Source organism: Amphiura filiformis, chromosome 9 (genome assembly GCF_039555335.1).
Source record: "Amphiura filiformis chromosome 9, Afil_fr2py, whole genome shotgun sequence".
In the NCBI taxonomy this organism is placed as follows: Eukaryota; Metazoa; Echinodermata; class Ophiuroidea; order Amphilepidida; family Amphiuridae; genus Amphiura; species Amphiura filiformis.
The window spans coordinates 39,222,652-39,294,740 of NC_092636.1; the positions used below are offsets into that span (position 1 = coordinate 39,222,652).

General features: G+C 36.5%; 1 protein-coding gene across 1 annotated transcript; it reads left to right on the forward strand.

Moving 5' to 3' along the window:
- The first annotated feature begins 4,632 nt into the window (after nucleotides 1–4,632).
- Nucleotides 4,633–38,162, forward strand: LOC140160970 (transient-receptor-potential-like protein). Its single transcript, XM_072184327.1, is given in 10 exon segments — nucleotides 4,633–5,002; nucleotides 23,140–23,989; nucleotides 25,006–25,114; nucleotides 25,117–25,190; nucleotides 26,258–26,606; nucleotides 27,951–28,473; nucleotides 28,792–28,987; nucleotides 31,925–32,146; nucleotides 35,974–36,152; nucleotides 37,083–38,162. Coding segments are annotated over 9 exon segments (2,949 nt in total). The 5' UTR covers nucleotides 4,633–5,002; nucleotides 23,140–23,164; the 3' UTR covers nucleotides 37,555–38,162.
- Nucleotides 38,163–72,089: the final 33,927 nt, after the last annotated feature.

The window sequence follows — 72,089 nt, forward strand, 5'->3', positions numbered from 1 at the left end:
ATGTTCCACTACTTGAAGGGATACTGTAGTCAATCAAAATTGATTCGATAGCCCAAGGTGGCTGCAGGTGGAGGGAGTTTGTGGCTGCCTATTCCGTATACCGGCTAATGATGATGATCTGATGATGAAAATGCAATTCTGACACTGATCTAAATGAAAAGCACGGTCAACTCGTGGGTCAACTCATGTGACAATATTATATCACAACTTTCAAATCCGGACTTAAGACCCATCTCTACAATGAGGCATTCATAGAGTGACTCTTATAATATTTGACTGTTTTTCTTGAACAGTCTCACCATGTTGATATAGTTATATTAAATCGCCATTATTATTACTATTATTATTATTTGTTGTGTTATCGTTATACAACTACAAATTTAATCGAATATTTAGTAAATTATTGCTTATAGCTACACCTACAAAGCGCCAATATTTGGAATGTGTTGTTCATTCCGGTATCCCGCCGTTTGATATCTTGATCTTCAGATAACTTGCGCAACGGGATTTTAATAATGCAACTGGTTTGAAGTGTTTGTTTTGTTATGAATATAAAGAAATATATTAAATAAAAATACGAAGGCGTGTCAGGTAAGTTTACTAAGGATAAAGAAGCTATAGAAAATGGGTCTCAGGGTAATTCAATGATATGAATAGTGCTAATATCATTAATATTGTATATAAGCATACAAACAATTGGAAAATATCTCATAAAACGATACTATTTTTTTAAGCGCAGTGATTTATAGTGCGCTAAGCATATGCTCAACGCCATGACGTTGATCCACAAGCCTCAGCACACTTTACAGGATGCCGTTTACCACCTCGGCCCCACATCATTCCATAAATTATTTATCAACAACTCGGGGACTTTGCAGCTTCAAGAGCGCACACCCTAGACATTCCACAAATGACCTTCGCAACCGGGATCTGACAGCTCCCCGAGTTTCAATTAGCAGTAAGTTCCTTGTCCATGGGAAATTCAAGCTAACTCAGTTTTTTATAGAGCGCACTAAACCACTGCCAGGGTGAACCCGCAACCTCTCGTTTATCGATTGAGCTAACTTGACTGGCCTATTTGTTTGGGTTGGGAAATATTATGTATGGTTTGTTCATGATGTTACTTCGTAACTTCATTTCTTCAAACAATTTTACATAATTTGAAATAATCTAAAATTATGGAATGGCCAATTTTGTCGAACATAATTCTTTTAATTCATGAAGATAATGATTAAAACGCAAATAATGCTCAAGAATACTAAACGGAGCCCCCGTGGGTAAAGAAAATCCAAATAAATAATAAATATTGGACTAGAAGATAACGCTTTCGAAAGTGAATATTTAATCGTTTTAAACAAACATTTTCTAAAAGAAAATTGAAATCCATGTGTGCAATTCAAATCGAATGGTCCTTTGTTTCATACTTACGGTATTGCTTTAGTTGATCATTCACCAATTTCAAATGCTTTTGTCATGTTTGTTGCCTGTGTCTTAATGTTTCTTGGGACGCATGCTTTGTTTGTGTTGCTTGTTTACCTTAGCCAATCAAGTCAATCACATTCAGTATTTGGCATTACATGATCTGCCAACATGTAGGTATCTGCTGTTTACCAGTATGTTCCCTGAAGATGTAAACTAATGATTAACATGTAAAATACTCAATACTTTTTACTTTATCTTCTGAAGATATTGTTATGACCTAACTTTTTTACGTCCACATCTTGCTATCTAATCCCGGTAATGAAGATAAGCTTACATGTATGCGTTGCTATCTACTGAAGATGCTTTAGCTTTCATCTTGCTATCTAGTATTACACTCTCACCTTGTTATCTACTGAAGATAGCTGTATACATCCACCTTGCTATCTACTGAAGATACTGAAGATACTCTTACGCTTTCACCTCATCTATTGAAGATATAGTCTATACTGAAGATAGTTATACCTTCGCCTTGCTCTCTACTAAAGATAGTCTTGCTATGTACTGAAGGCAGCCTTACGCCTTCATATTTGCTATCTACTGTATTTTTACTAGCTGATCATTTTGAAAAGGGGTCACAAAATGCGGATATGTCACATTTGTACCTAAACCTTGATAACTATTAAGTCGAATATAACCTTTAAGAGAAGTCACATGACCATGAACATATCATTGTGTGAATGACTGATGCATGACCTTAAATTCTTGACAATGTCCTTTTTACCTTTTGGAAGGTGTTTCTAGAATTAAAGTGTCATAGATTATGGAAAGTTCTCGTCCCGTCTCTAAGGGTAGAGCTGGTATCTTTTTTAATGAAAAAATGCTTCTCGCTTTTCATGGCAACTGTATGTACTATTATTTTCTTCTTCAACTTTGAACAATAATAATGTTTGCTTATTTTAAAATACAAATTAAAATCCACCACTTTATCGAACTGCATGAATATGCGGTAGAAGTCAATCGTAATGTCGTCCTGTAATAGCCCAAGGCAAATATGCAAAAATCCATACAATATTTCTCATTCCGGTCCTGCTTTCTGACATCTATGACAGATTTGTTTTTGAGATTTTAGTTTTTTAAGTTTAAATTGAAAATGAAGGTTATAGAATGAAATGCGCCTGAAATTGGCGGTTTTCTGTCTTGAACAAAAACGTTTTCATCATTTTAAATTAATTTTGCTTTGCAAAACTTCTTGTTGATTTTCAAAGAGTCTTTATTTGATTTGAACAAAAAATAGAATTCGCTAGTATAGTCGTTTACGGTAGCAACAATTTACACATAATTTTAGATATTTTTATGGTAGGATCTACATATGATCTAAATTCACATAATTTTCAGAATTATTAGTCTGAAAAGTATCTTTAATGGCGTTTTTAGGATCATTTTAACACAAGTTACTAATTTTATTTTCAAAAGTTGTATTTTAAACATCAAATCTCGATGTGATCTGTCTGCTGGCAACGACTGTAGGCATATCTAAGCAAACATGTTTTTACATCGTGGTACTATTACCTGTCAAAACAGAGGCTATGTACTCGAACCCTAGACCTCACCATGAAGAAAGCTACCAGGGGGAGCCGAGAGAGCAAATTTCCCCCACATAAATAGTTCAGGGATAAAATGGGGATAGCAAAGAGTCAAGTGTCCGTAAAATTACTAAAAATGGGACACCAAATTGACAAATGGGGGGCGAAAAATTGGTTTTCCCCCTCAAACTAAAATATACCATATCACAAGACTAGCGAGAGATGAGCTTATGATATTTATGAACGTAACATTATTAAAAGGCTGTTTAAAAATGAAATAACACTAAATATTTAAACAAGTTATTTCAGAATTGTAATCAACCTGTTAATTATCCGTGGCGCTATATTGAATACATTTTAACAGCAACCGCGACTCGACTACTGACAGAAGCTTCGGCTCTCATCTAGACCCAAACTACACACAAAATAATCTTATAATTTATATAGCATTTTACACCTTGCTATCTACTGAAGATAGTTCATGCTACTCGCACCGTAGCCTACAAACATCCCAACCCCTTTTCCTCTTGCTTTCCTCCTCCTCCCATGCTTTCAACAACAAGTACACATGTGTATCACATACATACTCCCTCTAGCTCTGATGCGTTACCAATGGTAACAACTAATGTCTTTAAGTAGGTCTGACTTGAATCCATGCAAAACATATCTCCAATTCAATACGTCCTTTTTTTTTTGAAAGAGTTCAGAATCGTTTGCTTAAAAGGAAATCGCTTGAAAATACACACTTTATTTACTCAACTGATACCTAAGGTCACATAAGCAGGCGGTACGGTCTGACAATCAACTGATATATTTTTCCATTGATTCCGGTCTTTTCACATTATTGTCTGCATGGTCTATGAAAGCTCGTTCGTTACCAATGGCAACGCATCAATTATAGTTGCCATTTTCTGACTCAAATTTGCCTGCTTAGCTACATAGCTATAGCAACCACAGCGGTCAATTTTTATCACGCATGCTTGTGTTAGTTTCTTGCACAATGTATCGTTTAATCTACGGTATATTTATATTTCAACATAGCGTGATATTTAGCCTTTTATATAAAACTGAATGATCGTGATTTTTTTGTTTGCGCTAAGATTTTGAATATTACAACAACTCAAATCCCCATTGATAATATTGCTTGGTGTGTTTCTTGTTTGATGCGTTTTTTCTTCGAATTCAACAAAGAATTGTCATAAACAAATATAATAAATCACCGATTTTTGTGCTGTTTTTGTTGAAAAGGAAACTTGCCACACATTGTTTCTATACTAATACGCCCATTCGGGTGTCAAAATAAGCTTAAGCAACAAGAAAATTGCCATCCGTCTTGAATTAGACCAAATTCAATGGCTCACAGCGAGGAAAATGAAAATATTGGTTTACACCAATTCACCAGTGACAGCTGACATGAGCCATTTCAAATAAGAAAGATATTTTTACTGCATAAGTCAAAATAACAACGTTTGATCTGGCCTGACATTGAAATATAATTTATGAGTTAGCCCGAGGAGACGGGAAAACAATTTCTGCTAAGTTTACGCTATTATGAATTGTGTGGCAGATCGATGCATCATTCCGTGTCACGTGACATTGTGCTGTCTACAGTAGATAGCATACGGGATTCACATCGTTGCAGTGGAGAAGGGATCAAGGAATACATCGCGGTTATTAATTTACCGCCAGCACTTTTGTTGTGAGTTTGACAGCGAAATGGATGTTCAAAAGCCTTTAAATCAGAAATCTTTGAATATGGAATAAACATACCGCCTATCATCTATACATTGGATTTATTACTACAGTTTTGACTTGGGAGCTCATAAGAATGCGGACTACATCATCAGGGAGATGTGTTGTAATTAACGATTTCTATCATGGGAACAATGAATATGTACATGCTATTGTGTGCCGAGTGATAGTCTGTTGCAATCCTCGACACGACAGCTTATGATCATCAATTGAAGATCAAAATAGCATTTTTGTTCTTATCGCTGGTGAGTTCAGGTTTTGTTTTTACTTGGTTTTTTTTTCATTGTATACTGGCAATTTTGAAGCCAATATTAATGGCATATCCATTATACATTGTTACGACAACACAGTAGTTGGGTATTCATAATAGAAAGTGTTTTAATAAGAATTGTGATTCAGCTGAACGCATTACTGTTTTTAAACATGCATATAAATTACTGGGTAAATGGAATGTTTGCTGTATTTTTGTTGTTGTTTTTGTTGATTTTGTTGTTGTTGTTTTGTTTTTTGTCTTGTTTAAAAAGACTTCTGTTGTTGTTCTGTTATGCATAAAACTATCTTCACTGACTAGCAAGTTGAGGGCGTAAATCTATCTTCAGTAGATAGCATATCTTCAGTAGATATCATATCTTCAGTAGATAGCATATCTTCAGTAGATAGCATATCTTTAGTAGATAGCATATCTTCAGTAGATAGCATGTCTTCAGTAGATAGCAAGTTGAAGGTATAAAACTATATATCAATAGATAGCACATTGAAGGGGTAAAATGGCTTCAGTAAAATGAAGGTGTAAAATTTTCTTCATTTATAGTACTTTGAAAATGTGAAACTGTCTTCAGTAGATAGCACGTTGACACACATTATGTTAATACATGTATTGGCAAAATAACTGGGTAAATGGAATGCCATGCTGTGTGTTGTTTGTTTGTTTTGTGTTTTGATTTTTCTTTTGTTATGTAATATGATAGATAGCCAGAAAACAGCATAAAAATATCTTTAGTAGACAGTAACGTAACGTAACGTAACGTTACGTTACGTTACGTTACGTTGTGTTGTGTTGTGTTGTGTTGTGTTGTGTTATGTTATGTACGATAGAATAGTTCTATAATTACGCAATATATTTCAGATGTACAGTTGTACACTATAAATTATTAGCATACTAAACATGCTAAATGTTATTTTTTGGCTTTTTAATATGACTACTTGTGACCAGATCGACAGAATCAATCCGAACCACAACCACCACCACCACCACCACCACTTGACCTCATCAAAACTGACTAAGATTTTGATATTAGAAGAAAGCTTGTATTTTTCTCATTATCCCGGTAAAATATGCACGAATAATATAATTTATGTGAATAATTTAAACGTGCTAAAAAGTGGTACCAACACCGGGAGTATGTACAATTGCATATCGTAACCCTGCTACGATAATTACCTGAGTCATTTTGTTCATGTAATTTTGAGAGCAAAGTACAAAATATGGTTCCAGCATGCATCAGTTACGTAATCACCTTAATTATTTCTGAATTCCCTTTAATATGTCTCATTATCATATTTGTTCTTGCCATGGATTCTTGCTTCATTATCACTATAACACTATAAGTATCGTTTATATATTCAAGTTCAAGTCATGTTACAAAAGCATCATTCAGCAAAAATGAATTCACAAGTTGTTGTTTGTTTCGCAAAGAAGTATACGCGTACAATATGGGTTGAATATTAACACATGGTATAGGGGTATGCTTAATAGTTGAATCGCCTACTAAGAAGCGACTGATAATCAACCAAAAAGATGCATCGTGACATCTAAACCCGGAAAGTATGAGCTATTTCAGCTTATTTCATTAGTTATTAAGCCATCGCCCATCGCCAGCAATTGTCCTGTATATTCAGATTTATAGATACAATCGACACAGATCTTTGTGACACCTGACTAATGGTCATAAGACGATGTACTTCATCAATTAAGATACCGTATATATGTAGTCTTTGCAGCCTTTGTACTCGCCATTAATGGTTTGATGCCATGGTTACAGAATATTTAAGATGGACGATAATTCACCAAATTGTCAGAATTTGACACCTATATTCTGCCTCTATTTTAGTGCTAGTTTGATGGGTTTTAAGCGCCATTTGACGAAAAATAATTATTGCAGCCATTTATAATCATTTATGACAACTGACATTTATTCACCCAATCATTAACATTTTACAACATTTTATTTGCTGATATTTTAGTGAGTGTTTGATGTTAGTTAAACGTCATTTCACAGCACCATCCACAAAAAATATTGCAAAAGAAAATAAAAATTGCAGAAATATCCAGCCATGTTTTGTCATCCATCTGAAAACAACAACAATATAAATACTACATACTTGACATTTAATATGGAATATTTTTCACAAAACTCCAAGACTGGTTTGGACGGAGTCTGCATAGACCGCACGGGCTAAATATTAATTGGGGTGTGTCGGGGGATAGTGTAAAATAATTGTTTGATAGAAAATGTGCTTTCCGTATGTTTACATTATGGTGCTCATAATGTTGCGAATTTGCCTAAAATGGCGGATTTAGGGAGGCTGAATTTAGGTTTGTGTGGGACACAATTTCAGACTTAATGCAACATGGTTCTGTTATTGTCAAATTTATAGGGGTTTGAGGTGATATTTCTTAAACTTCGTCAGCTACTGGTATTCATCACAGATGAAATACGCTTACAATGTACCAAGATTTTGAACAGGGGAGGAGCTTAAAATGGTGCTCTTATAAGCTGTACGTCCCTGAAAGTTTAAATGCCCCCCCTGGGGTCAAATGTTACAAACTTCGGCGGCACAAAAAAACAACTGTGTGGATTCCTGGTTGTCCAATGAACTCACACTGTTTCTTTGTGTACAGTAAGTGTATAACATTTGGCCACAGGGGACCATTCAAACTTTCTGAGTGCGTATCACTCTTAAGAGCCATATTTTCTACAGCTCCCCCCACTTTCAAAACGGGTAGATCACAGGTGTATTTCAGTTAAGACGAACACTTTTTGGTATTCAAGTTCAGTAAAATCGCCTCAAACCTCAATGCATTTGATAATATCAGAATAATGTTGCTCAAATTCGGAAATCTTACCCCCACAAAAATCAAACCGCCATGTTAGGCTAATTCACTACATTATGAGCGACATATTGTAAACTAATGGAAAGCACATGGGCGTGATACCATGTATGGTCTACCCAGAATTTACGTAGAAGTAGAAGTAGAAAGCACATGTTCAGTCATACAATTATTTTGCACCATCTCCCGACACATCTCAATTAATATTTAGCCCGTGCCGTTTATGCAGACCCCTACCAGACCAGTCTTCGAATTTTACGAAAAATTATTCCATATTAAATGTCAAGTCTGTAGTATCAAATAGGCTATACGGCAACATATAAGAATACTACAATCCCCAAGAGAGTAGTATTAGTATTAAGATTAAGGTTAGCTTTAAGGTTTGGATTAGGGTCAGGTAATTAGGGTTAGAGTAACGGAGGGACATATTTTGGAACTTTTTCCCCAAAATTGTTCCAAATTTTACTCAATTTAATATAGACATTTTGTGTTTTGGCACTGTCATAGGCCCAACATTGTTCAGGTCTCAGCTCACTGAATGGCCCTCATTTTTCAGGGGCTTCCCAAGCAATAACCTCCTTTTTTGCCTTCAGATCTCTCCCGAAAGACCCGTAGTTGAATCGCTGCCCTCCGTCACTTCGACAGTCGAACCCCGAGGTAAAAGTAGGAATGTTTGGCATGTTGACCGCTATTTCTAAAGTTACTTCATTCACATATCCATCGGAACACAAAGGCATGTATATTAAAAGAGTGCGCCTTAATTTAGTCTCACATGCAGGCAACAATAACACTTCTTCTTCCATTTCCTCTTTTTGTTCTCCTTTCCTCCTCCCTAGCTGTTTTATATTTCTCCTCCCTGTTTTATCAATTTCATCCTCCTCCTTCTCATCCTCCTCACCGTTCCTCCTCATCCCTTCTCCTCCTTCTCTTTCTTGTTGACACTCCGTTTTCCCTCATTTTCTTCTCCTTTTTTCCTCTTCTCTGTCACCTCTTCAATATTATTCTTATTCTCTTTCTCCTCCTGCTTCCGGGCCTGCTTCCTGCTTTCTGTTTATTCGTTTTCTTCTCTTCCTCATTTTGTATCTCCACACTTAATTTCAAGAATATAATTAAATAAAAGGCAACAGCAAAATACATAATGGGCGTGAAAGGAAAGCTATATGGATAATTGAATTGTTTCCCTATTTTCTGTATAAGAAAGTCAAGGTCAATCATTGGTAGTACTGATTCTTCACGTATTGTCCATTGTCCATTGTTTTTTGCTTCTTATCATGAAACAGCGACCAATTTCGACAATCGAATAGATTTTAAATCTCATGAATAGAGAGACTTGAAATTTGGAATCAAATATATAGAGAGACTGTTTTCGGGAAACCGACCCATACTGACCAATATCTTTAGTTTGGTCACATCACCCTGCGCATAAATTAGCTTAAATTAAAGGTGATCCGCACCATATATTACCGTGTGGATACTATCACATCTGAAGAAAGTGAGGGGGATTCTTCCTGGTTGATGGTATACGGGGGATGTGCCACCGTGTTGGGGTAACTTTTTAGCGATTTCGGTGTACCCAACAAACACGTTTTATAAACGTTTTAAACAAGTTATATTTTGGGTTTTGGTTTAGGTAAAATAATAACGTTTTAATAACATTAAATGTCGGGTTATATTAAGATAACGAAAACGTTTAAAAACATTTTGTATTAAAACACACTGCAACAATATTTGTAAATTGTTTTTAAAATATTATTCTAAACTATTTTATGCAAACAGTTTTTGACAAATATTTTGTCAACACTTGAATAGCATCATGGTAAAATATTTGCTGTTGGTTATTCATTTTATTAAAAATGTTTTTAATGTTATGAAAACGTTTTATACCCTTTATATAACCCGACATTTAAACGTTTTCTGACAACCTTTTATAACCTTTTGCGAATGATGTCGAAAACGTTTTGTGTTTGCTGGGTATCCAGTGGAGATTATCAGTGAAGGCCAATGCACTCAATTGGGCGCATTTGGTCAAAAGTGCCCCTAAAAGCGCCAAACTAGGGCAAATGTAGGTACTTTTTGGTATTTTTGTGAAAATATTGTATACTGATGGGTGGCACTCCAGCAAAAAGTAGTAGAAAGTCAGCATCCGAAAGTCTGCGTGGTACATCCCCGTACAAAATGTGTCGAAGACCCCCAGTCTTCAGCAGTGTGTCTTTGAAACAGCCAACAAAACCAGAGATACCCCACAACAGAACAACACGGGGTGCCACAGCTAGCAAATACCTTAGGGATGAAATCAAAACTCGACCGGGAATTGATCGCCGGTTCCGTCCGGTTTCCATTATTTAGAACAGTATAAACCGGACGGAAATGGACGGGACCGGCGGCGGTCAATCGCCGGTCGAGTTTTGATTTCATCCCTTACTCAACAGGCTTTTCAGAGATAATCAAAAACACTTCTAAGTCGTTGGGCATAGCTACCTCTAGCCTTCTATAACGATTTATGGTCCATGGAGCAAACTATAGTGCATATGAAAGACAAAACTCCAAAAGCCAAGCAATCTAACATTGTTTATGGACTCACTTGCTCTGAAACTTGCTGTGCGCAGTCTTGACAAAACGTCCTCTGTAGTCTGCATGCACCCAAAACTCTATGACCACCAATTCAAACCCGACGACATACTTGGTATCAATAATATGTAGAAAAATAATTATAATATATCAAATGACACCAATTACATCATGATCGCTTATTGCTTTTGAATGTTATGATAAAAATACTGTAGTATGTGAAGGTGTCGATCATTTCGGACGCCATCTTGGCAAGAATATACCAAGCAATTGTGTCATACGCAATAGGCAAGTGAATCGATGAGGTGTACTTAGTTTGTACGCATCATGGAACTCAAAAATTATAAAGCACGTTTTTGTAGATATGGCCTTCAATTATTTTTGAAAGCAACTCGTTGCTTTGGGTATCCTGCGATGAAAGTTGAACAAACTGCGGAGCAACAACGTCATGAACATGATGCCGGACGCTCTATATTTCCTATTGGTTGTCTTCTCAAGAGTAGACCCTCAAAGTGGTCAAAATTCTAATTTCAACACGATTGTCATGTCTATGTATTGCAGGATATTGACATTGTAATGAGTTTGCACAATATCTGAGATGAAATCTTGGGATCCCCATTTTTAATAATTGGTAAATCAGTCGGCTTTCAGGATTTAAGGATTCAGAAAATGAATAGTTTGACATATCTAGGACGTGCCGTTCTTGGGTTATTAACGAAAAGGTTAAAGGTCACGTTTTTGGTTCTATGAGGGTCAAAACATTATAGTGCTCCGATTTGACATTTTAGTGCTCCGATATTTAGTGTTCCGATTTAACAAAAAGTGGTGTCAAAATGTTAGAATATTGTCAATATTAGAATAAGGATAGGATTGCACAATTTAGGATGTTTCGTTAACTACGTAATGCATTTTAAATACAGTAACATGCATACCTGTTACAGTATTTTGTCAAGTTCATATGCCTTGGTGATATCACATACGGATTATAGTGACTGGTTCTACACTTGAGTTGCTTCAGCGTAATTGATTGATATTTTAGCCATGGCAACGCGTTGCACTAAACATGCTAAATATGGGTATGAACATTTATATCATTAAATCATTTAGTTTAATCTAACAATGATAAAGATCATTATGTATAGGAAAATAACGATCTGGTTCACCAATATTGAATTTTAAAATCAAAAGTTGTTCCCACCATATGTTAAAAACATACTTACTCACAAGGCAATTTGTGATCATTGTTCTTAATTTGTATATTTTGGTGCGGAAATATTGAATAAATTTTCATGACTATAACTATACTCTCAGTCAGGTCATTGGCCAAATATATACACGTAGGTACAACATAATGTATAAATTTAGCCTATTCCAATATTACATTGTAATAAGTATGCCTTATTTGACAAGAGAAATCAGCAGTAAAATCCCATGCAATTATTGCATGACTTACTCGATAGCGCTTTCTCTCCTCTGTAACCATGGTAACGGTTCAATTTGAGAAAAAATGGCAGACTATATTGATCTTCGTGTAAAAGTGATTTTACATAAAATGCTTAACAAAAATACGATAGGGAGTAGGAAATGAGCTAAGCTTATATAACTGATTCACAGTTCGGATTGCTTTCAAGCCATAACATACCGTACAATTTCGCCAAAATATATACAATTCTTTGCCAAATATTTTAAAATAATATTAATAACAACTGTCAGGAAACTGTTCTTGACATGAGGTAAAACAAAAGAAACCCCACTTACTGTCTTGGCCACTTTCTTATTGTGGATTGTTTTTGGGGTTTGCTATGTAGGCCTAGTTGTAACACAACAAACATGGCTGGTCTGAGTAAATCGGGACATGTGCTAATATGTAACATTACAAATAATTTGTATGCCAAAAATATTTCATTTCAAAAGATCGTACGTAGCTGTAAATCTTAAAATACTTTTTAATCTGGACAGATAATGAACACATTTTTTATAATTTACAATCAAAGTTACAAAGGGAAAGGTCGTTTTTCGCCAAGACAGAGCAAAATCAATGGTGTGTCTTATCAGTCAGTCATTGTTTCCGACATTATTCTCTAACGGTTAGAAAAAGTTACCAGAGAACGTTTTTAAAATGTCGGGTTATGTAAAGGGCATATAAAGGGTATAAAAGATTTTCATAACAATCAAATCATTTTTTGAAAACTTACTGCAAAATAATCTAACATAATGGTATTTAAGTGCTGACATAATATTTAGCAAAATGTTTGCCAAAACTATTGTACAAAAACAATTTGACAACATTTAAAACATGTTGTTGCAGTGTGTTTTGTCTATGGTTTTATTCAAAACGTTTTAAAACGTTTTCACGACCTTTATAAAACCCGACATTTAATTTTATTAAAACGCTTTTACCCAATCCCAAAACCCAATTATGCAATTTTTCTTAATTTCGTTTTAAAAACGTTTCGTGTTTGCTGGGGAGTCAATTGATCCATCGCATTATCTACCTACAATTATGAAAGACATATCTTTCCTACACTTGAGTGATGCTATTTTCAACCAAATAGCTTTCAATATTATGCCTCAGTTTAAGATTAGTCAAGAATGGCCTATTGCGTATTTTTAGATGAAGATAAGCAACACATGTATACACGCTTTCCACTGTAGATAGAACTCGTTCCTATTTTGGTTTACGTTGCCTTAGCAACGGAAATATTATTAAACGACGCGGCGAACCAAGCTTGGTTGCTATTGATACTGATGTACCTAGGATCTGCATCATGATGTCAATTCAATGAATTCATACGCTGTGAAAAAGCCTGAAATATTGTCACTAAATGTTTTAAAAAAGGGTTGAAAGTGACAATCTATTCTTAGTCTGAGCCATCGTTTCTGAGGAAGGGGCCTGTAGCAACCTCCACCCCGTATTTGTTTTTGCAAAAACAAAGGTTTAGAGTCCGCTGAGTGCACCAAATCCGCGTAACTTACTAGTTTAGTAGCTTACTTCTTTAGTAACTACTCCGCAACTGCCGCGTATCTTACTAAACTAGTATTTTTGGGACTTGCGCTGAAGCGTATCTGGCGAGTAACTACTTCTTTAGTATCTTCGTTAATGGAGCAAAAAATCCCAATCAGCACATTTAATATCACGTTTTTAACCACGCGGTCAATTGTTATTCAATTTCAACAATAGACAGTGTTATGTCACTAAATACCCCGGTACAAACAAAATACCATCACTGTGTTTAGCGTACTATGTAGTAGCAGGACTATATAGGCTTATGATTATGATCTCTCTGTTGGCAGCCCATGACAGAAGGGTTAACACGCCGGGGGTGGGGAGTGGGACTCAGCAGTGTAGTTTTAGTAAAAATCCTTTCGGGGTCAAAGTAGTTTACATGCTCAGTCGCGTATCAGAGTCATTTGTATAGGAGGGGGAAAAGACCAAAAAATGGTGGCTATATGTGTTATTGTGATAATTGCTAAAATCAATTGTAGGCCTACACCATTTTAGCCCCAAGTTAAGGTGATATTGTTTGTTTTCTATGCCAAAATTCATTTATTTTGCCCAAATAAGGGTAAAATTGTGTGTTTACAGGGCCATTTTCAATTTTACACTGGGGTCAGGGGGTAAAATATTTAGGGTGTTGGTTTTAGGTCTCATTTTGGGGCTTCTTGTATAATAATGGCTCCCCAATTTTAGTATAAAGGTTTGTATTTCTCTAAAACATCACAAAAAGCGCAAGTTTTTAAAAATGATATTTGGTAACAATGTCGCAAAATGTTTTCAATTTGGGCAAAATATCTGACAATTGTGGGCCTACGTGTACTCTATTCAAACATTAACCAGATGCTCTCTAAATTCCAGGGACTTATTAGAAGGACAAGGTGTGCCCTGTAACCAGGCGAACCGGGAATGGAATAAACAAGAGGATAGAGGGGCATATAATTCCTGAAGGGCCAGGAAATATACTTAAAATAAATCCTATCCAGTCGGATTGGGATATAGCATATGGATCTGCCGTTATCAGGTTAAAATAAGAGATTATTATGAGGAAAAAATCCAGCCGTGTGAAGCACAAAACTTGCAAATATTCCTAATTCCTAAACTTGGGGAGATCCTAAAAAAAGATCATTTATATGTAGGCCTATACGGTATTAGAGATAGGAGATATCCTGAGTTTTGAAAACATGTTTCCCCAGATATTAAAATATTTATATAGATTCGAATTCGAATTATTACTCAGTGTAGTAAATAGAATGCAATTGGGGACCGTTCACAAACACTTGTTAGGGGGGCTGATGCAAAGGGGGTCCTTAAATATTTTGACCCTCCTAAGGGGGGCCCTGAAAAAATGACCACAAATTTTCCTGGGAAAATTGAGTTTATAAGCTTTTCTATGGGGTTGACCCATAATTTTCATGTCAAAAATGGGAGGGGGGTGCTGAAATTTTTGAGATCTCAAATGGGGGGCCCCGAAAAAATTTCGCAATGATTTTTTTTGCATCAGGCTCCCCCTATCAAGTGTTTGTGTACGGCCCTTGTCATTTGTAAGCCATAAAATAATCGCATAAAGCAATGGGACTTTGACTCTATTGTGGTAGGCCTACTATAATTAATAAATTATGCTATCTACTGGATACAAAATAATGGAATCCAACATGCATTCGCTAATCACGTAGGCCTATATTATGTGACACGTCACAGGGAATGAATGATTGATTGATTGATAGATTGATTGAAGAGCGTTTATACTAATTAACGATGATCTATCTTGTCTTGTTCTCCCTTTCAGATAATGTTCCGTCCGTAGGCCTACACGAAAGGTTTGCGGTGGGTATACGAGACGCTTCACACGCAGAATACGCTCTAATCATGCTAATGCAAAATATTTACTTTCAAAATCTCATCAATATCAATGATTTTCTCCTCTATCTATGCATCGTTTAGCTTACTCGCCAACTTACTCCTCCAACGATGAAGAGTGGGTTGCCGAGTAAATAACAATAGCTGCGGCGTAACTTTACTAGTTTAGTAACTTACGCACATTTGGAAGTCACAAAATTCTGAGATACTCGCCAACTTACTCCGCAAAGATGAAGAGTAAGTTACCGAGTATAATAACAATAGAACTTACTAGTCTAGTAAGTTACGCCGATTTGGAAGTCTCAAAATGCGAGATACTCGCCAACTTACTAAACTAGTAGCTTACTCCGAAGTTACGCGGATTTGGTGCACTCAGCGGTTAGAGTTTATGTCCCCTAGAACAAACTTCTTTACCATTACACTACACCGCCCCAAAATTTAAGATCTGTAAATGTCCTGTTTGTACTTTAAAGCCCGTTTTTGACAATTTTCGTCAATTTTGACCATGTTCGTCAAAGTGTTGCCTTTCGTCTTTGTCCCTAGCACCTGGCTACGCCACTGCCTGATGATGCTCCAGTGTATCGAGGATGGTCCCACGATTAACCAAAGTTATTTGGTAGAGTATAAACACGAGCGATCAGACGGGAAAATAAAACGTGGTCATTTCACACGACTTTACCATGCTTACGTGCATCACACATTCAGTCCATACTCGCTCTCCCAGCTTTTCTCCGGTTTGCACATAAAAATGTGCCTTTTGTCCTATATATATTGGTGTGACCTGTTTCGTCATGAATATGATTGATGGGAAAGTTGGAAGTTGCGTAAAATGTTGTGAGCAACCGATAAGCGGCAAGAGTCTAAACACACGGAAACAATTAATTGTATAATATTGTATATAAACATCTCAAAAAAGTAACTAACCCCCCGTAAATAATGGCCATTATTCAAAAAGGGGCTATTGTATTACAAATCTGTAAAATGCGTTGGAAGCAGAATTTATTTCTGCGTATTTTGACACCTCATTTGATACAATAGCACAGAAAACAATAAAAACACCGGTCAATTTAATGTAGTGAGGTCCAGATTTGAAAGTTGCACTTACATACAAATGTGTACAATACAAAAGCACCCAGATATCATTACACAGATTTCCTTCCATAACACTGAATGCAAAATCAATACAATTTACTGCAACTTTCAAATCTTGGGTTACATTGATTTAAATGTACGATGTGACGTCAATATTTAGTGAATTGCTGCAAATGAGGTGTCAAAATGTGCAGAAATAAATTCAGCTTCCAACGCATTTTACAGATTTGTAATACAATCACCCGTTTTTGAATAGTGGTTATTATTTAAGGGGGTTAGTTACTTTTGAGATGTTTATTTTCTGATTTACATTGCTTTTTGTAATCATTTGTACTTGTATCTGTAATATTAACTATACCAGTTTGTTTGGTGAATGTTAATAAAATATTGATTGATTGATTGATTGATTGATTGATTGATTGATTGATTGATTGATTGATTAACATTTAATGTCCTGATTGTGGAATATTAATCAAATAACAGAAAGCTTAATTTGGAGATTTCAATCAGAAAAAAGGATATTAGATATGGTATTGCCATTACCAAAAAAATGAAAAAACAAAACAGAAACAAAAACAAGTCGCCATTATGATCCCAAAATTACGAAGTTGCAAATAAAATGTTTCCATCTCGAAATTGATTAGCTTTCATATCAATTCATTCATACTACAATAATTTATAACAAATATTTGCTCTTCATTTTGTTCATTTTCAATGACTCATAGAAGTATACACATGCTTCCGAGAAATTAAAAGCTTTTTGACAAATGTAATCAGTGTCAAGTACTACGAAATGATTGATTGAATTACAGGGCGCAGTCGCAAGTACGGGGATCATGCGTCAGTCATGTCATGTGATTGTCCTTGTTTACTGTTTTGTTTTATTTGCTTCTTTTTTTATACAGGAAAATTGCTTATTAGGCCGTGTAAAATTAATATTTTGGTTCTCGTCCCTCCCTCCTCTATTTCTGGGATTTGTCAGATTTTTTTTTTTTTTTTTTAGATTTTTCAATTTTTTTAGACTTTGGAATGATTTATGAAATCTTCATACATATAAATAAGTTTATTAGAGAACAAGCATCACTTCCAAGTCTTTTTGTGGTACTCTAGGGGGTTTATCCCTCAGAATCTCACATTTGAAAAAAAAAAGGGCCTCATCGTTTCCTCGAGCACTGTTGGAGAAGACCGAAAACTACTGACAATGCCAAATTCACAAAGAAAAAAAAAAAAAAAAAAAAACACCTCCCTCCCTCATCAATTCATGAAAATCCTCTGGACGAGAACCAAAACATTAATTTTATACGGCCTTATCGCGTCACCACCGTGTTCTTTGAATCACCGATATTCTGTAGGTGTCAACGCAATATTTACACGAAGCGTAGGCCTAATATTTATTCGTGAGGTATATTTCAAAACTTGTGGGAAAATGCCTTTTGTTTTATCAGATTCGGTTATACTCCATGAACATGAGGTCTGATTGAAGATATCGATTTGTTAGCATGCTTCGGCATAGGCCTATAAGTTAATTACAACAAGGTTAACCATATAATAATTTTGTAACATCCCTTATCAATACATCTTTTACAAAATGATAACAATGTATATCGGCATAATCCCCCCCCCCATTTTGACGTCACAATAGATGTCATTTTTGTAGGATGCACTGTACATTTTATTGTGAAATTTCATTGTACAAAATTCCACATAGCCCCCGCATGAAAAGTATTTAGTTATCTTTGTAATCACTCAAAAAGCATTTTGTGTGAATTTTACATCCGAACTAGGTGCTATTAAATCTTTATGAGCCTTTTTATTTTACATGTAAAGTCTATGGGGGTGACGATTAGAAATGGACGGCAATATTGAAAAACCCTCATTTTGGGCCATTTTAGACACTAAAATGTCCATAAAAAAAGAACAGCACTTAGTTCGGATGTAAAATTCACACACAATGCTACCTGAGTGAGTACAAACATAACTAAATACATTTCATTCGGGGGCTATAGCAAAAACACAAAATGTCCTATACCTTAATGGTTATGGAACAAAGGTGTGCACCGACACACGTGGAAGGTAGGGCGTATAAAATACTTTTTTTTACGCCACACGGCATAAGAAGGAATTTGCCATTAATTTGGGTGTACTGTATCTTGGATCAATTCTCTACCAATCATGAAATATTTGCCCACCTTGTATAGACCATGAACCCAAACTGGGTGCTATACCGTGACGACATTGGGCTACAAGTATACAAGTTCCCAAGTTGGCAATAGGGATCTGCTTTATTTGCATATTCATGACTTGTGATGGCGTTCAAGATGTGGCTATTTTCAGAAAAAGAGATGAGATTCTGCTTGAATAATTTAGGCAGATATGAATTGCGGTGGATGTTTTGTTTATGCGTGAAATTTGCTGTAATCAAGAAAATCTGGCAAATGACTCCATTTCACCGAAATTTTCAGTCACGATTGATACCTGACACATTCAAATTGATTACATTTTGACGAAAATGGGAAAATTCTTTGGAATTCACACATGGCAAAAAATACCTCGATTTTATTTTGTTTTGTTTTAGTTTGTTCTGTTTGTATATTGATTTGATTTGATTTGATTTCATTTCATTTCATTTCATTTCATTTCATTTCATTTTCATTTTCATTTTCATTTTCATTTTCATTTTCATTTTCATTTTCATTTTCATTTTCATTTTCATTTTCATTTTCATTTTCATTTTCATTTTCATTTTCATTTTCATTTTCATTTTCATTTTCATTTTCATTTTCATTTTCATTTTCATTTTCATTTTCATTTTCATTTTCATTTTCATTTTCATTTTCATTTCATTTCATTTCATTTCATTTCATTTCATTTAAATTGAATTTCAGTTAATGTTTCAAAGCTTGATTAATTTGTTCTCCGAAACATTTTTAGCCTGGTTGTTCAAACATGTAAAATGCTCCAAACATGTAAATGCTACCACGACTCCAAATTGTTTATAGTTATATTTTAGCTTGTTTATTCGTGTTTCCATGACGACGATATTGATAATAGAGACTTTGATGAATTTGTTTAATCTAATTAATGGATTATTAAGACTTGGCGTAATTAATCAAAATTATTATTTTGATTAAAAAAACAAATATCATCCAAATTATGGTTAGAAGTAGGCCTATACACGTATCTATCATAATTTTGACAAATGAAAGCAAGTGTATGTATGTGCGTTTTGAGTGGAAGTTAACATAATAATTAACAAAATAATTTGGTGGTTTTTTTTTTGGGGGGGGGTTCTGTTTTTTTTCTTTCTAATAATGGTTCTCCAACACTAAAAGGGACAAACGATATTCTGTCGGTATCAAATCCAGGAAACATGGCCGCATCGCTACTTCATACACACTACCGGTTACATGCGTTTTGAATTGTTGCTCTCTCTCTCTCTCTCTCTCTCTCTCTCTCTCTCGTTGTAAAATAGATTAATCCAAAAGAAAGAAATATCATTTTTGTCGAGATTGAATTTCACTCTCACTCTTTTGTTAATGAATATCACTCTTTAAGAGCAAGCTTCACTCTGAAAACAGTACGAAAAATTATTAATTCATTCTTATCCTTCTTATCCTTCACTCTTTAAACTTCAGTCCGTTGGGTTCATCTACATGTATGTGTTACCCCTTTTTAGAATGAAAATCCTCTTAATGCTCTCTTGTCAATTTAGAGAGTGTCGCAAGATACATTTCTATAAACCGTTGTCATTTTCAGACCCATTATTTTTGTACAAACCGCGAAAGAATTAAGGTAACAGTTATGTCCACCCCTGCATATTCTAAACAATTATCAAATCTGTTTAAAATAAAACCAGCGGACAACACCTATCTGTACCATTTATTTCTGATGTTAAAAGACGTTATTTTGTTGAAAGGACGGTGTTGGTTTTATTCTTCAAGAACGTTTTGTGTAAAAAAAATTAAAAAAATAAGCAAATTACAACTTTTGAATTTGCCTCTTGCTTGGGATTTTGGATCATCGTGTCTTATTTCTTGACCGACTTCAACGAATGAGGTCTTAAATTTAGCTAAAAGATGCAGCTATTGGCTGCTGGTTCTAATAATAACATATTATGAGGATATACATGGTGAAAATAACTAATTCTTTCGCGGTCTGTATTATAATTGCTTTCACAACAATAGATGAATCTTCATCGATATAGGACGTTCATTAGAGAATGACTTGACGCAATTAGAACGCTGCTATTCATTTTGCATACTTCATTAGAGGAACAGAATAGCATTATTAATGGAAGAGATATGATGGTACAAGGTCATTGTGTTGATTTTTTAATAAAGTAACAACTAGTTGTTGGGAGGTAATAATTATAATAAATCACGGAAGGACATTGCACCTAAAATGAATTCATTAATACACAGATAGTCACATGCATTCTAGCGCTTTCTCAGACCTTTTCTATCTGTCTGCTGTTATTTTTTTTCTTGCATTTTTTAGAAATAAGATAAAATATTTCATGGGCATTAATAAAACCTTATTGTATGAGCATTAATGAAAACAGTACCAAACATAGAAGATTGCCATTCAATATTCTTATTTTGCTCGTGTTTCTCAAGAAAAACAATATATTGAAGTAGTTTCAAGCAAGGACAGTGACGAAGGGAATCAATTTGCCTTATAATTATACAGTACCTACTATATACAGGGTATATGATTGTAATGCATGGGTGGGCGTTTTCCTTAATGCGAGCGTAAGTCATCAAATTGAAACATACACATATCTACACATTGTATATGATGTGATGTAAAACTTGATGTAATATTAGATTTATACGATTTTTAAGTATTTTAATGCGTCCCTTTTACACGTAAGAGATAGGATTATCCCCCATGTTTGACGAGGGTGGCCTTTATAAACAACACTCTTTCAATAACTATAACAATATAGGCTATATAACAATATATTTATATATATTTTATATATTTATATTCAACGAACAGACCTTCCAGAATAGGTTGTCGTTACTCTGAGTTTCATTAGTTGAGTGTACAAAATTCAATCAAAAATTATTTCACTCGGACTCACTCCACCCGGAAAGAAATAAAGTCATTGCTTTATATAATAACAGCTTATAACCCTGAAAACATCTAATATTGGATTCCCCTACAGGTTTCTGAATGAAATGAATTCAAAAATCGACAGGTACCACTGAATCATTTTGAAACGATGGCATAACGTTTTCGATTTATCGATTAAGATCATCTGTTTTGTTTGAAGTGTTTCAATGAGATAATGTTTGATCTCATAATTAACGGTAATTACCTATGCCGCCAGTGTTGTTTTAATGTGTACTCTAAGCAATCATTTAAGACGACTTGAAACACGTTAGTTTTATGGAATATAAACATCAAATTATTAACAAAGAGTGATTATGTAATGGTGGCGCAAGTAAATGCCAACATTAATTTTCTGTTTGTATTATAGTTAATTAAGGGCTCGGATAGCGCCCGGAATAGCGACGTTTTCACGTATTTTTTGTGGGACTTTAGAGCACATCAGACATATCGAATTGCATTTTGAAAACGAGGAAAATAATTTTGATTTTTTTGAAATTTGCGATGTACACATTTTAAGGCAAATGATTAAAAAGTGATATTTTTGAAATTTAATAGCCCTCGAAGTAAAATGTATAAATCTAATGATATGAGCTTAAAGTGTATGTAGCTGGGATAAAAAGCCGTCCATCATATGAAATTGGGACCTTTCGTATTGAAGATATAGATTTTTTCATACTATAAACACCGGCCGTCCGGTTGCGGCCGTATTTGCAATGTACCGTACAATCCGTACATCGATATCCTTCTGAACAGTTGCATATTATATTGGCGCAATCTATACAGTTATTACGATATTGTTGGAAATAGTACATACAGTGCTTTTCAGTTATGACCTTATCTCTATACTACGAAGGTCAGAGTAGATGCGGGAAATTTGATTCAGTAAACAGCACGGGTTGTGGTATACATTAGAGAATGAATTTGGAGAAAACCTGATAATTACAAACACTCGCTGAGCAGCAAGACCTTCCTCTAACATGTCTAAGCTTTTAATCCGATAAGCTGATTATCTATTTGTTTTCATGAATTGGAAGACATTCTTTGATGTATTACTGAGCTCAATCATCTGAAATTACTGGAGCGTGAGCCACCCAGGCTGGTGGCTCAGCATAGTATTTTAGTAACCGAAGGTTTTCTCCAAATTCGTTTCCTAATGAAATACAAGAACAGCTGTCGTAAACTTCGTATATTTACTACAGACACGCTTAGTCTGACTAGAAGACAATATTAATCAGATTAAACATATTCAGTTCTGAGATATCTGGCATAGATACGGGATTGTGAGATATTAAGATAAATTTGCAGTTTTTTACCCATATGAAGCCAAAATGTTGACCTTAATTTTGTGACTCCTTATTACCAGAGGAATAGACCAAACCAAATCAGAGAACTCTTTTGAATTTTGACTACTATGCCAATTTGATCCTGGAATTCTCGGAATGCACTGCATGGTCACCCGTTAGGTTCTGTACACCTCAGTTGCCAACATAAAGCCATAGGGCCATTCGGCCTGGATTGGGTCAGTGCATTTTCCTTCTATTTCTTTGCATTCTTAATTTTGTATAGATATTTTATAGTCGTCCACCATGTCCACATAAAAATTATCATTTTTTTTTCCACATTTTATTCTATTGCAGATATTGGTAACACAAAGCCGCCATCATGCATCAAGCATCATCAACCACCGCGCTCACTCCACCCGATCCTCCTTCTCCCACGGCGTCCGTGAGTGGGCTCACCAATCTACACCCAACCCCTATGGCTACAGATAAGTCAGCGTCACTTATCTCAGGAGTTAGCAGCATCCCATTACAACTCTTCAGTGAAGGTAATCGTCTTACTGCCAAGGAAAGGCAGTTCTTAGAGGCTGCAGAGCGTGGAGATAAAGCAACTGTTGAACGATGTCTACATCCACCAAATCCGGTCAATGTCAATGTCACTAACATTCTGGGCCGCAGTGCCCTTCAAATGGTTGTTGATAATGAGAACGTGGAGATAGTTGAACTTCTATTGAAACAAGACAGAGTAGAGATAGGAGATGCTTTATTATATGCAATTCGGGAAGGAGTGTATAAAATGGTAGAGATGATGGTCAATCATCCCAGTATAAGTCGTCAAATGCTGGGGGAAGGATGGAGCACCGCAAACCATAAAAAACGGCAAGAAAGTTCCGATTATTCGCATGATATTTCACCGGTAATCCTTGCCGCACATTGCAACCAATTTGAAATTTTACAACTTTTACTTACGAGAGGTGCAACGATCTCGAAACCTCACCCAGTTATATGCAATTGTGATACGTGTCAGGAAAAACAGAAAGAAGATAGTCTGCGGTACTCATTACATAGAATCAATACCTACAAGGCTCTGGCCTCTCCAGCATGGATATCGTTGACTAGTAGCGACCCAATACTGTCGGCATTCAAACTCAGCTGGGAATTGATGAGACTTGCTGTCAGAGAAAATGAATTTAAGGATATCTATACGGTGAGATTATTATTTCCATCGGTTATTTCATACTTAATATTGTCTTATTTAATCTTATTTTCTGGAAATTCGAAATTGCTCTGCGAATGGTTGAAAGGGGTTTTAAAATGAGCCATTATATTGTACTGGTTACAAGATACTTTAAATTAAGACGAGTCGGAGCGGTGCCTGAGCTAGCGGTGTTTGTACTCAAATAATGAGAAAAATAAAGCCCACACTCACAGGTAAAGGTATGGGTTCAATAGGTGAGATCCCTGGCTAACAATGTTCTTGAAGAGATGCAGAAGAAAGTGGGAAAGTGGGAGCACCACTCCTGGGAAATGGCTATCAAAAATGCCATATGGGAGACAAAAAAGATGGGGAGAAAAAGACAATTTGCTCGTGACGAAGAAATCACTGAATCCTTAGCATAATGTTTGCCATATTTAATTAATGTCTTTGTGTAGTTGAAGATGAGAAATGCAACAAAATGATAAGAAATCTAAATTTACAGATCTCCTTTTGTACATGTAATACATTCAGGAGTTTCAGTTTAGTATTAAAGTGGATGCACTATATGCGAATGAATACCTGGCCCTACTCGTGGATAGTACAGGTTCTCTCGATCGACACTACCCTATTATCATCAAGTCATCCGCATAGTGTATACTTCGTATTAACTTGTAACTGTTTTGTTCACTTGGCTGCGCTGCATTTGTACAATTTTGAGGGCTTAGTACAACATATCCCGGGTACAAACCCTCATTCTGGGTAATGTCATTCATAAACACAATTGTAAGTCTATTCATACACAACATATTTATAGAGCTAGTAATAGACCTTTTCAAGTCGATTCATTCCGATTAAACCCGAAGCATGAAATAAGTTCACGGCACTTGGTTTCTGAACTTTTCCGATCTTGATTTGAAATGGTCTATGGCTTTGTTGGAGCCTTCGATGTGTTGAATTGTAAGGTAAAAACATCAAACATGTTTTAAAGTGTTCTATTATTACCTAATTTTTATGATTCGTTATAGACTTTGAGCGATCAAGCAAAAACATATGCCGTAGATTTGTTGGATCAATGCCGAAGTTCAGAAGAAGTTATAGCAGTATTAAATAAGGACAGTGAGTCTGATGATGAGTTTCGGATGATGATGTGAATACTGGTAAACTGACATTGAGTCGACTGCAACTGGCTCTGAAATATGAACAGAAACAGGTAGATGATTAAAACAGAAATAGCGGTTTCTTTTTGAATAATTAATAATCCTTAAACACTCAGAACGCTAGTCAGTCGATGGCTATTGTTATACAAGACCAACTCAGACACTTAATTAGGCACTGGAAACGATCGAATTCGGTGTTGAAATTAGCAAAAATTTTAGTTATACCTTTTCCCTTCATAATTTATTCTCTCGGTCAAAATGAAAAGCAATAATTTTCATTTCTTAAGTAAATGTCAGAAAAAAATATAAATCTTGATGCTCTATACCCGGGGCTCTATACAATAGCCATCGACTGACTAGCGTTCTCAGTGTAAATGTTATCATCCAAAAACTATGGACAGTCTAACTTCCAACCAAGTATAAATTCGACAGGTTTAGTAATTTTAATACAAACATCAATTTACATTATTTTCCAAATATAACGATTGGCCATTATGAAAATTGAAGAAAACAATTGTCGGATGGTTTTTGGTATGTCCTTAGAGGAGAGGTGTTGTTTGGCACAACTCTTTACCATGGGCACCTTTGTTTCCAATGGACATTTTATTGTGAAATGTCATTGTACAAAGAATACATTAAAAAAAATTCCACATAGCCTCCGAATGAACCGAATGAAAGGTTATTAATTATCTTTGTTATCAGTCAAAAAGCATTTTGTGTGAATTTTACATCTGAACTAAGTGATATTAAATTTTTATGAGCCTTTTTTATTTTACATGTAAAGTCTATGAGGGTGATAATTAGAAATGGACGGCAATATTGAAAAACCCTCAATTTGGGCCATTTTTGACACTAAAATATCCATAAAAAAGAATAGCACTTAGTTCGGATGTAAAATTCACACACAATGCTACCTGAGTGAGTACAAACATAATTAAATACATTTCATTCGGGGGCTATAGCAAAAACAAAATGTCCTATACCTTAATGGTTATGGAACAAAGGTGTGGGGGATAGGGTTTCTTTCCGGATTTGTTATATATATATATATATATATATGCTTACAGCTACTCTTAGAGCATTAGAGTACTAAAGATATCCTTGTATCTTCTCTCCATAGTTCACAGCACACCCTCACACACAGCAATTATTATCGACCATCTGGTACGAAGGATTGCCTGGTTGGAGGGGGAGTAACTGGTTCCTCAAAGGCATCATTTGTGCCTCAGTTTTCATCCTCATGCCCTTCTTGGCTATATATTACCTTATTTTTCCACGCAGTCGTGTTGGTAGTATGCTCAGATCCCCTTTCATGAAGTTCATGAATCATAGTGCATCATTTGTTCAATTTTTGATACTACTGGTTTTAGCTTCAACCAGGGCTGTGGACCAAAGTGATTATAAGGAGGCAAACACAAGAGGAGAGCCACCTGGTAATGTGGAAATTATAGTTCTCATCTGGGCTTTTGGTAAGTTGGATACTTTGAATGACTGGTCGATCTATCAGTAACGCTTTTTTTTCTGCCGATTCATGTATCGCGATTGACAATATCTAATGTGTGTCAGTAGGAATGGGCGGATTCTGATTTCGTGAAGCACGTGTATTTGTATCGGATATTTAGCGCCTTATACATTGTAGGCATATAGCACATTGTCAAATACTGTCAATAATGTCATTTCTGTTTAATTATGTTCAAAATATATGCTTCCTTGTTCAGAATCAAGCTGCTCTTGACTAAATACAAGCGAGCCCCCGCGTATACGTAAGTTAGGTCAAAATCGGTGTAAGCATGTGAATGCTACAGCATATGTACAGGTCGACAGAAGAAGAAGAAAGAAGAATAAGATCCTGTACGATTAAAGATACGTTTGTGTAAAAACTATTCTATTTCTGAACCCCTTGAACGCGAGGAACAGCTTGCAGCGATTTTTACGAAAATCGGATCAACTTAAATTTCCCCCTGTATGAAATGCAAATTGACCATGGACCTGTGAGCCTCATAACTTGGTTGAATTATCTGATTATGTCCTATGCACAATTTTGTGATCCGTCAGGCAAATAATTTGACATGCTTTTTAGTGAATTTGCAGCATGTTTATTTTCGCCCCTGTATGATCATGTTGGGGTTTTAGATGGTCTTTTTAGGGTAACGGGTTTCAAATACAGCTTGGCAGACAAACTGTTTCGGAATTCAGCATACCCGAATTAAGCAAAATAATTTGGTAGCCAGCTTTTACACGAACATGCCGCTTGATGCTTAAATAAGCACATAATTATTATTTCCAAAATATAACCAGTCTATAAAACAGTGTGTTTTTGTGCATTCTAGCGTGAATTACAATCCTGGCGAAAAAGGTTGCCACATCAAAGCATTAATTGACCAACATCCTTCCCCGCTCCCTTTTACCGGCAATCATGGCGGAAATTCGTGCAGCATCGGTGTTAAAAGCACGCAATCACCAGAGCTAATAATGTGACAATTCAGCATTATCTTTGTATAATAGTTGGAAATGCACATTCAACTTACACTCTCCCCTTCCCCACCCCAGCCTCAGGCGGACTGTAATGATGACGATGCTGTCCAAATCAACATTACAATGGGGTGTTTCTGGCCTTGGTGATTGCGACTCTTAACTCATATAACAACTTCGAACAATAATTATACAGAAGCATTACTGAATCAGTTTTCCAATTTTTTTTGTACCTCATTAACTACAATTAGAATGTTTTAAACTGTGTACGTCTGTATGTATAAAAATTAGGATTGTTTCTTTATTAAGAAGGAACTTTTACTTCTGATTGACATTTGTAGGTATGGTATGGGGCGAGTGTAAACAGCTTTGGGACGAAGGCTTAAAAGCATACATACGACAGTGGTGGAATTGGTTAGATTTCATCATGTTGTCTCTGTACTTATGTACATTTGCTCTACGCATGGGAGCCATAATTGAGAAGCAGCGAAGTCCTGAAGATCCGGACGAGCCATGCGAGAAGTACGAGCCCGGTTGCCCAACTCGTGCAGATTGGAACTCGGCTGACCCTACTCTTATTGCTGAAGGGCTTTTTGCTGTTGCGAATGTATTCAGTTTTGCAAGGATCATATACCTATTTCAAGCCAATCCGTATTTAGGACCTCTTCAGATATCTCTTGGATGTATGTTGATAGATATAGCAAAATTCATGGTCATTTTCTTTTTGATATTGCTGTCATTTGCATGTGGAATGAATCAACTGTACTGGTACTATAATTACAATGCAAGTAAAGGTTTTGATAAAACGTGTAATGGAAGTGATTCGGAAGAAACCATTGGGTGTAAATTCGCTGAATTTAATGGGTAAGTTAATGTTATAAGTAAAGGTAAAACCAGGCATAAATCAATAGATGTATTAAAAATCGTTATAACTAAACAACCAATCAGTTAGGTCAGTCATATAGGCCTATAGCTTAGAAGTTGTCCTCATGTGATGGTATACGAGTTTTTATACCCAACATACTCTAAGGTCTTATAATTCATATTGGAGCTAATGAACTGTGTCATGAAACATTAGTAACTGACATTATTCTTACGAATATTGTGGACAAGCTTTGTTCAACACGTACAAGACAACTACATGAAGTATTTTCCTATTGTGACTTCTTATTTTCTTTACAGCTTAGACCGGTCTCTGATCACATTATTTTGGGCACTCTTTGGTTTAGTAAGTCGAGATGTAATAGAGCTCCATATGGATCACGGCTTTATACAAACAATGGGAGAATTCATGTTCTTGGCCTACCATTTGCTCTCTATTGTGGTTCTTCTCAACATGCTTATTGCTATGATGAGCAATTCATTCCAAACTATACAGGTAATTTTGATTTTTGATGCTTTGTTTACAATTTCTAACTAGACATAAATTCTGTGTAATTAGGTTACAACACAAGTGACTCGAAGAAATATAGCAGTATTTCACCGCAATAGTTCATCTGTGCCTTTAGCAGAATCCACGTAGTGGGACTGACAACATACAACCACATGCCTCACGCGGAAGTTACCTCCTGGGTTACGTGCACAGTGCCTTGAAAATTGAAGCAGAAAGACCTGTGAAAAACAAAACAAAATCACCGGTCATATAATTCGTCATCCTCGTCATTCACCCAGAGGATGATTTAAGCACTTCCCACCACGCCACTGTGTTGACTTGCGGTTAGCACAGCTGTGTGAGTGAACATGACACCACTGCTCGCACATTGCATTGATGGGCATGGTTAAATTTGAATTTGGACTGATATATTTACAATAAAAACGCATTCAAAATGCTAGTCGATTTCACATTTTATGTTACCTACAGAAGGTGTGAATTATCCTTTATGCATACATCACTTTTGTTCTGAAATCGACCAAGTAATAATGACACACGCACAATTCTTAAACAACATCTTTTGCACAGAATTCAATGGGATTTGAAAAGTAAAGTGGCAGTTGAAACTCTAGTGATAACACGTTTGCAGTGCATGATGGGGCTTCCTTAAATCATCCTCTGTCATTCACCTGTAGGCCTATTCCTAATCATTCAATAGCACAATGGCACCAACCCCTATTGAATGGTTAGATCAGGTGAACGATTAGGATGATGAATTAGACCTGTGAATTTGGTTGTTTTTTTTCAGGTTTTTCTGCTTCATTTTCCTAAGGCACTGTCCACGTAATGAATAGCATATACAGAAAACCTCAAGGGATTTTAAGTTTTATATAAAGTGAAAATGAAAATTATATAAGGCAAAGGTAACGTAGGTCCTGGCACAAATTGTTGTCATTAATTGTTGACACGAGCCGCACATTTCCCGCCAAAACAGGTGTTTTGCGCATATGTCACCAATGCCACTCCTTCGAACGTGAATCGGGTCGCTTCTTTTGAAATGTTATGACCGTCCGCACGCCATGTACGTGTTGTGGTACTGTGGCATTGCGTACGCGTTCGACTAATATTGCTATCGTAATAATTAACCATCTTGTTCAGATAGTTTATTCAAAATCTCTGATTTTTACAAAGTCTTTCTACTAAAGTCTTGGTTTTTGTTCATAAGTACATTACAATCGCGTAAAACCAGAATTTTGAAAAATATTGAGAGCGTCCTCCTCAGCAAATGTTACAATATGGGTTTAATTGAGATGGACCAAAAATTCCACATGGGATTACAATATAAATAAAGGCAAGCCAGTAAGCATTTTTAAAAACAAGGTCGCATTACATAATCTGTCTAGTGTGGTTGCTGGGAGAAAAATCACATGATCTAGATCATGTGATTATCATGATTATGTAAATTGTAAGCAGATTTGGACTGAACTTGGAACAAGACATTGGAAGGGGAAAGACAAATGCATCTATAAAACCAATATTTAACATAGTTAGGATGAGAATCTTATATCAGACGGAGCTTGCATATTGACATAATGATGGAATTACCCATCAAACACAAAAATGTTTTAAAACGTTTTAAACATGTTATATTTTCAGTTTTAGTTTAGATAAAAACGTTTTTTTAAATAACATTAAATGTCGGGTTATATAAAGGTCATGGAAGCGTTTTAAAACGTTTTGTATGGAAACAATATTTTTAAAATGTTTTCAAAATATTGTTGTAAAATATTTTCTGCAAACATTTTTTGCCAAATATTTTGTCAACACTTGAATAATATTATGTTAGAATATTTGAAGTAGGTTATCAACAAATATTCTTGAATGTAATATGAAAATGTTTTATACCCTTTATATGTCCTTTATATAACCCGACATTTAAATGTTTTCTTGCAACCTTTTCTAACCTTTTGCGAATGATGTCGAAAACGTTTTGTGTTTGCTGGGTAAACGTATACATAAAAATAACATTGTACAATTTTGATACAAAACAATAATAGATCAACATTTTGTTATGATCTTCAAGTACAAACTGAAAACAACATTTATCACTTCCGACATTTATGAAGTATACCTTAAAAGTAAATGAACCTGTGAGAAAACACACAAAATAACAGATAACTTAAGATCAAGTGATGAGCTTAAGGGATCTGGAATGAGCGTTTCGACAGTATTTTTGAGGGACATGAGAGTACATCAGACATATCGAATTGCATTCTGAATACGAAGAATGTCTTTCTGATATCAAATAATTTTCATTTTTTGAAATTCACGATATAATACAAATCTGATGACAAATTATTAAAATTTGATATTTTTCACATTTTTGATATATAACAGTCCTCGAAGTAAATTTTATAAATATGATGATATATTCTTAAAGTGTATGTAGCTGGGAGGAAACGCCGACGATCAATTGAAAATTTTGACCTTTCATATTGAATATATGGATTTTTTCCCCAAAAGACCTAATTTTTGTATATTTTGGGGGGAAAATCCATATATTCAATACGAAAGCTCAAAATTTTCAATTGATCGTCGGCTTTTCATCTCACCTACATACACTTTAAGTACATATCATCAGATTTATAAAGTTTACTTCGAGTACTGTTAAATATCCATTTTTAATCATTCGCCATAAAATGTGTATTACATTGCGAATTTCAAAAAATCTAAATTATTTGATATCAGAAGGACATTCTTCGTATTCAGAATGCAATTCGATATGTCTGATGTGCTCTAATGTCCCACAATAAATACTGTCCAAACGCTCATACCCCATCCCTTAATAACAAGTTTCTAAATTTAGAAATGTAGTCACTTTGTATAGCACAAGAATAACATGACAAAACCAAGATTTCACCATGACTTTTCATATCTTTGCAGGACCATGCTGATCGAGAATGGAAATTTGCCCGTTCCAAACTTTGGATGAACTACTTTGACGAAGGCTCCACGTTGCCTCCCCCTTTTAATTTGATACCCAGTCCAAAATCATTTTATTACTTTGCCTTAGCTATGAAACGTTTTTTCTTGTCTTTCACAAAACACCGTCGAGTCAACTCAAAACCAAGGAAAAGGCGGTCACTAGATGATGGAATTATAAAGGTACGTTTGTGGTTGGTAAACAAGGTAAATAGGACTGCATTCTCCTGATATGGATATGACTATTACTATGATAATTATTCAACTAACAAAAGACAGTTTCGAAATTTGCCCCCAACTGATAACAAGCAATATAACTATATATGAGACCTCCCAGCCTGTTAATAAATATTCAGCTTTTTGATGTGTTTTGATGATTGCGCGACCATTTTGAAAAAGTATTGCAATCATTATGATCGGTAAAATCGACATTGAGGGTTTTGACCTGACACCAAATTAAAAAATTGTTTTCTAATTGTGATATTATTGAATACGTGAAAGTACATACAACTTGGCAAGTAGATAACCATGATAACAAAATACTAAATGATATGATAACAGAATGCTGAATGACTATGATAGCAGAATGCTGAATGACTATGATAGCAGAATGCTGAATGACTATGACAGCAGAATGCTGAATGACTATGATAGCAGAATGCTGAATGACTTTGATAGCAGAATGCTGAATGACTATGATAGCAGAATGCTGAATGACTATGATAGCAGAATGCTATTAAAATGACTATGATAGCAGAATGCTGAATGACTATGATAGCAGAATGCTGAATGACTATGATAGCAGAATGCTGAATGACTATGATAACAGAATGCTGAATGACTATGATAGCAGAATGCTGAATGACTATGATAGCAGAATGCTATATATGATAGCAGAATGCTGAATGAATGTGATAGCAGAATGCTGAATGACTATGATAGCAGAATGCTGAATGACTATATATGATAGCAGAATGCTGAATGACTATGATAGCAGAATGCTGAATGACTATGATAGCAGAATGCTGAATGGCTATGATAGCAGAATGCTGAATGACTATGATAGCAGAATGCTATATATGATAGCAGAATGCTGAATGAATGTGATAGCAGAATGCTGAATGACTATGATAGCAGAATGCTGAATGACTTTATATGATAGCAGAATGCTGAATGACTATGATAACAGAATGCTGAATGACAATGATAGCAGAATGCTGAATGACTATGATAGCAGAATGCTGAATGACTATGATAACAGAATGCTGAATGACTATGATAACAGAATGCTGAATGACTATGATAGCAGAATGCTGAATGACTATGATAGCAGAATGCTGAATGACTATGATAACAGAATGCTGAATGACAATGATAGCAGAATGCTGAATGACTATGATAGCAGAATGCTGAATGACTATGATAGCAGAATGCTGAATGACTATGATAACAGAATGCTGAATGACAATGATAGCAGAATGCTGAATGACTATGATAACAGAATGCTGAATGACTATGATAACAGAATGCTGAATGACTATGATAACAGAATGCTGAATGACTATGATAGCAGAATGCTGAATGACTATGATAGCAGAATGCTGAATGACTATGATAGCAGAATGCTGAGTGACTATGATAGCAGAATGCTGAATGACTATGATAACAGAATGCTGAATGACTATGATAGCAGAATGCTGAATGACTATGATAACAGAATGCTGAATGACTATGATAACAGAATGCTGAATGACTATGATAACAGAATGCTGAATGACTATGATAACAGAATGCTGAATGACTATGATAACAGAATGCTGACTGACTATGATGATAACAGAATGCTGAATGACTATGATAGCAGAATGCTGAATGACTATGATAGCAGAATGCTGAATGACTATGTTAGCAGAATGCTGAATGACTATGATAGCAAAATGCTGAATGACTATCATAGCAGAATGCTGATAGCAGAATGCTAAATTCCTATAGTTTAACTGAAACTACGGTTTGCCATCTGGGCCAAACATTTTTTACAAAATCAAATCTGACCAAAAATGGAACAAAACTGTTCATCCCGGTGCATCATAATGTACATTATACTGACATAAGCTTCGTTTTAACTCCATCCATGGACAGAATTGATTTTATTAGAACAATCAGTAGGCTACTATGTTAATCATGGAACGCCTCTTCTGATGAGCTATTGCTCCTTTTTAATGGTCACTGATGTTCATTTCAGACTGGGGAACAGAATTGATTCTATTAGAGCACTCAGAAGCCTACTATAATGTTAATCATGGAACGCCTCTTCTGATGAGCTATTGCTCCTTTTTAATGGTCACTGATGTTCATTTCAGACTGGGGAACAGAATTGATTCTATTAGAACACTCAGTAGGCTACTATAATGTTAATCATGGAACGCCTCTTCTGATGAGCTATTGCTCCTTTTTAATGGTCACTGATGTTCATTTCAGACTGGGGAACAGAATTGATTCTATTAGAACACTCAGAAGGCTACTAAAATGTTAATCATGGAACGCCTCTTCTGATGAGCTATTGCTCCTTTTAATGGTCACTGATGTTCATTTCAGACTGGGGAACAGAATTGATTCTATTAGAACACTCAGTATGCTACTATAATGTTAATAATGGAACGCCTCTTCTGATGAGCTATTGCTCCTTTTTAATGGTCACTGATGTTCATTTCAGACTGGGGAACAGAATTGATTCTATTAGAACACTCAGTAGGCTACTATAATGTTAATCATGGAACGCCTCTTCTGGTGAGCTATTGCTCCTTTTTAATAGTCACTGATGTTCATTTCAGACTGGGGAACAGAATTGATTCTATTAGAACACTCAGAAGGCTACTAAAATGTTAATCATGGAACGCCTCTTCTGATGAGCTATTGCTCCTTTTTAATGGTCACTGATGTTCATTTCAGACTGGGGAACAGAATTGATTCTATTAGAACACTCAGAAGGCTACTAAAATGTTAATCATGGAACACCTCTTCTGATGAGCTATTGCTCCTTTTTAATGGTCACTAATGTTCATTTCAGACTGGGGAACAGAATTGATTCTATTAGAACACTCAGAAGGCTACTAAAATGTTAATCATGGAACGCCTCTTCTGATGAGCTATTGCTCCTTTTTAATGATCACTGATGTTCATTTCAGACTGGGGAACAGAATTGATTCTATTAGAACACTCAGTAGGCTACTATAATGTTAATCATGGAACGCCTCTTCTGATGAGCTATTGCTCCTTTTTAATGGTCACTGATGTTCATTTCAGACTGGGGAACAGAATTGATTCTATTAGAGCACTCAGAAGGCTACTAAAATGTTAATCATGGAACGCCTCTTCTGATGAGCTATTGCTCCTTTTTAATGGTCACTAATGTTCATTTCAGACTGGGGAACAGAATTGATTCTATTAGAACACTCAGTAGGCAACTAAAATGTTAATCATGGAACGCCTCTTCTAATGAGCTATTGCTCCTTTTTAATGGTCACTAATGTTCATTTCAGACTGGGGAACAGAATTGATTCTATTAGAACACTCAGTAGGCTACTAAAATGTTAATCATGGAACGCCTCTTCTGATGAGCTATTGCTCCTTTTTAATAGTCACTGATGTTCATTTCAGACTGGGGAACAGAATTGATTCTATTAGAACACTCAGTAGGCTACTATAATGTTAATCATGGAACGCCTCTTCTGGTGAGCTATTGCTCCTTTTAATAGTCACTGATGTTCATTTCAGACTGGGGAACAGAATTGATTCTATTAGAACACTCAGTAGGCTACTATAATGTTAATCATGGAACGCCTCCTCTGATGAGCTATTGCTCCTTTTTAATGGTCACTGATGTTCATTTCAGACTGGGGGAACAGAATTGATTCTATTAGAACACTCAGAAGGCTACTAAAATGCTAATAATGGAACGCCTCTTCTGATGAGCTATTGCTCCTTTTAATGGTCACTGATGTTCATTTCAGACTGGAGACGTACTGGGTCCCAATGTAATCGGCCCCAATGTAACTCCAGAGACGAGGTACCAGGACGTAATGAAGAGGTTAGTTAGTCGCTATATCCACCAGACTAAAGCTGAACGCAAAGAAGATGGTGTTAACGAAGATGACCTCAACGAAATCAAACAGGATATCTCTAGTCTTAGGTAAGTGACTTGTAGAATCGCCCCAATTACTGCCTCTTGGCTCCTATATACTTTCATAAGAGCCAATAAATTTCCCGGATATGTCTTCTTGGTGTAATTTTCTCGGGTTTTCATGAGTTTTCATATTCTGTTGTCTGAACTGGTTAAATATTATTTGATGTTCACATGTAAAGGTTTGATCAAAGATCTTTCAATACATTATGCATGTGAATCGCAGTCAGTTCCGAAAAGAGTAGGGTATTAACTCTTGGCTGGTCCAATCCTTAGATAGCTCCGGATAGTCACGATCCAAGTATAACTCTAATTGATCACTAGTCATGTGGTGGATGCTTTGTATACATTACTGGTGGACACACGATAATTCGCCCAATAAAGACTTGGTCACTGCTTAAGTACAGGCCCTATGGAGAAACGAATTCTTTTGTTGTCTATTCACCCATATAATAATAGCAATTAGACTTTGGGATGGATGTATACACCGTGATTTGGAGAAGCTATGTAAATAATCAAAAGTACATGGCTACAAATTGACAAGGACAACTCCTTTTGTCAAAAATGTATGAATGTACTCCATGAGCCTTCTCCTCAACAATGGTCACTGACCTTATAGTCAATGGACTAAATCTACAGAACTTATCCATGGCAAACCATGGCAAACTCTTTGAGCTGTGTGAAGGATCAAGAATATTTTGCTAAGTTATTGTTGGGCCAACTATCGAGTGACCAACGAGTAATGAATTGTATTTGTCTTGTTGGAAATAAACTGTAATAGCAGGGCTTTGTAACTCCTGTTAAAATTACTACAGACCGGGAGCTGCGCATGCGTGTTACCCATCAAAACATCATCCAATAACTGTCATATGAATGGTCATGTGGTAGCGCATCAATTTTTTGCAATCAAACTTATGCTCTGTCATATTTTCATTCTAGATACGAATTACGTGAGGACCGAAAACGAGAACTTGCTCGAGAACGCGCCAATGTTGAAAACATCAAATTGGATTTATTACAGCATGTGAATCCCTTAGTCCTTGGTACTGCAGTACCTAATGCATCGACCAATACCAGAGCTGTGGACGGCGTGGAAACCAATCTAGCACCACCTTCGACGACATCGAGTCACAATAGCCCTGTGATAACCGTCAACGGAATACATCAAGCCATCCCTCCGTCTTCCTCAAGAACGACAGCTGATGCGCCATCGAGAGAAGATTTGGAGGTCTTAAAAACTGATATCCTGAGCGATATCCGGAATGAACTCCGGAATGAACTACGCAGCGAGCTTCGCCAAGCAATGCTCGATGCTATGTTATCAACGTCGTCTATGCATCGTGATAGTGTTTCGAGTACACCACCCTCCACCACCACCTTTACCCGATATGGCTGCATTACAAGGGCATGATGATTATGCTATTCCAACCGCGCCACCTGACGGGTATTATTCGTCAGAAGAGGCGGCAATGAGATTTTTCAACTATCCACCGCCACCTTCATCACCGTTTCTTGAGGACACAACCTACAACCGCCACTGGTATACACAACTGTAAAATATATTAACGACAAAAGTGACGTCGGGAATTGAGTCGACATCAAAAAAGTATTGTATTGTTGCATTCCCTCCCAGAGACTTGGCGTTTTTCGAAAGTTTAAGTCTATGCCTTGTGGTGGTTTTTGAAGACAAAGAATCTCAATTATGTCCAGCCCAAATTTAACAATATTGGGGGATTTTACAAAGAACTTCAAAAAACATTTTTAAAATAATCGCGACCGATGTCGGGTTATGTAAAGGGTACATTAATGGTATAAAACGTTTTCATAACATTAAATAACTTTTGTTGGTAATAAAAAACAGCAAACACAAATGTTTTACAGAAAACATTTAAATGTCGGGTTATATAAAGGGTATAAAAACGTTTTAATAACATTCCAGAAACATTTTTGAAAACTTGGTACAAATCATTCTAAACAGAATGTTATTTTGGGGTTGAAAAAATATTTTGCCAAAAATGTTTGCCCAAAATATTTACAATAACGGTTTTAAAATGTTTTCACGGCCTTTATATAACCCGACATTTAAATGTTATTAAAACGTTTTGTAAAAAACATTTTAAGAACATTTCTGTATTTGCTGTGTGTAAATATTTTAACATAATGTTATTTAAGTGTTGACAAAATATTTGGCCAAAAATGTTTGCAAAATTAGTTTACGATGACATTTCGCAAACATTTTAAAAATATTTTTGTAGTGTGTTTTCATACAAAACGTTTAAAACGATTTCATGACCTTTATATAACCCGACATTTTAATGTCATTAAAACGTTTTTACCTAAACCAAAACCCAAAATATAACTTATTTGTGTTTACTGGGTAGTCATAACACTTACCCTAACCTAATCCTTAACACTATCCGCGGATGTTAATAATGTTTACAATATTGTCTGATAGTTTCAGACGGGAATATAACTGACATCTTGTATTTTTTTCAGACATTTTTACAGGATCATTCCTACTCTCAACATAGTCAATAACATTTTAAAACCCAATATCTCAGTTTTCAATTTTATAATACCATAACTTACGAATTCAATATCTTCGCTTATGTCTGATTTCATTGGGGAAAACGGCGTTGTGGAACAAAATATCTCTATATTTAAGATAATTTATGTAAAACACTCAAAATTAATAACCTACCCAAAAGTGTCTCTTTTTGATATACCACGTCACATATGAGGTTTAAAAAACTACATCTTTGTAATGTGTACGTACATATTGATATATTTCCTAATGGAATGATATATTGGGCTATTCCAGTTGAAATCCATACACCCCATATAGGCCTATACCTTAATCTCCCACACAATGTGTGTAAATTTCAAATGGAATTACCCATTCAGGTAATCCCATTTGAAATTCACACTCCCTTTGTAGAGAATTGGGTCATGTGTTCCATAGGGGATGTATGGACTTCAATTGGAATATATATAGCCCATTTTGTTTTTTAATATGACGTGCCTCTGTAAGGGAAATCAAAGCACCTTGAAAAATATGTAGCCAAATAGAAGCAAAAACACCTATTTTTATGATACTAGCATTTTCAAAGCTGTATGAAATTAATGTTTTGGTTCTCGTCCCCTCCCGCCTCAGTTTCTTTTAGTTGTCATATTTTTTACTAGATTTTTCAAAATATGTAAGACTTTAGAATACTTCATAAAGATAATTAAGATTATTGCAGAACAAGGATCACTTTCAAGTCTTTCTGTGATACTCTAGAGGTTTATTATCATTATTTGAGGAAGGAAAAAGAAAAAAGGGCCTCCTCCTTTTCCTCGAACACGATTGGAAAATGCCAAACCCTACTAAAATGACAATTTATTTTACATTCCTCCCTCAACAATTCACGAGGACCAAAAAATGTATTTTACTTGGCCTTCGATTAAATCATGTTTTTTAATTAATAAATTCAGTAATTTGGACTTTATCACGATGACTATATCTATAGACTTAAAGGTGGGTAACCTGATTGACATCCTCATCCTCCACTTTACCCCATCAAAATGCAGATTTTGACATCAGGTGAAATCTCATATTTTTCTCATTAACGTATTGAAATTAGGCATTCCAAATATATCCGAAGAAATCATCAAAAAACTGTCGAATTAGTCTAAATTGTGGTATACCACGTTTGAGACTAATTCAACAGTTTTTTGATGATATCGTCGGAAATACACCGATTTGGAACTCCTAATTTCAATTTGTTAACGATAAAAATAGGATCCTTCATTTAATATCAGTTTATTACAGGATCACGTGGCTATCATTAATAAAAACACGGTAGATTTCCAGTATCACGCTATATGTCAGTAATTCCATAATAAATTAGTCACATTTACAAGGAACATTTCTGTGTTCTTTTTGCCTGAATGTTTGAAAAGGACCACATTTTATGTTATACATAAGTTTTAAAGAAATTGATTTTCCAAATATATCAGGTCACCTTCCTTTAATAGCGTTTTATCATTCGAAATTGTTGCCATGACAACATCAAGCATTATAGTTATAACAACCACAAATTTATTCTTGTAATTTTGATAAAATGATTGATCACTTTAGATCACTTTAGAACACCGTGTATACAACAGTAGATCTTCTCTGACAATGATTATTGAAGTTATTATTAAGGGATGGGGTATGAACGTTTGGACAGTATTTATTGTGGGACATTAGATCACATCAGACATATCGAATTGCATTCTGAATACGAAGAATGTCCTTCTGATATCAAATAATTTTGATTTTTTAAATTCGCAATGTAATACACATTTTATGGCAAATCATTAAAATTGATATTTTTGATATTTAACAGTACTTGAAGTAAACTTTATAAATCTGATGATTTATACTTAAAGTGTATGTAGGTGGGATGAAAAGCCGATGATCAATTGAAAATTTTGACCTTTCGTATTGAAGATATGGATTTTTCCGAAAACACCAACTTAAAAATAGGTCTTTTTGGGAAAAAATCCATATCTTCAATATAAAAGGTCAACATTTTCAATTGATCATCGGCTTTTCCTCCCAGCTACAAACACTTTAAGAATATATCATTAGATTTATAAAATTTATTTCGAGGACTGTTATATATCAAAAATTTGAAAAATATCAAATTTTAATAAGTTATCATAAAATTTGTATTATATCGAGAAATACAAAAAATGAAAATTATTTGATATCAGAAAGACATGCTTCGTATTCAGAATGCAATTCGATACGTCTGAGGTGCTCTCATGTCCCACAAAAAATACTGTCGAAACGCCATAAACGCTCATTCTAGATCCCTTAATATATTATTGTTAATTTACCTATTTTGATGTTTGTAACTATATAACATTGTTTATACTTATGGAAGTTTATTTCATTTTATATATTTAATTTAATCCATGTTGATTGTTGAATATGTCCTACATTTTTATTGGTTTGTTAATAACCACTGCATGTTTGCAGTGGTGTATTAAGTTATAATTAATAACTGATTGTTGCACAATATACATGCATGTATATTATTGTAACAACATGTATAGAAATGGATTATTTACATATCCTAGTAAAAAAATTATGTTCTTAAGGCGATTCGGAGGAGAGCGTGGCCTAGCGGTGTTTGCGCTCAAATAAATTATTGAAACAAGTAAAACGGGCTGCACTCAAGAGGAAAGGTATATGAATTCTATAAAGCAGAAAAAGGCTTGGTCAGTGGCGGCGCTACGGGGGGAATGGGGGCATTCCCCCCACCCAAAAAATATTTTCTTGCTCCCCAGTTCCCCTACACACACTTTTGAGGAAAAAAACCAAATTACGTACATTTCCATGTCGATTTTTCCCCCCACCCCACTGAAATTCACTTTGCCCGCCCAATTCCCTTTCCCCCCGAAAAAAATCCTAGTGCCGCGACTGGGCTTGATATAAGGGATGCCATTTCTGTCGTGTTGGTAGGCATATATTTTTAGCCTTAGCTCAAGAGCTACAAGACCTATGAAAATATAAATATGATTATTTACTTCCTTGATTAATATCCATAAGCCTTTTTGAAATATGGCGGGCACAAAAGGAGAGGGCGTACTTTGATTTGGGTAATCTTTTGTCAGCTGAGAAATTACAGAAATATGCAAAAGATTACCCAAACCAAAGTACGCCCTCTCCTTTTGTGCCCGCCATACTTCAAGAAGGCATGTACACTGCAGTTAATGGCTAAACTGGAAACATGTGGCCCCTGCCATCCGACCCATCGTAACACTAAAGAACAAAAGTGATAAACATATTTCATAATTTCATTTGTGAGCTCTCACCTTCATTTCGTATGGTTTTGTTTAATTGTTATGTCCTATATTCTATATATTTCTATTTTGTAATTTTGTATAAGTCATCGCAGGTACGATGATTAAGTCTGAACTATGCCTATTATAATTTAGCTCACACACATAGGCCTATTTGTAAACAAAATTGTTTATTTTGAAGATTTGTATGTTTGATTCTGAGTAGTACTAGTTATAATATGTACACTCGATTAAGGACATGACTGTAATATACATGATAATCAAGTATGTACTCTTTCGTTTCTTTCAAATTCAATTCTAAAAATGCACCAATCATTTGACTCTTTTCTATTTCACTTTTTTACTACTTAAGATAATTTTCAAAAATTTACGGACCATATCATCTAGTTAAATTAGCATGCACGAAGATTGAACAACATGAATAAACTATTATATAGGATTTGGTCGAATTTATATTCGAAACATCTCTCTTTCTCTCTCACACACAATCGTAGTATACCCATGCAAATACATTCACTCCATAGTTAATGTTTTTTATTGTATTTGTTTTTGTCATTGTAAATGTTTTATTTTCTTGTAAGTATATTTTGAACATAGTCTTCTTTAGAGTTGGGAGCTCTGAATCTGGCAAGTGCTTTCGGTAGTTCTTACTCGTTTTCTGTTATGATATTTTGATGTAATTTTGCCGAATGATTAAAATGTTACTCGGTGATGCTATCTGCCGATAGGTCTCATAAATGGTGCATTAAAAGCAGATTCCTATTATACTTGGTCGCCCCCGCCGGCGCGGCGCGGCGCGGCCCCCCTCAGATAACTCATCCGATATCGTATGCACTGATGGCTCAAATCAAGTTGTATAATTATGAAGAAAGTTCGCTCAGGATGTTTTGTTAATGATAATGTTAGTGTTATGATGTTAATGTTAATGTTTATGTTCGCTACCTATCTGCTGAAGATACCGTATGGTTCATATCAGGTCAAGTTCATATTTTCTCTACAAGTGAAAGCACATTATTATGTTGCTATCTACTGAAGAAAGTTAATTTCATTGTGTTTATGGTGCTATCTTCAGGAGATATTGGGCTGTCTTAATGTTACTACGTTGCACTGTAGCTACTGCAAAAATATATTCAGGATTTAAACATAATCGTATTGAGCCAGTGAAGAATTTAATCTTGTTACAGAGTCTGAAATACTGAGTTAAACATGTTTAAAACTTGGGACATTGAGTTTTGTCTTTAAATCCTAAACATATTTTTGTTGTGTACGTGAAGAAAACATTTGCTTCTTGTGCTTATGATATTGTGATCTACAGAAGAAGGCATGTTTATTATATTTATTTATTTTTGATGACGTATAACTGTCAAACTCGTCAGAGCTGCTTGAAGATAAAATATCTTCAGAAGATAGCTCATATTTGGATATACGAGAGTCATTCAAAAAGTTCTACCTCAACTCTTATAACTTTGGTTCTGTAAATGGTAGCTTATTCAAACTTGGCATATTTATATACATTGGAGTGTCCCATATACTGGGTTGCAAATATATATTGATACCTTTTCCAAATTTGTGAAGGTGACTTCAGAACCAAAATAAGATTTGATATACCGGAAACGGTAAAAAAAAGTCGTAAATCATTTAAATAATGCAAATAATGTGCATGTGTAACCCTCAATAGATTAGCTCGAAATGCAAGTGTTGTGATTATGCTAGCAGATTATACTGAACCAACTTCAAATGTGTAACAAAATATCAAGATAACCAGTCATAAAGGTGTATTTTATCTTGCAAAACTTATCCCAGCATCCAATTTATACTCTTATATCAAATGGTCAGACTTTCAGAGCATGATAATCTGCTTGGGACCATCTGTATGAAATGACTTTTAGGTTCCGTCTGAAAGCTGAAATTTAAAAATAATGATAACCACTTTTTGTCACTTGCTATTTTCAAATATTAGTTTCCTTAATTACCAAGGTGACATTTCCATAGGAGGTTATGATTCCAGTTGGCCCTTTTTTAATACAGGTAATTTCTACACATATGCCTTTTGGGCATTTTAAACATGTTAAAGAAAAACATTAAATTTGATTACAGTGCTTATCTGCTCTTAGCTTTTCTTTGCTGAATAAAAAGCAACGGTTTTTGTTGGAGTGGTGCAATTTTTTTGGTCATTTTACGTAATTTTCAATATTTTTCCTTATGTCAACTTCAATTTAAGCCATCCAAGTGGACTAAATTGTATTTTATGATAACTTCAATTTGGTCTACTTATGTGTTATTATGGAGATTTTCCCCATTTCCGAGGTCCTGAATCCTGGTTTCATTTTTACTTTTTTTTAAACGGAAACAGATGTTAAAACAAGATTTTCTCATCAACTAGAAAAGACCATTATAGGTCATAGGTTAACATCAGGAAAAATATGAATGGGCAGAAGGTGAGGGGATTTGCCATTTGGTCTAATACCATTTGGTCTAATATCCATTTCGTCTACACCCATTTCGTCTAAACCCATTAGGTCTATATCTACTACGTCCAATAATCATTTGGTCCTTTAACCATTTGGTCCGATAACCATTTGGTCCGATAACCATTTAGTCTAATAACCAATAAATCTAAAACCATTTAGTCTAACAACCATTTAGTCTAATACTCATTTAGTCTATAACCAATTGGTCTAATAGCCATTTGGTCTAATACCCATTTGGTCTACACACCATTTAGTCTTACAGGCATTTAGTTTATTAATAAATAGACGAAATGGTATTAGACTAACTGGTTATTAGACCATACGAGTATTAGACCAAACGGTTACTAGACCAAATGGTTATTAAAGAAATATTAGACCAAATGGTTAGTAGACTATATGGTTAGTAGACATACCGGTTATTAGACCAAACAATATTAGACTAAATGGATATTAGACTATATGGTTATTAGACTAAGTGGCAATTAGCCTTTCTGGTAATAGACCAATTGAATATAGACTAAACGGGAATTAGACCAAATGGTATTAGACCAAATGGTAATAGACCGAAGGTGAGATATGAGGGTAGAGGCATAACTTTTTGAAGGACTCTCGTATATTGTTACTATACAGAAAAGAGGACAAAGTTGGATGTATTAATATTACTATCTACAGAAGAAAGGACAGTTTGGTTGCATAATGCTATGCAGAGGATAGCTCACAATAGATTGCGCAAATAGTTACATGAAGATACTCATAAAAGTTGCTATCTACACACAAGAAAACGTATATTTGAGTGTGTCACTATTCATATATATATAACATCAGAACAAATCACACATTTTATTGATCTGTGATTGCTATCTTCAGAAGATAGCTCATTTGGTTGTGTTCTATACACTCCTCAAAAAAATTAAAGGATCAGTTGAATAGAATCAGCATTTTTGAAAACATTGGATATGATGATAATATTATTGATAATTGAGCTTGATCTTTCATTATATTCACTTGTTCTCTAAGCTGCAGACAAAATTCACTCATTACAAATATCCGCCATCACCCACATCGTGAGGGGGAGGAAGGAAAATGGAGGCCAAAATTTTGATTTTGAAGCCATTTCTCAAACGTCACCACGGTCAAGGTCAAGTCACATTATTGGGGTTGGTTTGTGTATGTGACGTGTGTATGGGCCTATACGTCACATTAGTGGGTATAAGATGCCCTCAATGTATCAATGAGCTGGTATTATAGTTTCAGTTGGGTGAACGATTATAAAGCGAACGCAAGGTAATAATATTGTGTGCGCTTTTGTTTACGAAATGAGACAATAGTGTGCTTATTGTTACAAAACTATATTTTCTAGAATTTCAGAGAATACTTTCAATATTGGCCGGTTATTTTTCACACAGTGACGTTAACTAGGCAATGTCCTATTACCTATAACATACACTAAAACACCAAACTGCAAAATTTCCAAACACCTAAATTAGCTAAAAATTTAGGACATGTTACAAAACTATATTTTCTAGAATTTCAGAGAATACTTTAAATATTGGCCGGTTATGTTTCACACAGTGGCGTTAACTAGGCAATTGCCTATAATTCTAACATACACTACTTGTAGAGGTCACGCGTGAATTGTGAGAGCTCTGTGTATTGTGTATAGGAAAACAGACAGTAACTGCAGTATGTAACTTCACATCACAGATATTGCAAACTATGCTTTTTCCGAACCCCATAGGTGTTGGCCAGGCATAGTCCACGAACTAGAGCATACATGTGTCTTACGGTCTAACCTTGGTAAATTAGTGATTTCCAGGTACCGAACGCCTCTTTAAAAAAAGGAAATCTGTACCATAAACTAATCAATGGCTATATAGTTGCAGTAATAATAAAAACGACAAACGGTAAAAGTCCCAAGCTTATATACGTCCAAATAAAGGAGAAATTCTTAATTCCTTACGACAATCAGCGATCAGTTTGTAATTCATGGTGGCGGCCATATTGATACCCGATGTATTTTATTACGCTGTAACGGTAGGCCTACCCCGATTTTGAAACCAGTGAAATCCGTGCCACCAGCCTCGTCCCTCGTGAACTTTGGTGACACGAAGCGAATACTACCAAAGTTCAGATTCAACATTCGTTCAAAAGAAAACGCGACAATTTTACCCATAAAACTACAGAAGAACATAAAAAAATGTATTTTAAGTAATATTTATTATCAACAATGTCTTTTGAGAACGAAAAGTAAAAACAGCACTAAAAACCCAAATTCGCTGTGGGGGTCACGAATGCCATAGCAACACACGCTCGCCGCGGGTCTGTGTGAAAGGTTACACTATACTACCGCTTGTGGCAGAAAGGATTCGCAAGCAGCTATCATGGCGGCTTCCATGAATCGCAGAAACGAAGGATTAAAAGTGCTTTTTCTTTGTTAGGAATATTCCGAAATTCATATAGACCGCCTGGTGTGTTTAATTTAGGGGTATATAACTATATAGCCATTGATTAGTTTATGGTACAGATTTCCTTTAAAACAAACATGGGGCCTATATGTCTAAAATACATTTGTATGCGATATGTACAGAAGTACCACTATATGCATTATAATATTTATGAATAAGACGAATCAATAAAGACTGACAATTATTCTTTAATTACTATTTCTACCATATGTGCGGTATGCCTTAATTTATTACATTCTGTGTACCTCGGGTCAGCCAAATATTAAGTTGGACGTGGACCGCGATATATTTTCACTTTATCTCTGTAAATTCCTAAGATTATGAGGGACACATTTAAGCATATTACACTGATAGCCAGAATGGAGTCAAGTGACTCTATAAGTGGAGTAACTTGCACTGACTCTCCAAAGGAGTCACCTTATTATCACAGGAGAGTCAGTTGACTCTACCTGTGGGGTCAATTGACTCTACATTCAGAGTCGTCGACGGAGTCAAGAAATTTATGACTCTTCAAGGGAGTCAGACTCTGTAATTGCTTGGCTCTTGACACCATGGAATGTATATTCTCCCATTCCAAGGGGATGGTGGTCAAGCCAACTTTTCTCCATCGTGTCGTCTGACAATCGCCAATGGCGTGAAACTCACTATTCCGGTAGGTCTATACCACAGAGCATACCTTGAGAGGACACTTGGCTCATTTGCATGGCAGTCGGACTCTCCATTGCGATCGCGGTTGGGACCATGTGACGTGATATTGAACTTTAGAAAGTCTACACAATTCGACAGCAACCTTTGAGCGGGACCACGCCCTTTTAAAAGGAATTCTTGTTGATGAACTTTTCAACAACAATTCCTTTTAAAAGGGAACAGTCTCAAAACTGGCTTCACAAGACCTGTTTTGGATACAAACGTGTCTTATACAAGTGGTGTCTTGAATGAAGAAACGATGTACCCAAGACATGTCTCTGTAATTACATGTCTCAAAACCGGCTTCATAAGACCTGTCTTGAATATAAACGCGTCTCAAAACCGGCTTCATAAGACCTGTCTTGAATATAAACGCGTCTCAAAACCGGCTTCATGAGACCTGTCTTGTTTTGTGTCTTCTGCCAAGACACCATGTTTACAGTGTACCGCTGCATAATACTAAACTGTTGGACGGACAAGTGAACGGCTTCATTCAGATGATCGGGCAACGGGACGAATGAACTAGATTATAGCTCTGTCACACTACGACGGACTGGGTTAACGAACATCACCGTATACAAAAATATTTTATCCGTTGGAAAAATCACCAGTCCGGCAGGAGATTCGGTGGGATTTGTGGTCCGATTCCCGTTCGTCTCTCTATGCGTCGTGGCCGCTAATAATCCTGCAGGCGTCTTATATACGATCGTTCAACGTCCGACAAATGACCGGATTTGGGGGTCCGATTCTCGTTCGTCTCTCTATGCGTTGTGGCCGCTAATAATCCTGCAGGCGTCTTATATCCGGGCGTTCAACGTCCGATAAATGACCGGTGAATCCGTCCCATGTGGCACCAGCAGGGACGTCGACCCTATCAGAAAAGTGGGGGAAGAGAGGGTGTTTGAGAGGGTTTGAGGCCCCTCAGAGGCAGTGGCGTAGCAAGCACGTTTTCAGAGGGTGGACAAAGTGGGGAAAGACAACTTTTAAGGGGAAAACTTTGACGAAAATGGTCAAAAATGGGCTAAAAAGTACAAAAAGGGCTACAAATCTTACATATCAGGGCAACCAGCGTCCGGGGGGGGGGCAATAGAGGTGAGAAACCTTTGGACAATGAAGGTCCAATTGAAGCCATTTGTGGATCAATTTTAGCACTAATATTGGATACTATTTTAGTTTGAAAAAGCCGCAAATTAGTGAAACGAAAGCCTAATTGAAGAAATTGAAAAGTTTTCACCATTATTGTATAATATATAAACAATTGTTCTAAACATAACACGTAGATGTCCAAAGCAGAAGCAAAAAGACAGACTTGTCCATTTTTCAAAATGAAGGTACAATTGAAGCCATTTGCATGGGGACTGTATTTACATCATTAGGCCTATTGTGTAAAAATTTAGTTTTAAAAATGGAAAATTTGGAAAATTGTTTTTTGGTGCATCAAGGCCCGAATTGAATTTGCAAAATTTAAAATGTTACACGGGTCCACTGACACTTCGATATAAGACTTCAGACTCGTAATTTCAGGTAAAGCATGCATGGATTGATATGTTAAAGTCAGGAATAGACCTAAGTCCGTCTTAAATACTGACTTTGGTGACAAAATATCACGGGCCCTGCATAATTATGGACTGGCCGGCAGTAATTTTTACAGGCTTTTTGGGCTAAGGAACCACATTTAATAATAATAATAATAATAATAATAATAATAATAACAGGTCTGTCACACTACGACGGACTGGATCAACGTACATCACCGAATACAAAAATATTTTATTCGGTGGAAAAATCACCAGTCCGGCAGAAGATTCGGTGGGATTTTGGGTCCGATTCCCGTTCGTCTCTCTATGCGTTGTGGCCGCTAATAATCCTGCAGGCGTCTTATATCCGATCGTTCAACGTCCGACAAATGACCGGATTTGGGGTCCGATTCCCGTTCGTTTCTCTATGCGTTGTGGCCGCTAATAATCCTGCAGGCGTCTTATATTCGATCGTTCAACGTCCGACAAATGACCGGATTTGGGGGTCAACGTCCGACAAATGTCCGGATTTGGGGGTCCGATTCCCGTTCGTCTCTCTATGCGTTGTGACCGCTAATAATCCTGCAGGCGTTTTATATTCAATCGTTCAACGTCCGACAAATGACCGGCGAATCCGTGGCATGTGGCACCAACAGGGACGTCCACCCTATCAGAAAAGTGGGGGAGGAGAGGGTGTTTGAGAGGGTTTTTGACCCCTTAGAGGCAGTGACATAGCAAGCACTTTTTCAGAGGGTGAACAAAGTGGGGAAAGACAACTTTTAAGGGGGAAAACTTTGACGAAAATGGTCAAATATTGGCTAATAAGTACAAAAGGGCTACAAATCTGATATATCAGGGCAACCAGCGTCCGGGGGCAATAGAGGTGAGAAACCTTTGGACAATGAAGGCCCAACTGAGGCCATTTGTCATTTTTTGGATTAATTTTAGCACTATTATTGGGTACTATTTTAGTTTGAAACAGCCGCAAATTGGTGAAACGAAAACCTAATTGAAGCCATTGAAAAGTTTTCACCATTATTGTATAATATAAACAATTGTTTTAAAAATAACACGTGGATGTCCATAGCAGAGGCAAAAAGGAAGACTTGTCAATTTTTAAAAATGAAGGTCCAATTTAAGCCATTTGCATGGGGACTGTAGGGCCTGTTTGCATTATTAGGCCTAGGCCTATTGTGTAAAAATTTTTAGTTTTAAAAATGGAAAATTTGGAAAATTGTTTTGGTGCATCATTTTTACACTATTATTGCCTTAAACAAAAAACAAAGAAGGCCCGAACTGAATTTGCAAAATTTAAAATGTTACACTGATCCACTGACACTTAGATATAAGACTTCAGACTCGTAATTTCAGGTAAAGCATGCATGGATTGATATGTTAAAGTCGGTAATAGACCTAAGTCCGTCTTAAATACTGACTTTGGTGACAAAATGTCACGGGCCCTACATATCGACGGGCCGGCAGTAATTTTCACAGGCTTTTGGACCAAGGAACCACATTTAAGCACTGCCTATAATAATCACAGGCCTATACTTAGGCTTACTATATACTATCCTGGGCCTACTCAATAACGTACAATTTAACCTTTTCCATGTTTTCTCTTCTTTTTTCTTTCTTGTCACTAAAACTGGTAGGAATTTGATATTGCGTCCTCTACCCTTCAGAAAGTGCCCCTCCCTCAATACTACTTCTTACATGCATAGGCCTACTAAATTACGTGCAATTTAACTTTTTCTATTCTCTTTTCTCTTCATTTTTTTCCCTTTATTTTCTTTTTTCTCCCCTTTTCCCCTTTTTTCTACTTGTCAGTCACTAAAGTACTGGGGGAAATATGATATTGCGTCACACACCATTCAGAAAGTCCCCCCCCCCATGGTCGATGCACATGTTCGCCATAGGCCTACATCCGGCACAAGCGCCTGCGAAACCTTGCAAACACCTGCGGTATATAAACGAAAGAATAACGAACAAACCCAGGGTATATATACAGAACAGTACGAACACACATCGGACAACTTCCGAACATGTGTATTCGAGCACACTCCGTTTCAAGTTTTGTGCATGCACAAAACTTGAAACGTATTGTCGACGGACTAAACAAACATCACCTAACACGAAACGCATTTGGCGGATAATAGCAGGACATATGAAGAACATAAAACGAACATTGACGAACACTAACGGATTTGCTAAAATACCATCCGTTTCTTATACGGAAGACCGATCCGGTGTAGTGTGACACTAACACGGTCTGGGTCAACGTACATCACCGAATGCAAAAATATGCTATCCGGTGGTGAAGGCTTCACAGGAACGTATTTGCAACGAACACGGGCCGAGTGCAACGAACAAAGAACGAATATGAACGAAAGGAGAGCGAACAAACTCCGGCAATATGCAGCACCATACGAACACACATCGGATAAATACCGAACATGTGTATTCGGTACACTCCGTTTCAAGTTTTGTGCATGCACAAACTTGCCGACTGACTTAACGAACATCACCTAACACGAAACGCATTTGGCGGATGATAGCAGGACATAAAAAGAACATAAAACGATCATTGCCGAACAACAACGGATTTACTAAAATACCATCCGTTTCTTGTACGGAAGACCTATTCGGTGTAGTGTGACAGGCGCATAATAATAATAATGTGAATTTCTAATGCGCACATCTCCACCAAATCAATGGCGCTCAAGGCGCGATACAAAGATTAACTTAAACTACAAAATAAAAATTAATTTTCATTACAACTTAATCTACACATGAACAACAATCAATAGGTGAACAAAATATGGTGATGCACATCAGTAAAATGCTTCTTTCATTAAGTGAGTTTTTAAAGAACTTTTAAACTGTGTTAAAGATGTACTTAGTTTAATGTGGGTTGGCAGAGTATTCCAGAGACGTGGTGAAGCAATTGAAAAGCCCTATCCCCCATGAATGTTTTGAACGGGGTTCGCAGAGAAGCGATTTGTCACTAGAACGGAGCATACGAGGAGGGTTATATGGTTGGAGGAGACATTTGATATATTCTGGTGCAAGATCATTTAGTGATTTAAAAACAATGAGCAACAGTTTGTAAACAATCCTGTAACCAACCGGCAGCCAATGTAACTCTCTTAAAACTGGAGTGATGTGAGATCTCTTTCTAGTTAAAGTGACCAAGCGCGCAGCAGTGTTCTGAATACGCTGTAGACGTGCAATCTGATCTTGAGGAAGGCCAAACAAGAGGGAGTTGCCCATATCAAGCCGGGAGGTTACAAAACTGTGAACAATTTGTTCAGTAGCATGAGGACTTAAGTACTTCCTTATTCTACCAATGTTTCTGATATGGAATGATGCTGAACGTACAATACTTGATACATGAGTATTAAGAGACATTGACGAGTCCAAAATAACACATAGAATACGTGCACTCAATGAAGGAGTGATGTCAGAATCTCCTATTGTAATATGTGGGACATTAACTTTTGACAGCTGTTGTCGAGAACCAATTAAAACAAATTCAGTCTTTTCATCGTTCAATTTTAGAAAAAAGCACTGTCTATAATAATCACAGGCCTATACTTAGGCTTACTACTATCCTGGGCCTACTCAATAACGTACAAGTTAACCTTTTCCATGTTTTCTCTTCTTTTTTCTTTCTTGTCAATCACTAAAACTGGTAGGAATTTGATATTGCGTCCTCTACCCTTCAGAAAGTGCCCCTCCCTCAATACTAGGCCTACTTACATGCATAGGCCTACTAAATTACGTGCAATTTAACTTTTTCTCTTCTCTTCTCTGTTCAATTTTTCTCACTTTCTTTTTTTTTCTCTCCTTTCCCCTTTTTCTAATTGTCAGTCACTAAAGTTCTGGTGGGAATATGATATTGCGTCCCACACCATTCAGAAAGTGCCCCCCCCCCCCATGATCGATGTGTATGTTCGCCATAGCCCGCCATCCGGCACAAGCGCCTGCGAAACCTTCCAAACACCTGCGAAAGAATAACGAACAAACCCAGGGTATATATACAGAACAGTACGAACACACATCGGACAACTTCCGAACATGTGTATTCGGCACACTCCGTTTCAAATTTTGTGCATGCACAAAACTTGAAACGTATTGTCGACGGACTAAACAAACATTACCTAACACGAAACGCATTTGGCGGATAATAGCAGGACATATGAAGAACATAAAACGAACATTGACGAACACTAACGGATTTGCTAAAATACCATCCGTTTCTTATACGGAAGACCGATCCGGTGTAGTGTGACACTAAAACGGTCTGGGTCAACGTACATCACCGAATGCAAAAATATGCTATTCGGTGGCGAAATCACCAGTTCGGAAGAATATTTGGGGTGAAGGCCTCACAGGAACGTATTTGCAACGAACACGGGCCGAGTGCAACGAACAAAGAACGAACATGAACGAAAGGAGATCGAACAAACTCCGGCAATATGCAGCACCATACGAACACACATCGGATAAATACCGAACATGTGTATTCGGTAGGGCCCCGGGTAGGGCCTACACTCCGTTTCATGCTTCTGTCACACTACACCGAATAGGTCTTCCGTACAAGAAACGGATGGTATTTTAGTAAATCCGTTGTTGTTCGTCAATGATCGTTTTATGTTCTTTTTATGTCCTGCTATCATCCGCCAAATGCGTTTCGTGTTAGGTGATGTTCGTTAAGTCCGTCGGCAAGTTTTGTGCATGCACAAAACTTGAAACGGAGTGTACCGAATACACATGTTCGGTATTTATCCGATGTGTGTTCGTATGGTGCTGCATATTGCCGGAGTTTGTTCGTTCTCCTTTCGTTCATGTTTGTTCTTTGTTCGTTGCACTCGGCCCGTGTTCGTTGCAAATACGTTCCTGTGAGGCCTTCACCACCGGATAGCATATTTTTGCATTCGGTGATGTACGTTGACCCAGACCGTGTTAGTGTCACACTACACCGGATCGGTCTTCCGTATAAAAACGGATGGTATTTTAGCAAATCCGTTAGTGTTCGTCAATGTTCGTTTTATGTTCTTCATATGTCCTGCTATTATCCGCCAAATGCGTTTCGTGTTAGGTGATGTTTGTTTAGTCCGTCGATTAATATGTTTCAAGTTTTGTGCATGCACAAAACTTGAAACGGAGTGTGCCGAATACACATGTTCGGAAGTTGTCCGATGTGTGTTCGTACTGTTCTGTATAAAACCCTGGGTTTGTTCGTTATTCTTTCGTTTATACACCGCAGGTGTTTGCAAGGTTTCGCAGGCGCTTGTGCCGGATGTAGGCCTATGGCGAACATGTGCATCGATCATGGGGGGGACTTTCTGAAGGGTGTGTGACGCAGTATCATATTGCCCCAGTACTTTAGTGACTGACAAGAAGAAAAAGGGGGCAAGGAGAGAGAAAGAAAAGAAAGTGAGAAAGATTGCAGAGAGAAGAGAAGAGAAAAAGTTAAATTGCACGTAATTTAGTAGGACCATGCATGTAAGTAGTATTGAGGAGGGCACTTTCTGAAGGGTAGAGGACGCAATATCAAATTCCTACCAGTTTTAGTGACTGACAAGAAAGAAAAAAGAAGAGAAAACATGGAAAAGGTTAAATTGTACGTTATTGAGTAGGCCCAGGATAGTATATAGTAAGCCTAAGTATAGGCCTGTGATTATTATAGGCAGTGCTTAAATGTGGTTCCTTGGTCCAAAAGCCTGTGAAAAAATACTGCCGGCCCGTCGATATGTAGGGCCCGTGACATTTTGTCACAAAAATCAGTATTAAGACGGACTTAGGTCTATAACTGACTTTAACATATCAATCCATGCATGTATTACCTGAAATTACGAGTCTGAAGTCTTATCTAAGTGATGTCAGTGGATCAGTGTAACATTTTAAATTTTGCAAATTCAGTTCGGGCCTTCTTTGTTTTTTGTTTAAGACAATAATAGTGTAAAAATGATGCACCAAAAACAATTTTCCAAATTTTCCATTTTAAAACTAAATTTCTACACAATAGGCCTAGGCCTAATAATGTAAATAGGCCCTACAGTGCCCATGCAAATGGTTTCAATTGCACCTTCATTTTGAAAAATGGACAAGTCTTCCTTTTGCTTCTGCTATGGACATCCACGTGTTATTTTAAAAATAATTGTTTATATTATACAATAATCATAATGGTGAAAACTTTTCAATGGCTTCAATTAGGCTTTCGTTTCACCAATTTGCGGCTGTTTCAAACTAAAATAGTACCCAATAATAGTGCTAAAATTGATCCAAAAATGACAAATGGCTTCAATTGGGCCTTCATTGTCCAAAGGTTTCTCACGTCTATTGCCCCCGGACGCTGGTTGCCCTGATATATCAGATTTGTAGCCCTTTTGTACTTATTAGCCAATATTTGGCAATTTTCGTCAAAGGTTTCCCCCTTAAAAGTTGTCTTTCCCCACTTTGTTCACCCTCTGAAAAAGTGCTTGCTACGTCACTGCCTCTAAGGGTCAAAACCCTCTCAAACACCCTCTCCTCCCCACTTTTCTGATAGGGTGGACGTCCCTGTTGGTGCCACATGCCACGGATTCGCCGGTCATTTGTCGGACGTTGAACGATTGAATATAAAACGCCTGCAGGATTATTAGCGGCCACAACGCATAGAGAGACGAACGGGAATCGGACCCCAAATCCGGACATTTGTAGGACGTTGACCCCCAAATCCGGTCATTTGTCGGACGTTGAACGATCGAATATAAGACGCCTGCAGGATTATTAGCGGCCACAACGCATAGAGAAACGAACGGGAATCGGACCCCAAATCCGGTCATTTGTCGGACGTTGAACGATCGGATATAAGACGCCTGCAGGATTATTAGCGGCCACAACGCATAGAGAGACGAACGGGAATCGGACCCAAAATCCCACCGAATCTTCTGCCGGACTGGTGATTTTTCCACCGAATAAAATATGTTTGTATTCGGTGATGTACGTTGATCCAGTCCGTCGTAGTGTGACAGACCTATCAAGTTTTGTGCATGCACAAAACTTGCCGACGGACTTAACGAACATCACCTAACACGAAACGCATTTGGCGGATGATAGCAGGACATAAAAAGAACATAAAACGATCATTGACGAACAACAACGGATTTATACCATCCGATTCTTGTACGGAAGACCTATTCGGTGTAGTGTGACAGGCGCATTTTTTTATATTTATTTAAAGCAGTATTATTCGCCAGCGAAGTGTTACGTGTAATCCGATTATCACTATGTCAACTGGATCACGCTTTTCACTTCTGCACCACGATCGAAATGATCGCAACACAAAGTCTATGGCATGTACTACCAATTCCAAAAGGTGCGCGATGCAATTACCAGGGAGTTATGTAACCACTTCGCTGGCGAATAAGCCTACGCTGATTGGTTATGTTAAAATATGAAATTGATTTTAATTTATTTATCCATACATGCTTAAATAAATTCAGTTACCATTTTAATAAAGTTTTCGCTGTAGAAGTGATTTAATAATAGGATTAACTACCATAGGTTCAAACAATTTTTGATTATATCGCGCTGCACTACAAGCAAGTTGCACTCATCACCTGTGCATGTCTGCAATCATAGATTGAATACAACACCCCCGGGGGGGGTTCTTCGAAAACTTTTGTACGGGGATGTGCCACGCAGACTTTCAGATGCTGACTTTCTCTATACCTACTTTTTGCTGGTTTTGCTACCCATCAATATACCAATTTTCAACAAAAAGCAATTGGGCGCATTGGTCTCCACTTATTTAAAGCCCACCCATTGATATCGCTGAAAAGGTACCGGTAGGCCTACCCCAAAACCGTGGCACATCCCCGTATACCTTCAACCAGGGAGAACCCCCTCCGGGACAACACCGCTCTTTCCAATGGGACCGGTACTAATATCTTACAGGTGCAAGTGATCAGCATGATATATGATATTCTATAGAATTACGATCCAGGGTCTTTATCATCTATGGACCGATCTATGGCTCAAATAATCAATGTATAGAATTACGCGGTTCGTAATTAAGATGGCCCCACACAAAGGTGTGTAGGCCTAAATAACAAAGCTTTGCAAATACAAATAATATACAAATAAGCTCATTAATATTCATAAATATGTAAATAACATGACACAATACTATATACAACACATCAGGCCAGCATATCCAATCACCAAACCAAGTTTGATATAATATTGGATGGCTGAACATGATACCATAACATATCGCATGAGTCATAAAAATATCGGACGAGCCAACGGCGAGTTCGATATTTGTATGACGAATCCGATATGTTATGGTATCATGCGAAATAAGCCATCCAATATTATCATTATTAGGTTTTCTTAACTCCTAATAACCCTGAAAACATAATAATGAAGTTGATCGGTTACTGCGTTTAACCTGCAGAGTGGATTAATGAAATGTAGATAAAATACGCAAATAAGCTCATTTATGTTCATAAATAGGCCTATGCAAATAACATGTCACAAAACTATACAGCACATTAGACTACCATATTCTATCACCATACCAAGTTTGAAGTTTGAAGTTTTCTTGCGTTGGAGCTGTACAGTGGATTAGTGAATTTGCTTCCGCTCGGACAGCCAAACAAACAAACAAGCAGGCAAACATCTGGATGATAACATAAGTCCCATCAAGGGGGTGACACTAAATTCACGGTTGTTCTATTAGCAACGCAAAATCTATGAAAAATTCAGCTGGTTTACTAGCTAGAAAGTGAGGCCAGTTATCGATCCGTTATAGCTCGTTATGAATAATTCATGTTCGACCCTTGGATCATGTTAATTGAGTTTGGCAAATAACAACGTTGTTAGTTTTGCGAACTTTGCCTGTTCAATGAGAGTATAGCGCGCCCCCAATACATCTGGGCGCAAAACAGGCGAAAAAACGATCCAGTTTAATGAAATGGCGGACGGGTATTCCCCATCAGGCACCAGTGATATGTTTTTCAAAGAAAGTCTACTAATTTGATATGAAATGACATTTTGCAATAGCAAAGTCAAAATTAGGACTTGCTGTCAATAATATGAAGGAAACATGTGACAGAGGCAAGGTGGGAAATACAAGTAGTATTTAAGTTATGAATAACCTTTGATACCCGACCTGACCTTCCATCATGGCGCCTTATTCGTTTTTATGTATTTCTATTATGCTCTCAAGTAAAATAAAATACCAATCTGCTCTGAGCAGACAATGTTACTTGGCTCCCAGCATGAATTATTGATTTTATACGGAAGTAAAGAAATGCACAGTGTATGTGCATGATGTGCAAGCATACTCCAAATATTTACGGTAAATCTGAATAGTGGTCACATGTTAACATATCATGTGTTCGGGAAATCACGTGGCAACATTTTAAGATTTCAGGCTTGTTTACTAGTTAATTGCCATTTGTACTCTTTATTATTTATCTTTGTTAATTAACATATATTTTAAATGCTGATAAATCGTGGTTGGCTACCCACGATATCTGTTAAATTCAATATTTTATGAATATAATTCTACCACGCAGAGGGGGTCACGCAGCAGAATTTCACATCACCTGACTTAGCTACATTTCGAAGCTCTGCTCTTCAAATTCATGTAAATTTCAAAGTTTATACATTTAATATATTTAATATGATACTAATTTTTTTGTTATAACCAACTGGTACACGAAATATAGGCCCTACTAGCTTATTACCTATACAGAAAGGTAATTATCAGCCTTCACTCAGCAAATTTACATGCCCGGCATATGCAGCCATTCTCCGTCTGGATAACATGACTGTCGCCCTCAATACGTCTGGGCGCAAATTTAAATAACAATACGCTATTTACATATCAATGCGGCCTCATGCTAATTAAAGCTGCCCCATCCAGGAGTTCATCTATGGTCCCATGCACACATGTGTTGGGGCCACTTGTTTTAACATATTGCTATGGTAGTTAATCCGATTATTACATCACTCCTACAGCAAATTTGGTGTTGTTTTTGTCAGGTCCCTGCATTTCGTAACGGGTTGTTCAGCCTGTGTGATTTTCAATGAAACGGCAACGTACTAGCTCGAGCTCAGCGATCTACGTTTATGTCATTGACTAGGCCTACAGACCACAGTCAAAGTCATGATGACGAAACTGTTTTATTTTATTACGGACGTTGTTGAAATTTTTCATCTGTTGTATTTTTTTTGTTTTTGTAATTTTTATATTAGGCCCTATATAGGCAAATATATATGTATATATGAAAACAGTTGCAAGAAATTTTGAATCCAAAACGGACGTTGCAGGCAATTCACTTAGTTTATTGAGCTTTCGGACTAATACATGTCCTTCATCACTCAGGTATACCAAAGCCGATACAAAATCCTGAGAAAACGGAGGCGAAATTGTGGTGGCGCGAAAAATTGTGGTGGCGTGTATATATGAAAATATATAGTAGGGGCATATAACAAACAAACAAACAAACAAACATTCCTCAAAACATCCCACAGCCAAACAAACACAAAATCAATCAATCAATAAATCAAACAAGTAATGAAACTATATAACTTAATCACACACAATCAAATAATTTTTCATACAAATGCAAGTCAATAATAGTTTTACTTGTCTCAGTTATTCTTGTATAGTCACTAATTAACTGATTAAGGTTACTGTGAGTTCAAATTTTCTTAATTTTGCTTGCATTCGGGCGTTTGCATATATATCAAGATTAAAATTTCCAACAACAATGACATCATCATATAAAGATGTAGTGTTTTGGAATCAAATTGCCATAGATTGTTGCAGGTTCATGAAATTTTGTGGGATTCACGAACACCGTAGTGAGACAAAAATGTCAAGGTCATTTTGGGGTCAAATCACCATAGATTGTTGCAGGTTCGTTCACTTCTGCCCCGGACTTCTGCTACCAAAAGTAATCGTGAAAGCAGCTAAGCGGTCACGAAAGCAGACAAGACTTGTGGTTCGTGAACCACCTTGTGAAAGGTTGGGGTCAAATGTCATGTCAAATATGTATGAAATGAAAGGATAAGAAGTGGAACGTTGTTTTAATACATTTCATTTGATACCATTTTGATTATGTTCCATTTTATAGGCCTACATTTCACCCGACTTATTTGATATACATTTTTGATATACCGGTATCTTAGCATTTGATATTAATAAATATGTATGAAATGAAAGGATAAGAATAGGAACGCTGCTTCATTTGATACATTTATAGGCCCCTATGTTCCATTTGATACACGATACACCCAACTTTAATATTTGATACATTTTTGATACATTATCTTAGCATTTGATACACTAACTATGAAATGTAGGCCTATATGAAATGAAAGGATAAGAATTTCAACGCTAATTTGACAGTTTCAATACGATGATGATAAAAGGATTCGAATTGGAACGCTGATTTGATAGGCATATACAGTGACATTTTTGATACACTTTTGATACCGGTAGGGGAAAGTGGGGTAATCCCGGGCACCTTTCGTTAAGGCTACACAGGTTCAAGATTAAATAAAGTTCATCAGTGAAAATCATATCAATGCAAAGTAGGAGTAATGTTCTAACTAGCAACCAGTTTTTAGTAACTCAATATCTCTAGTTAATAAGTTATAATTAAAAAACAAAATGGAAAAAATGATGGGGTAATGCCGGACACGGGGTAATCCCGGACACATGATTGTTGCTAAGAGGGAAAGTGGAGTAGGATGATAATCCCCTGAATGTATTAGGTAGCCTACTTCTGTTACCTCAAGCATACAACTATGGAGGCTGTTGTTGTTGTCTATATTTTCGAAATAACAAGTGTCCGGCATTACCCCATCTGTATAGAGACGCATGTGTGTCCGGGATTACCCCTCACGGTCCCGATTTATTTTTTCAGTGCTTGTTCTACTTATCCATTTTTAAGATACCAAAATTCATACATCCAGCTAACAATCAAGTATCAAACATAATTTGCATCCATACTTTATCTGTGTCCCTTGTCGCATTAACTGTCACCCAGCTAATAAATCACTTTTCAGATAAAAAGTCAAAAATTACAATTTCTGTTTTTTCGTAATTTTCACAAAGAAAGGCGAGACCCAAAGCGCTGGTAGTAGTACACGTGAGATACACTTTGAGGTAGCTAATACCCTAAGGTAGTATAATAGTGCCACCCTTCTCCGTTTAGCTGCAATCGACGTGTCCGGGATTCCCCACAGTCCGGCATTACCCCACTTTCCAGTATGTATCAAATATGTATGAAATGAAAGGATATTTTTGTAGGCCTATTGGAACGCTGTTTTGATAGGCCTACTTTTCATTTGATACAGTTCAAGTTTGATGGGCCTATATGTTCCATTTGATATAGGCCTACCCAACTTATTTGTATCTTAGGCCTATAGCATTTGATGCACTTTTGATGTATATGAAATGAAAGGATAAGAATTGCAATGCTAATTTGATACAGTTTTAATACAATTTTGATACATAAAAGCCCAGCAAACACAAAAACGTTTTAAGAACGTTTTAAATAAGTTATATTTTGGCTTTTGGTTTAGGTAAAAACGTTTTAATAACATTATAATGTCGGGTTATATAGAGGTCTTGATAACGTTTTAAAACGTTTTGTATGAAAACACACTACACTACATGTACAACAATATTTTTAAATGTTTTCAAAAAATATTATTGTAAACTTTATTTTTACAAACATTTTTGCCAAATATTGTGTCAATACTTAAATAACATTATGTTAAAATGTTTGAATCCAGCAAACACAGAAATGTTCTTAAAATGTTTTTTCAAAACCTTTTAATAACATTTAAATGTCGGGTTATAAAAGGTCATAAAAACGTTTTTAAAACGTTATTGAAAATATTTTGGGGAATTTTTTCGCAAAATATTTTTTCAACCCCAAGATAACATTCTGTTTAGAATGTTTTGTATAAAGTTTTCAAGAATGTTTTTGGAATGTTATTAAAACGTTTTTATACCCTTTATATAACCCGACATTTAAACGTTTTCTGTAAAACATTTTTGTTTGCTGAGCAGTAGATTATTAAAAAATGTTTTTTAAGGTTATGAAAACATTTTATACTCTTAATATACCCTTTATATAACCCGACATTTAAACGTATTCTGACAACCTTTTATAACCTTTTGCGAATGATGTCGAAAACGTTTTGTGTTTGCTGGGAGTGTATCAAATGATGGTTCCAATTCAAGGGGCAGAGTGCCCCCCCGACAAAAAATGAAAGAAAAAGTGCCCCTGACTAAAAATGAAAAAGAAAATCATGAGGGCAAAGGAAAAGAAAAGGAGCCCCTTTTCTACCAATGAATTCAGCCCGATCACGAGCCAAAATAGTGTAAAATACCGTAAAATGGGGTAACTTTGGGCATTTTTCAGAGTTTTTAAACCAAACAAAACTCATTACATTTCTATTATCTCTTTTTTATGACATTAGGGTTCCCTTCTACACCTTGAAGTTGAAAGAGATTTTAAAATAATTTTGTAAGGGTGCCCTGGGGGTTAAAAATAGCCTGACCAAAGTTACCTCGCATTTGGGGCAACTTTGGTCAGAGTATTACATTCCATGAAGAAAAAAAAAAATCAAAAAAATTGATCTTCGCTGTATATGGGCAAGGTGTTATTTTTTTTGACATTTGACCACTTGCAAAATTAATCAAGCACACATCCTTGCTCACAAATGGGTCATTCCATATGAAATCAAGGAGTCGCCCCACCTGACCCCCCTCAGATTTGCTTTATATTTTAGTCATATGTTGTACCTGTAAAAATATTAAAACCTGCAAATTTGAGGTCTGTAGCTCTTACGGATTTTCTGTGGCAGCCATTTAAAGTTGGAGTAGGGGGTCTAAATTTGGACCCAAAAGTTGCCCTTTAAATAAATTTCATCTTTGGGAGTCTGTGCCTTCTTTATAAAAAGAAAGAGAAGTCTGAAACTTTGTATACACACTAACTGCATGCCCAATTTGTCAAAAAAAAACAACAAAAAAACATTCTGTAATTGCGCGTTGTGTCACAGGGTCATTAAATATGCAAGAAAAATGTAATATTTTGTAAACTGGCAAGTTTAGCCCCCTAAATTCACATTTTGGTCAGATTAATTATTTTTTGTTATCACTGATGCTATATATAGGATAAATACAATGCATATCCAAAAATTGAGGTCACAACTCATTTACATTTCGAACAGCGCCCTCACGAAGATGAAATTTATTGCAAATTCAACATTTTCGGGGGGCCCAAAGTCGATGTGGTCCACCTTCAAAATTTATAAAACATTACTTTTATATAACTACTAGTCTTAAATTACAACTTTGCTAAGTCCCAGTAATTGTATAGGTTGACTTCATATAAAATGACAAGCCCAAAGTTGACCATTTTCTTATGATTGCATGTAGTGCAAATGTGCCGAATTCGGAAGGCTTGAAAGTCAAATTGGCCACAATATTAAAAATAAATGATTAGATGAGTAGTTATTGGCCCTATTTACTTTTATTTCCATTTCATTTTCAATATATACAGATTTTCTATGGTAGCCATTTACAGTTGGAGTAGGGTGATCTAAATTTGGACCCAAAAGTTGCCCTTTGAATAAATTTCATCTTTGGGAGCCTGTACCTTCCTAATAAAAAAAAGAGAGAGAGAGGTCTGAAACTTTGTATACACACTAATTGCATGTCCAATTTGTCAACAAGTAAAAAAAATAAATGTCTGTAATTGCTCGTTGTGTCACAGGGTCATTAAATATGCAAAAAAAATGTAATGTTTTGTATACTGGCAAGTTTAGCCCCCCTAAATTCACATTTTTTGTCAGATTAATTGTTTTTTGTTGTCACTGATGCGATATATAGGCCAAATACAATGCATATCCAAGACATTGAGGTGACCATTTATTTACATTTCCAACAGGGCCCTCGCGAAGATGAAAATTAATGCAAATTCACCATTTTCAGGGGGGCCCAAAGTCGATGTCGATAAAACATCACTTTTATATGACTACTAGTCTTAAATTGCAACTTTGCTCAATCCCAGTAATTTTATAGATTGACTTCATATAAAACGACAAGCCCAAAGTTGACCATTTTCTTATGATTGCATGTACTGCAAATGTGCCGAATTCGGAAGGTTTAAAAGTCAAAATGGCCACAATATTGAAAATAAATGACTAGATGCATAGTTATTGGCCCTATTTACTTTTATTTCCATTTTATTTTCAATATTGGGGCCAATTTGACTTTCAAGCCTTCCGAATTCGGCACATTTGCACTACATGCAATCATAAGAAAATGGTCAACTTTGGGCTTGTCATTTTATATGAAGTCAACCTATACAATTACTGGGACTTAGCAAAGTTGTAATTTAAGACTAGTAGTTATATAAAAGTGATGTTTTATAAATTTTGAAGGTGGACCACATCGACTTTGGGCCCCTGAAAATGTTGGTGTAAATTTCATCTTCGTGAGGGCGCTGTTCGAAATGTAAATGAGTTGTGACCTCAATTTTTTGGATATGCATTGTATTTATCCTATATATAGCATCAGTGACAACAAAAGATTATTAATCTGACAAAAAATGTGAATTTAGGGGGACTTAACTTGCCAGTTTACAAAACATTACATTTTTTCTTGCATATTTAATGACCCCGTGACACAACACGCAATTACAGAATTTTTTTATTTTTTATTTTTTGACAAATTGGGCATGCAGTTAGTGTGTACACAAAGTTTCAGACCTCTCTCTCTTTTTATAAAGAAGGCACAGCCTCCCAAAGATGAAATTTGTTTAAAGGGCAACTTTTGGGTCCAAATTTAGACCCCTACTCCAACTTTAAATGGCTGCCACAGAAAATCCGTAAGAGATACAGACGTCAAATTTGCAGGATTTTAAGATTTTTAGAGGTACAACATATGACTAAAATATAAAGCAAATCTGAGGGGGGTCAGGTGGGGCGACTCCTTGATTTCATATGGAGTGACCCAAATATCGATTTTTATTTTCTCTGAAAAAAATGTAAAAAAATGCTCATTTTTGGTCGAAAATCCTGATTTGTTCGTAAATTTCGAGGAAATTAGACATGAGCGACTATTATTTCTTCCAAATATATTTCTTAACAAATTGATACCAAATATGACTAAAAACAATATTGTTGTACGAAAATATGAAAATCTGCACCATTTAAAAAAATATATTTGACCGACCAAAGTTACCCCGCTGACCGAAGTTACCCCATTTTACGGTACACAATTTTGCGCGCTATGCGCGGACATTGTAGGGCCTAAAGATAAAGCCATTTCCATCCTAATAAAGGGCGAATAGTGTAAAATACCACATTTTTGCGCGCAACGTGCGCACATCGTCCCAATAAAGCTCTTTTTTGAAGCTCGAAGACATGTAGTCTTTAGGCTATTTATTCTAGGGTAGCTGCAGGTAATATGGGACAGCAGGTAATATGGGACACCTGTTTTCATTTTAACAAAAAGTAGCTTAGAGAAGGTACACACTTTAAGTTGATTTGTTAAGTGTTTAGAGACATCAATTGTGCTTCTAGAAATGCAGTTCGGAGTCTGTGTATCAAACTCTTGGAAATCTATGCCAAAAAGAGTGAAATTGCCCAAAAATTTACGTCGTTTTTTGGCCTGATATAAAATCAATGACGCCACATTTTATGATTGTGTATCCAAATACTCTGGTACTGAGGGTGCATTTGTCACTTTTTATGATCTTTAGGTGATGGGTTAAGCTTATCAGCAGGTAAAATTCCACTGACAAGTGGCACTTTCCTTTTATAAATGATTATTTTCTCTGATTTTCAACTGAATGGGTGCAGGTAATATGGGACACATAGGAAATTGTGTGCATTGTCAATGCGAAAAGCAAAACAGTAGTTAATGATGGCTTTTTTGTACGCTAGGTCAAAGGTCACGATGACGTCACTTCCGGGTCAAAGGTCAACCAAGGTCATGGGTCAAAGGTCACGATGACGTCACTGCCGGGTCAAAGGTCAGCCGAGGTCAAAGGTCATGGGTCAAAGGTCACGATGACGTCACTTCCGTGTCAAAGGTCATCAGGGGGTCAAAGGTCATATTCATGAGATGGGCGTGGCTAATTTGAATATTCATGAGGTGGGCGTGGCTAATTAGCATATATGAATTATCACGAGATGGGCGTGGCTAATTAGCATATATGAATAAAATTTTGAAAAATGTTGAAAAAAAAAATGAAAACAATTTCAAAATAAAATTTCAGAAAAAAAATTTGAAAAAAAATTTGAAAAAAAAATTTAAAAAAATTTCAAAAAAAAAAACATTTTCAAAAAAAAAATTAAAAAAAAAAAAAATTAAAAAAAAAAAATTTGAAAAAAAATTTGAAAAAAATTATTAAAAAAAATTTGAAAAAAATAGAAAAAAATAGAGTGACCCTTGACCCGGAAGTGACCTTTGACCCGAAATAACCGGTTTTTGTTCTAGAAACACCGAAATTTAAAAATAAGGGAAAAAGTTTGCCTAAAATAACGCGTCGTATCGGCCTATTACGGAAGGTATCGGCGTCAAATTCGATATATACGGTAAGGGTTGAATTACGAGCTATCCGCGGGGGTCGAGGGGTCGAAAGGTCGATGCGCTTAAAAAATTAATTTTGTCTAGGGAAATATCGTATTTTTCGTTCTTTAGTACGTATCGAGGTAAAACTTAAAGCCCTGACCATGCTACACGGAAGCGACCCTCGACCGGGAAGTGATGCTTGACCCGGAGCGACCCTTTGACGAACTTTGTACCCGTATAAAAATGTCTTAACTAGGTTATGATCAGTGTAAAACTGGTTCTCCTATCACCTCCCACCACCACCCCACATACAGCAAAATACACCAATGCGCCAAAATGCGTCGATTGCGTAATAAAATGCGTCAAAGCGTAACGAAATGCATCAATCGCGTAATGAAATGCGCCGATTGCGTAATGAAATGCGTCAAAGCGTAACGAAATGCGCCAAAGCGTAACAAATTGCTTTAAAATGCATCATTGCGGCGTGAAATGCGTAGAAGCGTAACGAATTATTCAAAATTTAACTCTGACATAATTTCCGGTACAAAATGGCGCACTTCCGATACAAAACGGCGGAACTTCAATTTCAAAATGGCGGCACTTGACCCCCTTAACTTTCGACCTCGTGAATCATAGTCTTTTATTCCAAAATGCATCAAAACGTAACAAATTGCGTAACGAAATGTATCAAAATGCAACATATTGCGTCAAATTGCATCGATCGCGCGACAAAATGTGTAACGCGAAAGTGAGGTTTAAAATTGGGTTAATAAAGACTAAAAGAGTCGATTGTATTTTGTTTCTCTACTTTTTATTATCTTTAAAAATATTCGCGGGTTAATCTTCATCGTCTTCGCCCATGACAGATTCCGAGACATTATCATCTTCATCGTAATGGAACAGCCCATCAAATTTAGAGCGATGTTTCGCCATCGTTCTCTTCACGGCTTTATCCACCTCAACGCCATTCTCCATTTTCTCCTCGAGATCGTCCGCGATCTCCGTGTAAACTCCGTCGTTTTTGAGAAGCGCGTGGCTTCGTAGAAACGTGCTGTACCGTTCGAAAAAGTCGCGTTTTACGGCCCATACGGTTTTCAGATGAGCCTTTTCCCTCGCCATCTCCGGATCCATGCCGTCGCCGACGTACTTTTCGTATTTTTCCCTCCTCATATCTTCCGTGGCTTCTTTAGCTCCCGCGTACCATTCCCGATAAGCCTCGTTGTCTTCCAGTTCGTCGCCGGATTCTCTGTCCGAGACAACCTCCGAGTCGTTATCGGCAGAATCCTCCTCCTCGTCTTCATCATCATCCTCCTCTTCTTCAAGGTGTACGTGTCGCTTGTGTCTCTCGAGATCGTACTTGCGCGAGAACGTCCTACCGCACACGGAGCAAGGATAAGATTTAAAGGTATTCATTTCTCTTCGGAAGTTTCGAAATGATCGAAAGGTTTAAAATGATTTATATACTAAACTTTTGCGTTACGCTAATCATTACGCAATTTACGCAAATAGTTGCGCAATTAACGCATTTTAAAGCAATTTGTTACGCTTTGACGCATTTCAATACGCAATTGACGCAATTTGTTACGCTTTGCCGCATTTTGTTACGCTTTTACGCATTTTGCTGCGTACGCGACGCATTTTAAGACGCAATGACGCATTTCGTTACGCTTTGATGCATTTCGTTACGCAATCGACGCATTTCGTTACGCTTTGACGCATTTCATTACGCGATCGACGCATTGGTGTATTTTGTCGTATGTGATGGTGGTGGGAGGAGGGGATAGGAGAACCGGTTTTATCCGGTTCTAACTGGTTTCATCCAGTTCTATGTCACACCGATCATAACCTAGTTAAGTCATTTTTATACGGGTACGTAGACACATCAAAGTTCGTCAAAGGGTCGCTCAAGGGTCACGTGTCGCTTGTGTCTCGAGGATCGTCCGTGTAGCATGATCAGGGCTTTAAGTTTTACCTCGATACGTGCTAAAGAAAGAAAAATACGATATTTCCCTAGACAAAATTAATTTTTTAAGCGCATCGACCTTTCGACCCCTCGACCCCCGCGGATAGCTCGTAATTCAACCCTTACCGTATATATCGAATTTGACGCCGATACCTTCCGTAATACGGCCGATACGACGCGCTATTTTAGGCAAACTTTTTCCCTTATTTTTAAATTTCGGTGTTTCTAGAACAAAAACGGGTTATTTCTGGTCAAAGGTCACTTCCGGGTCAAGGGTCACTCTATTTTTTCTATTTTTTTCAAATTTTTTGTTATAATTTTTTTCAAATTTTTTTTTTTTTTTTTTTTTTTTTTTATTTATTTTTTTTTTTATTTTTTGCAAAAATTTTTTAATTTTTTTTTCAAATTTTTTTTCAAATTTTTTTTTTCTGAAATTTTATTTTGAAATTGTTTTCATTTTTTTTCAACATTTTTCAAAATTTTATTCATATATGCTAATTAGCCACGCCCATCTCGTGATAATTCATATATGCTAATTAGCCACGCCCACCTCATGAATATTCAAATTAGCCACGCCCATCTCATGAATATGACCTTTGACCCCTGATGACCTTTTGACACGGAAGTGACGTCATCGTGACCTTTGACCCATGACCTTTGACCTCGGCTGACCTTTTGACCCGGCAGTGACGTCATCGTGACCTTTGACCCATGACCTTGGTTGACCTTTGACCCGGAAGTGACGTCATCGTGACCTTTGACCTAGCGTACAAAAAAGCCATCATTAACTACTCAAAACTATTTAGAAACTTGAATTTTCTTGTTGAAATTTGCATTTAACATTCAAAATCATGTAACAAAAATGTTTTTAGAACAAAAGAGTGATTTTCTGAACATTTTGATTTTCACCATAGAGATAACACAGTGTCCCATATTACCTGCACATTCAGGTAATATGGGACACTTGACGATGACGTCATTTTGACGTCATAGCGTCCAAACAAACATAAAAACAAGATAACATTGTCTTAATCTTAAAGGACAGGTTGTTCATCATAACAATCTCTTTGGGCATATCTTCTATAGTTTTTATGCCCGGGTTTTATGCACATAAGCTAAACGTCCTTAATGGTCCCATATTACCTGCAGGTAGGCCTACCCTATGATGCAACTGTAATTTCTTTCTGTGCTCCCAGAAATTTTATCCCCCCGACCAATTTGAAAAAAGTTGGTTACGCCCCTGTGCGAAGTTCTAAGAAAAGTCATTTAGGCTAAATGGCAACAACTCGAATATCTCAACATTGACAAAGACAAACATTTGTCTTCTTGAACTCCCGGGGGGGCCACTGGTCATTGACAAGGGGGTATCATGCGTGGCCATGGAGATTCAAAAAGCACCCTAAACAAGTATATGCAAGGACTGAAAATACACCCCTAAACAAGTATAACAAGCGTAATTTCCTACCCTAAACAAGTAATGGTCTTTTTTTTACCCCTAAACAAGTAGAACAGTGATTTTCAACACCCTAAGCAAGTATTTCCTTTAATACTAGGGGAGAGCGGGGAGTGTTCGCCCTAGGGGCAGGTTCGCCCACCCCTTGTTTCTCAGCACTACGGCTATCGAGGAATTTGGTGATGGCAAAACTAGGTGACATAGGTCATGATAAACTTCTCATATTAGCTACACGACATATAGGGACGTGTTCATCGAACTGCAGCCAAACCAAAAAAATTACAACAAAACGTAATTTTTTCTTGCATTAATAATGTTGTTTTATCATTGATACATAAATACAGATGGTTTTAATGGAAATCTGTATTTGGAACATATGGGATTTGTTAAAGATTTAACGTAGTTATAAACTCCTTATTCGATTTGTTTTTTGCATACCCTGAAGAAAATACAAAAATGTGCACAAGGGGCACGTTCGCCCTTTTGAGGATGGGGCGTGTTCGCCCTATATCTTCCCCGGGTGGACTTGCCCCAAACTGGAGGGCGGACCTGCCCCATCAGCCTATTATGCAAAATATTGATAATTATACCATTAAACAAGGTAAAACTACTGAAAAGCATATTTTTTAAGTTATGTGGCATCAGTATTGCACATACCACCGTTTATGTCCTAATCCATAATCCCCCCGAAGTTGTAAACATTATACGTTTAAGTTCACTTTGGACCCCTACATTTTGCCTTGACCCGACCCCTGCAACAAATTTAGTGATTCCCCAGAAGAGAATGAATGCCCTGTATACTCTTGCTAAATGTTTGCATTGAATATGTTATTGTTACGCAATGTTTAAACCTTTTTGTGATTAGGGTGAACTTACCTCACCATATGGGCGAACCTGCCCCAATATGGGGCAAGTTCGCCACTTTGCAAAACTTTTTTGTTTGCTCTATCCTGTTGCTATTGTAAGGCCTATAGTTCTGAGATTGTGGTCATATATAGCTAAGACATAGGGCTTTCACATGGGCTAATCAGGTCATCCCTAACCTTAAAATTGACATCGCTAGGCTGGTCAGAAAAAAATAGGGCGAACACTCCCCGCTCTCCCCTACTTTAAGCCCCATTTTCATTGTTTTCTTTAATAGTAACTCAGTAGGCCTATGCACCGGCGTGTCCAGGATCTTTTTCCTGGGGGGGCTTTCAGAGTTATGCGGGAGGTTTAAGGGCTAAGATCACCAAAAAACGGGTGATTTTACATGATTTTTAACAAATTGCGGGGGGCTTCAGGCTTCAGCACCCAAAGCCCCCCGGACAAGCCACTGCTATGGCTCGGAGATTGAAAAACCGTGATGCTTCCAGGGAAGAACCAGGAGCTATTTTAAAATTCCATAATAAACGGTACCCCGGTACATTATTTAGGCTGGGGACCAGAGAGCCCGGGCAGAGAGCCTGGGAGGGGGAAATGAAAACAAAAATTACAAAACTAAGAAAAAAACAAAGAAGAAAAGAAAATAGAGCAAAAGAAGTCAAATGTTTTGACACCATTTTTGTAGGCCCTATTAAAGTTTCTACGATTTATTCTCCATCTACGGTAGACTATTCTCCATCCTCTCTAAATATATGGGCCTACAAATCATGTTTCAAAGTGAGACAAAAATCGTAAAATAATGACATTCAGATTTTTTATTTTTTAAAGTCAGGCCTACCTTGCGAATGAATTAAGTATTTTGATGAAAATGTCAGTAAAATGAGTAAATATAGTGACTGATGCATAGTGCTCAATTAGTTCAGCCAAGATTTGCACGATTCAAGTATGAGTCTGACTGCAGAATTTTGATACCAATCCAAAAACGTATTTTGTGTAAATTCTGCACCACATTCATCTTACCTTTATCCATTTGATGTTTTCATAATTTATTAAAAACTTTAAATTGTGTTTTTTGAATAAAAT